We start from the raw sequence: 72,089 nt of genomic DNA on the forward strand, positions 1-72,089 counted from the left end.
AGGAGTGGGAGAACCTGGATGGCTCAGTTGGTTGGGCATCTGACTTTGGCTCAGGTCATAATCTTGCAGTTCATGGGTTCAAGCCCCACGTTGGGCTCTGTGCTGACAGCTTGGAGCCTGGAATCTGCTTCAGATTCTGTGTCTCCCTCTCTATTCACCTTCCCTGCTTGCACTATGTGTGTGTGTCTCTCTCTCAAAAATAAACATTTAAAACAATTAAAATTCAAAAAGAAAGAAGAAGTGAGTTGTTTCAGTGGTAAATGAATTTTGGGATTCAATTATGGAATTTATTTAATAATGGGAGTCCAGAGTTTTCAGCTTCATTTGAGAACATCTAAATGTTTCTGCTAATGTCTAAAAGGGAATCATTCCTTCCTCACTAAATCTCCAAACTGCACCTTTAGACTTCAGTCTTGATCATCAGCCATGCTTAACCTTTGTCTATAATGAATAAAAACACTCACTTAAAGCTGTCATGAAGTTTTCTCCCTGTGTTTTAGCCTAAAGCCCAAAACCTTGAGTTGTTTTCTTGTCCCTCCCTCCCTCCTTTCCTCCCTCCCTCCCTTCCTTCCTCCCTCCCTCCTTCCCTTCTTTCCTTCCTTCCTTCCTTCCTTCCTTCCTTCCTTCCTCCCTTTCCTTTCCTTTCCTTTCCTTTCCTTTCCTTTCCTTTCCTTTCCTTTCCTTTCTTTCCTTTCCTTTCCTTCCAAGCCCTTCAAGTGAAACCTCAAATACTTTTCTAACCTCTGCAATACTTGCAAACATCGACACAGTCATAGTGGCCAGGTTTAGTAGACTTAATTTCTTAGAGCCCTGATACTTCAGGTGGTTGTGATGTTACTGAATACCATGGATTACTAAAATCCCTCTTTCTGCCTAGATGGGGGCCATTTCTACACTCATGCTCTAACATGTAAACTCTATGCCACAATCCTTTGTAGAGTATTTGTTTTCTGGGACCATTCTTTATAGGCAAAAACGTTACTGCCACATTCCAACCAGGTCAATAAAAACCATTCTGACTACTTAAAATCGCAAATTCAATTTTGGAACATGGTTACACAGTAATGGAAAAGCTAAGGAGATGGTGAAGCAAACCAGAGAATAGCAATATTAGGAAGTCACTTCCATGCAGAGAGGCAAAAAGTAGAAGAAATATTAAGGGAGTCAGGAGCCTGGGTACCTGGCAGGAGCTAGGAATATAGCAGGAGCTGAAGCTACAGAGAAACCATAGTCATTTCTGGAGACACAGCTGCTACGAGATGTTGTCAAAATCGTGCTAGAGGGGAGACTGGGTGGCTCAGTGGGTTAAGTGTCCAACTTTGGCTCAGGTCATGATCTCACGGTTCGTGGGTTGGAGCCCCGCATGGGGCTCTGTGCTGACAGTTCAGAGCCTGGAGTCTGCTTCAGATTCTGTGTCTCCCTTTCTCTCTCTGCCCCTCCCCCATTTATGCTCTCTCTGTCTCAAAAAAAAAAAAAAAAAAAAGTGCATAGAGAAGGAGGCGGCAAAATATCCTAGCTTCTCTCTACCTACTGGTTTCATGTTTCAATCTCCTGTCAGTGCCAACGTCAATACTCCTATGACATCGAGTGGAATATTGAAGGGTCTAGAAAGAGATCTGAGAGCAAACAGACATGCAAAAAAATAAATGTGGTTGCCCTTTCTAGAACTGAGTGATTTGCCTAGAAGGAGAAACTATACTTTCTTCCACCTCAGGGTGGACTGACTGTGCTGACCACACAGAGCAAAAACCACTGCCCAGTGAGGAGCACATCAGGTCCCATGTATGCAACCCATATACAATATGTTTAGTAGGGGGGTGAAAATTGGCCAAGGATATGTTAGGATATTTACTAGGGGTAAGAAATTGAGGATAAACCAGTATTTACTTACAGATGAAGGACATAAAATAAGATTAATATGGCAAAATTATTGCTAGAAGGCAATGTGATTGAGATCCGAATACATGGTACCCCTAGACTAATGAGGTTGAACATATTTTTAGGGCACAGGGACTGAGTCCATTTAACTCATTTTATCCAACATGAGAGATGGCTCCCTGAGGAGATTCAGATTATGATGATAAATTTTTCTTCTTGATGACGTGTGAATGGCTATAGGTATTGGACACAAGGAAATTCCATCAATGAATGTTTATTGATATTGAAATATATTCAACCATTAGTCTTCCAGTGGAAATCATAGAAGCTAAGGTGGTTTGTTAAAATTAAACTGGACACATTGCAAGGATTTTGTTTTTTAAACCAGTCAGAGCTAACTGAGTAGGGGGGGTAAGGGGAGATAACCTGTTACGTCTTTAATAATATATGTCTGTAACTTTGTCTACTGTGTTGGACATAATTAGTAATAAGAATGCTGTAAGCGAATTTTTTTTGATTTCTACATTTCTATTTTCCACAGCTGACTAATTCAAACCAGGATGTGGAACACATGGGATGAGCAAAAAGTCTAAATTATACACAGGTTTGAACATTGGCTCCTTGAGGAATAAATTGTGTTAGAAATACAAATTCCAGAATGTCTAATTTCTAAAGGGGTTGTGTGTCTCTCTCTTTTTTTTTTTTTTTTTAAATCTTCAGATTATATAAATGCCAATGGCATTTGTTACAAAGAGATTCTTTGGAATTTTTGTTCCACTCTGTACAATAATATCATGATCGAATTTTTTTATAGCTCAGACTTACATTGACATCTGAAGAAGTTGTCAAATAATCTTTTCCAATTAGGTTATTCTTTCCAAAGTATTTCAGCTCCAGGAAAATTTTAATTCTGATGCCTAAATAGGTTAAAGTATTATATTTAAAGAAAATACATGGAGAATCACAGAACTTTTAGAACTAGAAGAAGCCTTAAAGACTGTCTAGTTTTAATGTCTTTGTTTTACAGATGAGAAAACACACCAAGGACATTTAGTGATTTTTCCAGAAACACATAGCTTGTTAATGACAGAACTATGTCAGAAATCTTTCCCCCTCCCCCACCCCCAGGTAATCTAAGAAAGCATTCTTTGCTTCATTATGTAGTAAGAAAATGTTATATAGTTCTGGTTCATGGTCATGAATAGTTAGTTGCAAACATCATATAGTCTTTTTTTATCCTTAAGAAACAAGACTGTTTTTTCCAGGAGGTAACTCATTCCTCACTGTTCTCAGCTTCAGGTTATTTGCACATAAATTCTTCAGTCCAGTCATCTTTTAAACCATTTTCTCCTTGTTTGTCTATGTTGAATAACTTCCAAAAAAATTCAGCCTTTTATTCTGTCTCTCTCTTTCAAACTGAAGCCTTTTTAAATCTTGGTTATTCAGTATGGAACTCTTATCATCTTATCATAGTTTAATGTACTGTAATAGATAGGAATCAGAAAATTAACAAAGTGAAGCCACATATCAGTGCTCTTGTAAGTAGGACTTTTTTTGTTGTTGTTTCTTTTCCTTTTTTTTTTTTTTTTTTTTTTTTTTACCATGGGAGACAAGTTGAAGAGGCCTGTGCATAGGCAAATTTGCCCTAAGCTAATGAGGATAAAGCTTCTGAGCCTCTTATTGGCATAGGCCACCTTCCAAAACTCTGAGATTTAATCCTAGCATTCATATTGACATGTTATGCAAATTGAAAAAAAAATAAGCTATTTTAACCACAATCATATAAAATCACTCTCTCTTTCACTCAGGTGTCCCTTCTGAGCTGTTCTCTTTGTGGGGTGGTAAGGATCAAGCTAAGGGAAAATTGAGTTGGTAGATACATATAGGTTGGATTTGGATTTAGTGGGATATGTTTATACCATTCCCAAACACTTGTAGGTATAATTAAGAAATCATGTCCCAGTGAGCAAACGGTGTCTAGAAATACTACAGACCCCTACTACGTTGTTTCAAGAGGGGCTAAGAACATATTACTCTATGAACAGAACCTACCTTTTCTACCACTAAATATAAGAAGGTAAAGACACATGTTTGAAATGTACTGAAGTTAAAATGAAGGTAAATGTGTTGTTGGAGGAGTAGCATGTTACGTTATACATGTACCTAAGCGGGTAGTTAATACAAATTTACATGATGTTTCTGAATTTTGTGTTTATGGTATTCATTAGATTTTCAAAGTTCGTTGTCATTTCTCATTCTAAATAAATACTTTCATGATTTATTATGCCTTTGTATCTTCTTAAAAAGCTCCCCTCTGTATAAACCTTTTATAGGTTTCAGATCCTAGATCAGCCCTTGGGTGATTAACTTGCCAAAGTTAATCCATTCTGCCTTCTGAATAGCCTGATCATGGCTCACTCCAGAAGATAAAATTCAGTGGGGCTAGGGCAGGAGAGATCTATTATAAGGAACCAAAGAAGTCAAAACAGGTAAAAACTTCTGGGAAGTGCAATAAAGATCAACCCCAGAGAATCTGAATTCTATTGACAAATCTAAGGGGATCATCATGGAGCCAGGAAACACAGACAAGTTCAGAAGCCTCACAGGCTTAGACATACAGCAGAGAGCAAGCAGCAGTGGTTGCATCTAAGAATGTGTACACGAGGGGCGCCTGGGTGGCTCAGTCGGTTAAGCGTCCGACTTCAGCCAGGTCACGATCTCGCGGTCTGTGAGTTCGAGCCCCGCGTCGGGCTCTGGGCTGATGGCTCAGAACCTGGAGCCTGTTTCCGATTCTGTGTCTCCCTCTCTCTCTGCCCCTCCCCCGTTCATGCTCTATCTCTCTCTGTTCCAAAAATGAATAAACGTTGAAAAAAAAAAAAAAAAAAAAAAAAAAAAAAAAAAAGAATGTGTCCACGAAAAAGCTGGTTTTAAAACTAGTTTTTTCTTTTAATATTTATTTATTTTGAGAGTGAGTGAGCAAGTGGGCGAGGGTCAGAGGGAGAGGGAGAGAGGGAATCCCAAGCAGGCTCCATGTTGTCAGTGCAGAGCCTGATGTGAGGCTCGATCCCATGAACCATGAGATCATGTCCCCAGCCAAAACCAAGAGTCAGACACTTAATTGACTGAGGCACTCAGGTGCCCCAAGACTTGTTTTTATGAATGGGCACTGCCTAATAGGAAGGTAATTGGCCTATTTCAAATAGTCAATACAGACACTATATCTACTATCAACTATCTAGGTTAAGAGATTTAACGTCCATATGACTTCAGACAAGGGCTCCCAGGAATTGAAATCATTACTTCACTTTACTTGTATGAATATTATTAGCCTATTTAGTTGACCCTGTAGAAAAAGTAAATGAAGAAAAAAATATGTTACATACACATACACATACACATACACATACACATACACATACACATACACACATTAAGTTCTGGGGTTCCAGGAGTGGAAAGATTTCTGCTACTCCATTTTCATAGGATTTCATAGGATTTGTAGAAAGAAGTTGGCTAAGAAATTATTAAAATATGCTCACAGCAAATGCATTCATAGATGTGACAATAGCAAAAACCTTAGAGGGTAGTGTGGTGGTGTAAGATTCTTTTTTTCTTTTTTGGTTAAATCTGAGTTTGAGGGGCACCTGGGTGGCTCAGTCGGTTAAGCATCTGACTTCACCTCAGGTCATGATCTCATGGTTTGTGGATTCAAGCCCCATGTTGGGGTCTGTGCTGACAGCTCAGAACCCGGAGCTGTTTTGGATTCTGTCTCTCCCTCTCTCTCAAAAGTAAATAAACATTACAAAAAAAAAAAATTAATCCAGGTTTGAATCCTCACTCTGTCACTTGAAGTCAAGTGCTCTTGGGCTGTCTTAACTGATTTCCTAAATTCCTAAGTTTAGGAATTACTAAAAAATTACTAAATTTACTAAATTACTAAAAAATAAGCTTAATAAAAAGAAAAGACATAGTATTTACTTAGTGGTAAATGATTTATAGACTTTATTTAATTCCTTTAACAATTCTATGAAGTAGTTACTTTGCATATCTTCATTTTACAGACGCATACACTGAGACTTAAAGGGGTTAAGGAAATTGTCCAAGGACATCAGCTTCTGAGTTGCATCACTAAACATTAAATCCTCATGTTTTTTTATATTGCAAACTTCCTCTCAAATAGTACTCTCTACATATTGCTATTTGTGATATTTCCTTAACATAAATTCATGTAATGTTCATGGTATATGGAAGAGTTTTAATAAATATCAGTTCCTCTTTGTATCTGTGCAGTACTTTTACTTTTCTCAAAGCAGTTTACATTTATTTCATCTGATCTTTACATTACTGATAAGGAAACTGACCAAATGCTATCAACAAATTACCAGTAGAACTGCTCCGAGGACCCAGGGTTTCTCATTTCAGATTTGTCATCTTCTCATCTCCCTCCTGTTAAAATGATGTATTATGAGAAGAGACCTTCATTTTTAACCTTTCTTGGGTCCTCCCTTCCTCTTTTAGGCTGTAGGCAGAAAGCCGTATGTGCTTATTTTCATAAATGAATGAGTGCCTTGATTTTACGGAAACTGATAGCACACATTTAAAATGATTACTCTGTGTTCTTTAGGATCATCATAGGAAGGCCAGTCTCAACCAGACATTCCCTCTCCTTGCAAGGACAAGCCTTAATGGAATCTGGTCTGCAGAGTGTCTGGGCTGTGTGCAAGGCTGGTGTCAGAGCAAGTGCAAGCAAGTTCATGGAGCTCAGCCTTTACAACATCCTGTAACTCAAACAGTCCTTCAAGGCACCACCCACCTTTTCCAGGGGGAATCTGTTGAAATGATTCTCTTGGAAGCAGCATGGAAATGGGGGGGGGCGTGTTAAGTGTGTGTTTTTGTATGTGGATGGGTGAGTGGGTGGAGACGGGTAGGACGGTGAGGGAGATGAGAAGCTAAGATGGAAAAAACAACCATCACTGCCACCAAAATATTCTGCTCAAGGATGAGGGAGTACATACACCCTACAGCTGTTAGCACTGTTCAGCATATTTTGCATATTTACATATACCAAGTATTTCCAAACAGCCTTGTGTTTGTTTTAAAATCCCACACGAAGATGTCTGGTAAAGCTGTCACTGGAAAGCTTATTTTCTTGGTGATGTTTGCAAAACTGTTTTTAAAATTCTGTATATACATCATAAACCAAGCAGAAGAGTTAACTGTCATTACCAACATTATAATCTAGACTAGTCAGACGACATCCAGAGCAAAACACCCATGTTCTAAGGCCTTTAAAGAAAGCACCTGTTGGTTGAAGCCGATTTAAAAAAAATTTTTTTTTTTTTGGTTCAATACAAAATGAAACACAGAACATCACCCAGTGATACATAGTTAATATTGAAACTAGCAAAGTGTGATTTTCTTAATTGCTGTTGACTCTCTTCTTTGATTTAGAAACATTTTCAGTTTTGTTTGTTTGTTTGTTTTGGCAAGGAACATGATTAATACTGGATGGATTTCGCATACAGCCATTTTCTTTAGGAAATATAAAACACAAAACCACACATAGCCCATTTGAAAAAACGTAGGAAACTTTCAGCAGAAGGAATGGGGTAGTTTAGAGCTATATTTTCCTTTTAGCAAGATCCACAAGAAAAGGATAGAGTATCGTGTTTAAAGGGGAACAGATTTTGTATTTTTTGGCAAGATAATAAATCCTCTGTTGCTATATTTGGCTCCCTGCAAATAGTCTCTTTTACAAGTGAGAAGCAAAGATCAATGCTCATGTTCTTCATTCAGCCACAGCCAAACTTGGTGTGGGAAGTAAAACAGTTGTGTTCGAGTGTTGTTTCTAAGACAGTCTAGCTCATTTATTGATCAACAGCATTCCAAAGCACAGGAACCTACTTTACACATTAAATGTATCAAAATATGTTTGCTTTCCATAACAGTTTTTCCACTGCTTAACTGATAACAGATGTAATGATTCAATCTGGACAAAAATGTAAAAGCTTTACCATGTCAGTGTGGTCATATATAGATATTTTGTCAAATGTGTATAAGCAGGTCAAATGAGATGCCTGGAGACTTAGGACATCACAGGATGATCATGTTCCCCAAAAAAGGAAGCAAAACAATTAAATGGTAGTTGATTGTCCCCAGAGAAAACACACTTCAGCTAGGAAGAATCTGCACCAGATGTCCTTCTCTCCACCACCCCCCCACCCCGAGTGTTTGTCTGACATAAATACCACATAGCCCTTTAGATTCCAAGGCACTATAATAACCACGTGAAATGTTTGAAATAAGAACAGAAATTCCCTTTGTATGCAATTATTTAAGTGAATGAAGACGAATCCTACACAAACGACCATTGCGAACATGGAACAAGCCTTGCTAGTTTCAGTGATATATTAAATACTCCCAGATTATAAGGCTGGTAAAAAAAAATAAATAAACTTAAATCTAATAGTAATTGTGGTAGTAGAATAGTGCCCCCCCCAAAAATACTCACATCCTAATCCTAATCCTTAGAACCTGTGAATATGTTACCTTATATTTAAGGACTTTACAGATGTAATTAAATTAAGAACTCTGAGTTGAGGAGATTATCAAGGTAGAGCCAATGTAACTACAAATTTCTTTAAACATGTAAGAGAGAGGTGAAAGAGAGGGTCAGAATGATGCCTTGTGAGAAGGACTTGATGGCTAATGGCTTACAAGATGAAGGAGGGGGCCTTTAGTCAAGGACTCTAGAAACTTGGAACAGCAAAGAAAGAGATTCTCCCTTAGGGCATCCAGAAGGAATGCAGCTGACGCTGATTTTAGCCTGAGAGCAGTGCCAAATGTCTGACCTACCAAGTGGTTAAGATAATAAATTTGTTTGAAGATGTTAAGATTGTGGTAATTTTTACAGCAGCCATAGAAAACTCATAACACTAGTCTAGTCTAAATATAGCAACAATTAAGAATGCCAAATTATTTCACCTATAATGTTGGAGGGTCTACTGATTTAAACACTTATTTCTAGACTTTTGCACTTCCACATTAAAAATTCATTTAATAAGAAAGTAGACGCCATTGTAGGAAAACTCTAACTTCCTTCAAAAATATAGTCTTGGAATTTTCCTTTCTCGGTGTAGTTCTTCACTGTCAATGAATTGTAAGTTTTTGGTCTTGTGTGTGTGTGTGTGTGTGTGTGTGTGTGTGTGTGTGTGTGATTTTCCATACTACTTACAGCAAGTTCTGTATCAATAAGAGTAAAAACAAAACAACAAAATGTACTTTGTGTAAAGAGTCAATTGATAGCTTTAGAAGCATTGCATTAAAAAATTCACGGTGTGCCTGGGTGGCTCAGTTGGTTGTGTCCAACTCTTGATCCTGGCGCAGGTCATGATTTCACGGTTGGCTTGGTTGGTTCATGGGATCAAGCCCTGCCTTGGGTTCCAGGCTAGCAGTGTAGAGCCTGCTTGGCATTCTCTCTCTCTTCCTCTCTCTCTTTCTCTCCCAAATAAATAAACATTGAAAAAACTTCAGAAGCTTCCTGTTGTTATGTAATTTAATACATTTCACTCGTTCTTCCATTATGAACACTTGTTTTATAACCCACTCTTCACTATTAACAACTTGGCCTTAGAAATTAACTTGGCCTTAGAAATTAACTTCATAAAAAAGACTCACTAATATTTAGCTTTAGTTTTCAAAGATATTTATAAACTCCTTAACTGGAGAAGAAGAAAACAGTGAGCTTGAGTTCATTTTCAAGAAAGGCAGACCAAACGAAAATGCTACATTAAAATATAAACATTAAATTCACATTAAATTATTTATTGAACAAATTGAAGGTGACAGTTTTTACTACAAAGTCCTCCATCATCTTATATCACTGACACATAGTTATGTGACCTGCATTTGAAGAGTGAATAGAAATATGAAAATGTCTCTTTCCACAATCCCAAGAAAAACAAACAAAAATTATGATTTCATAATGAGCTTGTAAACCCAAAAGTTTTATGAATTAAAGACTGACAACTAGGTAAGATTAGTTAATTTGTCTTTCTGGAAATGTAAAATTAAGATAGCATAAAATTGCTCATAAAACTCACAAGTCTGGAATTTCATTGTATTTCAATGTTGTAAGATAATATTTCTATTATTATTTTCAGTTTACCTAACCAAGTGACAAATATAGTCTTCTACACTATTTTTTTATAAAAGTATTTCACCTTACCTAGATGTATATGATAAAAACAAATTAATCCACGTTTTCTCTTTCAATATATGCACTTTAAAATGAACAAAGAATTCACATGAAAACTCTTCCCTATATTGTACATCCAGAAAAATGAATGGAATAGTATTTTAAAATCATATATAATATCCAAGATTGTAAATATCCTAAGAAATTAAATCATGTGTGTAAATAATCATTCATTTTTGCCCTAGCCACAGCATAGAAAAAAAAATGTACATCTCTACTAGTATAAAGAGATATCATTAGAAAAGTTCACATCTTATGCATACACCAAAAAAAAAAAAAAACCCTAAAGAATCTTATATTCTAAAAGAGTTATTCTTAAGTCAAAATTTAGTAGTCCAGAAATTGTTAAAAAGGAAGCTACTTGATGGTGACTGTCCCTTTTCTAGAAGGTATCATTGTTTACTTACATAATTACACTTAATTCAATAGTATGCCTTGGACCTTTAAAAGGACATTTACATATTATCGGATCAAGTTAATTTGCAATTTTGACTGAACATTAGTTTGATTAATTATTTGAAACTATAAAAATTTTTCAAACAAATAAAAAAGCATAATGGACAATAAAGGAAATAGGAAAATCAAGATATTTTAATAATAATGGCTATTTCTATACTTTGGAAAAGTATATAGGAGTAAATTCCAAGACAGCACTAAAAGAGAAAAGCCTGAAAGTCTGTTCTGTGACCAATGTCCATGACCAAGTTACTAAGGTAATTAAAGCTATTGAGACCAAGGTTTCCTGGAAGGGCCCACCCATACCCCAATCTTCAATCATCCATTTTTGTGTAGTTTATGTATTTATTTTCAACATACGTCACTGAGATAAAACTATAACCTGATTTTTCTAAAATGACTTTAATACTACTTTTAGTACTTTAAAAATAAGAGATTTAAAGGGCTCTTAGGCCATGTTTTTAGAGAATAAAAGTAAATTTCTCAAAGAAGCCTTAAATTTTCTGACAGATGTGTCTTTCATCCTGGAGGAAAGAAAAAACAAAACAAAACAAAACAAAATGAAACTGGATCCTTAGGATCCTGTACGTTAAAATCAGCAGGCTGATTTCAGTGGTCTCATACAGTTTCTGCTTTTCTGCTGTCCTTATGTCTGCCGTGAAGGTGATCCATCACAGGGATTCTAACTGCCATCAATACCCCTTTGTAACTGCAATGGCTCAAGCGAACTCTTTCCATCTTCAATAACTGACACAGTGTCAACATCTGCTTCCAATAAAATTGTTTCTTTTTTTCTCAAGCAGAGTAAATCTGCTGAGATCGTAAAGGGTTTTCTTTTCCCTCCCCTTTTCATGCAAACAATCTTTTTCCACCATATTCTGCAATTTTTCCTCCAAGGCAAGTAAAAGAAAAAAAAAATGGATAACTTCAAAAGAGATGTTTTTATTCCAGGTGCTAAGGAAGCCCAAAATGTAATTGAAAAATATAAACTTTGGTGATTTAATAAAGATGTTGCCTTGATTTGGGATCCTGGATGAATAAAACTTTGGAATATGTAAGAAAACTCACAGTTGGGGCTACATACCACTAAAAGGTTATTTTCTTTCATAAATGACACACTAAAGTAACAGAAATAATTAAGAAATTTACATTTTATCTTCAACAAATAGTAGTGGGCAAAGATTCTCTTGCAACAATTTGTCATGAAAAAGTATTCATATATCTATTGGATTGCTGCAGAAATAGATATGGAAAGTATAGAGAAGGGACATTTGGGAGCTCAGTTTTATGACCTACTTACAAAATTGATAGACATTTGTGGTGCCTGTCATTTATTAAATAGCTATAATGAGACAGATATGATTGATCACATATATATGAGATATATATATACATATATATATACATATATATGTGTATATATATATATATATATATATATATATATATATAATATAGATATGATTTCCACACTTCACAGCCTGCCAGTTAGGTATTATTATCTCACTTTCTTCATAAGATAAACCCCAAATCACACATATCTAACTGTGGCCAAGGCAGAATTCAGAGAATGACCTAATATACAAACCAATGATCTTTTCCATTAATTCATTCTACTTTTCTATTCATCCCCCAGTCAAAACTCCAGCATGTATACTTTCCTTTACCACCACTTAATGCCTCATTGACTTAATTTGGCAAATACAGTGTAACAAACGGAGGGACACCCAGTAAGAAATAGAATTTAGTTTCTTAAAATATAGTTTCTGACTGCAACTTTAAATGACACATGTAACACTAAACCACAGAACAAATGCAAAAACTAGATAGATCCAGTCCTATTCTGCAGGTCTTAGAACAGGAATAGGAAATATGGTTTGCAAAATGAATAATGAGCTCCTCAAGGGCATGTTTTACACCAATGCCTAGAATTTTTTTTTTTTTAGGTTTGTTATAAAGTTCAAAGAACTAATTCCTCAATTATTTGCAAACCACTGGTTCTTACTTGCAACATTTGGAGCAACCCTGGGCATTTTTGCTTAAATGACAATGTAAATAATTTTAAGAAGAAAGAGAAAGAAGAAAAATTACAGATGAAAGTTAGGAAGGGGATGATTAACCTTCTTAAGAAACATTGATTTTTAAAATATTTAGAGGCTCTTTCAAATAAACGATGAGGGACAAAGTAGCCTGTTGAGATCCAACTCATGAGTTGTTCATTAACTTATGATAGTGTAGTGGCCAAAGCCTGGATTAGATGTCAAATAAATGAGATGATTTTATATGGTTTAGCTCACACCTTCCAAAACCTTGAATAAAGTCTAATTTTTAAAATAGTCAAAGGTGGAGTGGTTTCAAATGATTTAGGGAGGAAGCTGGTAGCCTCTTTAAAGCAGGTTAGAAGTCTATAAGTTCAACAGCATCGTTTTGATGTGATGAAAGCAAAACCAGACAGTGATAGCATTTTAAACTTAAGGTCAGAATATCATGCTAAATTACAACCCATTCTCTTTTATAACTTCTGGTGGTAAAGGTAAAATGATCATAACAAGGGGATGCCAGGCAATTATAGAGACATGCACTCTCTTTTTATTTAGACTTTGATCTATTCCTTATCTTGCAAGGATCTAATCCTTGCAATATGTCAATGATGTCTTTTCTCAACAAGAGACCTCACTTGCAAATCTTTCCTAGATACAGCAGAATTCAGGTCCCCAACTTTTCTTGGGCCGCAGAGCCAAGGAATGTTTCATCCTACATTCTACCGTGCACAATGTACCATCCTACAGTGGCACAGAACACAGTCCAAATTCAGGGTGAAGCTATCCAATTGTCTGCTCTCCTTTTGAATTCAATTCAATGGAGAAGAAGGAACGGAGCAGAGAGTTAATACTTTTCTTCTCCCTTAATTGGGAAAATCCAATTGCATGATCTGAATGAGTTGGAGTACAACACTGTTCTAAGAGAAACTGCAAAGGAAGTTAATAGGTTCCAAAGGAAGAGGAAGGAAATAAATAATCCCCAATGAGTCATCCGGAACTGCTGAATACTTGTCTTTGAAAACTCAGGAGGACACAACAGGAAACCGATTTTATAGATTCAATCAACTTCATGCTCCACAGATTGGACAAAGTACATACAACCATAACAAATCAAATTATAGATCAAAATATAGATAATTTAACCAAGCCACTCCCTAGAACTCAAAGTTCATGTCATTAGTAAGTGAAAAATTCCTTAAGTTTCAACCTCACATTAGGTAAAAATATGCATATTGTGTTAAGGAGAGTCTAGGTAAGAAGAAGCAATTTATGGAGTGATAAGAATACAAGAGAGTGTATAGATTTATAACTCACAGGAGGCACCAGGAAAGACAACCAATGTAAAAAACAGAGATAAGGGAACTACTTTAAAATTATCTGTAAGAACCCTGCCTAGCTGAGCAAAGGTTGTGTTGTTCTTATAGCTAAAATCTTTACACACAAGATATACACAATTTAAAATGGAAAGTGGTATTTCACTAAACACTGTATTTCATATTGGTGAAGACAAGGATGGGGGACATTTGAGAAACTTTTACCAAACTAAAACTTCTATATAACCCTAACTCTTTAATGTGACCCATCTCTGGAAGCAGCTTTGAGAGAATGGACTTGAATCAAAAATCCTTAAAATATTACTAACTGCTACTTTTATAACCCTAATCTTTTCCCAACAGGTTCTTAATGATAATTCCAACTTCACCTTATTTAGGTCCTGAGGGCCACGTCAAGTTGAATCCTGAGTTTTCATGAATAAATTTCAAATAATAAGTGGCTAATTTATTACCCCAATTTAAGTAATTGTGGCATATTCTAATTTAAATTTCATTTTACCCTAAATCATTTTCTTAAAAAGAGTTCAATCAACTAAGACCAGATTTAAACAACCAAAAAAAGACTTGAAAAAAACCTATGTTTAAAATCACATATACAATATATTATTTTTCAATATATAATGATGAGTAACGTCAGAAATAGCCACTGAATTAAAGGCCTGTGCTGTGTCTAGTAGCCTCCCAAATATTTTCCATTCAAAATATCTCGGAAAATAAAAACGAAAACAAACAAACAAACAAACAAAAACACCCACTTAAAATATGACCTTAAAAATTGCCATGATTGAATAATTAGAAACAAGGAAACTAAGTCACTGGCAATCAAAGGTAGCATGGGTTAATGTATTTTTTTTTCCAGTGGTTGGATACAAACCGGTTCCATTTATCAAAGTTGGATGGGCTAGAAAGACAATTATATACTCCAGGCAGTCTCTCCCTCTGACTGAAAGTTGATGCAAACTTTCTTCTTAGTCAAACTCCAAGTACTCTTTGGGACAAATCGAAGTAATGAAATATCCTTTCTTTAGTATGGTCATTAGAAAACTTCCTTTTCAATCTATACATATAACTCAAAGCTAAGTGAGCTAACATGGAATTAAATCTTCGCCGAGATTTAATGTAAAACAATACTATCTTGGCTTGGCTATGCTGCTACTTTTGTAAAAAGGAGGAACTATCAAACACTTGAGGTAACCTAGAAAGCACAGAGCATATCACAGACATTTTAAAGACAAGCATTTTTAACATTTTTGCCAGTGCTTCTCTGAGAGCAAGTTCTTTAAACAGAACTTACCAATTTTTACAATATTAAAAAAAATACATCCCTCAAAAATAGCCCATCAATGCTAAATCAAACTTTCTGTATTCTACAAAAATAGATACACATAGAGCTACAAAATTGTATTCCTGAAAGGATGAGCATTTTCATGTCTGGTTCATCTTTTCCTGACAAGATGGTTGGTTCAAAAAGGAAAAAGAAAAAAAATCAGAATGAAACAAAAATTAAATCATGTATTGATAAAAGCAAGACAAAAAAAAAAAAAAAAAAAAAAAAAAGATTTGCACAGTTGACAAAGGCTCAGATGAGGGAAAAAAAACAAACAAATAAAAATGCTTTTCTTCAATGTCTAGGACCCACTCTGCTTTCTCAAGAAAAGGCTCCAAACCAAAGTTAGCTGGCTGACATTTCCTCTTCTTCTTCCATGTCTATTGTGTCCCACTGCAGAATGGGAAATCCTGGCAGCCTCTTTCCCAGTGGGCCCATGGATTCACACTTCAACCTGACTTGCTAATACTGTGTTTCAGTACCAGGGTGATTCCTTGCTCTTGTCTTGATGCTGTAGACCTAGAAAAGGTGACAGTGAGAAAAACAAAAAGCATTAAAACAGGAATCACTCAAAACTGGGCCTAATCTGCTAGACCAGAGCAGTGCTATTTGTGCAGTATAAATTCTTTACTGTGGTTTTCATTTTCTTGGAGTATAAATGAATAATCAATAAGATAAAATAATGTAAATGAAACCTTTTTACTTCTAATGTCAAAAGGAGCTGAAATTTGGAAAAAACAATGTAACTAATCTTTGGGGGAATTTAGGTAGCATCTCAGTTAATACTTTTCAGGAATAATAATGATACTTTTGAACTAAAATAGTAAATTCTGGTGCTATTTTGAAATGTACTCCACATATTTTGTATTGCTACAAAATATGGTGAGCAATTAGACATGGTTAAAACCTGGATCTAATATTGCCAGTAAAATAGACATAGTTGGTTCCCAGCTAATAGCACACACCTATATTGTTTTATAAGTTTACTTATTTTTTTCTCCAGAAAATATTTAACATGGCTTATAAAAATCTATACTTCATAGCAAGAAAATATGATTTACAGATAAGTTTCTAAAAGTAGTAACAAAAGGAAAATAAGCGAACATGTATAGCTTCCAACTGAAAACTAAAATGAGTAGGAAGAAGTCTATCAAACAAGAAACAGAAAACGTGACTGATTTCGTTCTAATGGAGTCAGTTGACTAATTTCTGATATGGGCAATTAGCATAGCACCTTCAGCTTATACCCATTTGAAGTCACTTACCTCAGGTTCCTTTATTTTTGGCATAATCATTTGGAAGAAAAAGACAGGGAACTGATTGCTCTTAAGCTGTTTAAAACCAAATACTAAAACATAAAGGAAGGCTATGGACTAAGTGGGTGGAAATGCAACAGCACTGCCGCTGGGAGAGTGCTCAGATCACAGGATTTTTTCTTGATCCTTGATCTAAAATTGTGTTAAGTCTGTGCTGGTTGTCAGACATTGAATGGTTAAATGAGCCCGTATGGTTCTAAATTGTGATTGTTACTAAAACAGCTGCAGTGATTTCACTTCTTGTCCCTCCAATTTGTCAAAGAATTTCACAAAACAATGAGTGCCATTACAAAACAGTCAGTGACGGCAGACATTAAGACAATCTACAAAAAATACTACATAAAGGGAGAACGAACAGAAAAAGGCAAAGAAGCACCTCACAGAACCACAAGTCACTATCTAAATTCTACAGCACTTGCATACTGGGGAAAAAGCAACACTGGCTGAAAAAAGGTTAGTTCCATCTTAATTTTTTTTTCTCATGTGACTAGTATTATGTTTAGATAGAGAGTCAATAGTTTTCCTTTCAAAAAAAAAAAGAGGAGAAAGAGAAGACGGGAGAAAAAGGGGGGAAGAAAGAAAAGGACTTTGGAGTATACCAATTCACTCTAAATTTGCTTTACTTGTTTTCAAATGATCTTGTGGTCGGAATAATTTGCAACCTGACACAGTCTCTGTTTGGTGACTCTTATAATCTAAACCACCTTAACTGACAATCTGCTGACTGCATAAATATTTTTTTCATTATTGAAACGTCTCATCTTCTGTATGACTCAGTATTTCCACACTTGAAGACTCCATCAATCTATAGAATGTCAGCACGGCAAGTCATGAATAGTGTTGGAATCATCAAGCGGTTTCAGCGTCTTTTTTTGTCTTAAACAAAGGCAATCCCTAGTTTGCTTTGCAAAGACACATGAGTCCTTCAAAATCATGTTTGTCTTTTTCTGTGGACAAGTATTGCATTACTTAACATAGCTCTGCATTTTCCAACCAGAATAACAGAGGATATTTTCTCATATTAAAACTTCATCTCTTCAATTCTTTTGTTTCCAAGTCTTTGTATTACTCTAATGCAAACCTTAAAAAAGTCAATTCATCTGTGACCTAAAATGTATTAAATATCTGATGTGGTCCCTATGGTTTAGCCTCTTCTTGGTGATGGTACATTAAATCAGACCTTTGTTTTAACTACCAGGTATTTTGAAAATATCCATAACATTCAACAATAAGCATAAGTAAAACACAAGAAAATGAACCACCACAAACAAAAGACCCTACTACTAATAAGTTGCAACAGACAGAGAAGTGGTGCTATGATTTTTCTTCTAAGACAATTGATGAAGATAGATCAGGATATTTAAGAGTCAGCTAGTACATTTAGTTTTCTCAACAAGAGTTAAAGGGGACAAAATCATTAACCTATTATCTTTACGTGGTCTCCAGAACCCTTATGTGATCTACATACATTTGGGGTTTCCCCAACTTCTTACCAGAACACGAAATCTACTCTGCTGTAATTTTGCTTCTATTCAGGCTTGTTTTGCCTCTCACTTTCCTAACTCAAATCTATGGGATATTGGTTCATAACATATCTTGAAATCTCCCCACTGGCTGCCTGAAATCACCCATGTTTTTCTTCTTGATACCAGTAACTCAGTTTTAATTTTATTGTTTAGTCTGTGACATTTTTAGTAGGAGGGAAAATAAACATAATAAAAATGTCAGTGAACATCTTCTTCAGGCTGAATATGACAGGCACTGTGTGAAGTACTTTACATGAAATATCTCATTTAATGCTCTCAACTATGCTACAATATTTATTTAATGAATGAGAAAATTGAGATTAGGAGAAATTATGAAACTATTAAATGGTAGAGCTAGGATTTAAAACAAGGTGGTCTGATGTCAAGAGTCTAAGGTCTTTCTTAGTCACAATGTATATGTCTCCCCTCATATGGATTATATTTGTCATAGACTATGTCACTAGCCTATACCACAACTCTGCAAGTCAAAATCCTTTCTTTAAAGCAATATGAGGAAAAAATAATAAAGTTTTATATTTCTTTTTGCACTGTTTAAAAATACTCTGATTTAATAGAATCAATATCAGTTAACAATATAGCTCTGTTAGTTATCTTTTTAAACTATAAATCTTCAATGTTTTTCCTAAGATGCAGTAACTGATTACACAGTTTACTATACACTTCAGAGGAAGACTACTTCAATTGTGTAATAGGATATTCCACATTAACTGATACGGTTTTTTTGATATATAACCTCCTTCCCCCCCCCCCATAACTAAAAGAAACCTTCCCCAGTGTGAACACTGAAAACACAGGGTGGTCATTCGGTGGTTTTCAGAAATGGGACCAGAGAACAAATACATTAGATTGTTGGTTTCAGAGTTTGAGAATCTGGGATTCAGTTAGGAAAAAAGCCTGAATGGAAATGCAAGCCCACAGACCCAACTCCTCAATTCAGTTCCAACACCACTAACACCTGACCACCAAAAGAAAAGGAAAAAAGGAAAAAAAATCCAGACTTAAGACAGCAAAGGAAATATGAACACAGAAAAGAAGTGTAGAATAATTAGAAGCAGGAGAGAAGTCTTGGTCAAGGAAGAAAGATTGTAATAGAATCTCCCTTTAAAATCTGAAGTATTTGATTATATAACAAGGCACCATAACTCATTTTCTCACTTTCTAGCTGAGGTTTTTGGGAGGCAACAGCTTCAGAGGCTCACGTCTTACAACAGACTCCAGGAATATGAAAGTATAGATAGCAACAAGGTGTGTCTAAGGGCGAAAGCCTGGAGACTTCCCCCTCTCTAGTTTCCCTCAACTCCTGGGTGTCTTATGAAAAGATCCAAAAGTTTCCATGTGACCCCAGTATATCCAATAGCTATGATATGGGTACCCTGCCGCAGAAGACATGGCCCAAGAAACCCCAACTGAGAATCTTGGAAGAATCACAATGACTAGGAGATGAACTGGACTTAAATAGGTCATTACTTAGTTGGGTGGGGGGAGGGGGGGGACGGTACAGAGAATGCCCTGAGAAACAGAGTAGGGGGAGGGAATATGTTTGGAAACACAGGCCAGGATAAGAAGGAAATGACAAAACCAAGCAGCAATCAGCAACCTCTTAATTGACAGTTTTTGTGAAACAACTGACTCTAGGAATACAGAGGCAAACTCAGGGAGAGGGTGAGGAAAGAATCTGAGAGGAGGTGTCAACTCTAAATTGGACATTGCAATAAACTGAGAGCAGCGGAGATATCATTAGACTAAGAATACTCAGAATTAATTAGGTTAGGTTTTCTGCTATTGGGTAGAAAGGAATAATCAATTAAGTTACTGAAAAGCTACACTCCAGCACACCTGAGTTTTAGGGAATGTTTGATTGTCAGAGTCATATCCACTATGAAAGCATGTCCTACTTCTAAGAAAGCACAATCACTTGCCAACACCATTTACTATAGCTCTTAAGTAAGTTGAACATGCTTCCAATTAATTTTATTGCTATAGATAAGATGTAATGTGGTAACCATATACTGGGGAACATGATCCTGATAAAAAGAGAAGATGAAAAATAGGAATGTAAAACCTGGAAGTGTGGGTAGAATGTTTTATGACCTGAAAGTCAAGAAATGCTTAGATGCATAAAAATAAACTTTTCATTTCATAGGTACTAAGAGTCTAGATACTCTTTTGGATCAGAATTCTTGCCATTAGACTAAGAGAAGCTGGTAGCTTATTCCTATATTAAAAAAAAAAAATGAATCCCCTGCTTTACCCCTGCTTTAATAAAGATAAGTCATATTTATTATAAATACAAATAAAAATATATCTTGTGTTTGATACTGTATCAAAATATCCAACCTTTACTAACAACTTGACATGTAACACTGACACAGTGACAAATGATCACAAACCGATGCGAGAGACAGTCCTACTATCTTCTCCTACTTTATAACATTATCACTGGTAATGATCATACAACTGCATTTGTTTGTCTGAGCCCCAGGGCAATCATTTTAAATGCTAGTTAAGAATTTCTAAGTAAGATCTACGTGGAGATAGCACCTCAACACTAAGTACGGGAAACACAAAGTAGAGGAAACACAAAGTGGGGGGAAAAATAAGAGTTGGAGCCATCCAACTCAGGAACTGTAATTTCATTTCAGGTAAATATTTAGATCATGTTTAACCACATAAAAACCTCCCTTCTTTCTTTTAAAAAACCTCCTCTTTTCAAATTTCAAAACATCACAGATTTCTTGTTTAATGCTAAGTTGCAGAATATTTAGAAAGTGTAAGTTCTACATAATATCCCTTGTAACCAAAAAAATTCACCAAGTACACTTTGGATGTATATACATACTCACATCACTATTTATACTGTGCTAAAACATGCTTATTTCACTAGCAATATTATCTTGGAAAACCATTCCATGTCAGTATATGTAGATTAACCCCTCTGGAGGGATTTATAATATTCATTCTACCCTGTAATATAAATTACCCAATTCTCTATAGATGTACAACATTTGGATACACAGACATGTGTACAAATATACTTGTTACTTACGTGATCAAAGGGTAGATAAGATAAATTCCTAAAAATATGTTTAGATAATTTGTTGAACCTAAGCATATATATACACTTACATATTTCATTGTGGGTGCTAAATATTTCAGCAAGTTTGTACCAATATTCACATTATTTTTTACTACTAATTATCATTATTACAGATTAAAAGTATCTATTTAATTTGCATTTCTTTTCATATTAGTGAAGGTAAACATTATGCAAATATAGCATTCTTTTCTCTGTGTTTTGTCTTTGGCCAACTTTCTATGCATTTAAGAAAGCAGTGTACTTATTTCTAAATGCTTTTTGTATTGTATGTATATAAGAATTATTTTTCTCATATTTTACAAATATTTTTGCCAGTTTGATGAGCACTAAATATCTTCATAGTTAGTACTTCAATGTTGGACAATAATTCTTTTTAAAGTCATCACAATCAAAATGTATTCTTGAACCAAAGATTAAATTTATTATGACACGTGAATTACAATTATCTTCTTATTACAACCCTTGCACATGAAAACAATGGTAAAAGATACTTAACTATGGTAGTGAAATAATTTATTAGCAGAGGGATGTTTTTCTGTGCATAAAGATGTTTTCTCAAGACACATTTAGAACTGACTTAAAAATTTCCATGTAGTAGTACTGTCAGAAACAATGAGGTGAAAACTGTCTAAACTTGCCAAAATATCTTTAAGTTCAGATTCAAAAGAGGAGTAGAAACATAAAACCCACGGAACCTAGCAGACCATAATTTACTGCGTTTTTGTAAGAAACACAGCACCTGCACACCGGAGGCAATCATTGCAGGTTGACAAGCAGTTCAGTGCCCAGGTGTTTCCCACCACCCTGTTTTCCCAGACCCAGACTGCAAGCCCCGCTAGCCTCGCTGCCCTCTCAGAACCTCCCTCCCTCCAAAAACCACCAACTCTTCTGTGCACAGAATCTCCAGCCTTTGCCTTCAGTGACATCCACTTCCTCAGACTTGTGTAGGTTAAAATGTCCAGCTGGAAGGAAACTTGGCAAGTACTGAAACCATCAGGATATGGTCTTTTGTGTCTGAACCAGTCATTTTAAAATTGACCTTGTGGACAAATATAAAATATAAATTACAGAGTTAGGTAGTTTTCCATCACGGTGGCAATTTACTATGTGCCAAATTTGAATATGAATTTGGTAACCTCTTAGGTGAGAGAAACCAGGTGAGAGAAACTTAGGCGAGAAACCGACTAGGAGATGCAATATGTAATAGACACAGCTCACCAATTAAAACACACACACACACACACACACACACACACACACACAAACTTTGAAGACAAGAGACAAAGAATAAAGGAAAAGCAGAGTGGGGAATAGTGAAATGGAATACCCTTTGTAATTTCTTCTACAGATTTTCTCCCAGAACTAGAGAGGAGCAAGACCAAAAAATGCTTGGATCACTTATTGTAACTGAAACCACAAGTTATAATACTCTAGAGATTCTAACTATCCAGACATCTGTTGGATAACAAATGCAGCCAAACATGCATCTTTAAAGAGGTTTCTAGGTTATGCAGTGACAGCTTTATGATCCAGAAAATAGATAATCCAACCAGAGGAAGAGCTAATCTGGATCCATTGCTTACCCATAAAAACATAATTAGGGACACAACACCAACACAGAAAACCCTGTACCTAGGATTAGGAGTTATTTAAAGACTGCAAAAATTAAAAAATTACTTGAGAACTACAGAAATACCAATGTATTTTTATGCCCATTTGATTTACATAATCAATCTCTCCATTAAAGCAAAACATATTGGAAAATATTTGGTAAGAATAAGATATGTTGCATATCAATCAATTCTACATTGACATCAATAATTTTTCATCTCACTTATATGTGATATAAACACAAGCTTGTTCTGACATTTTCCAGAAAAGACTGTCCAATCCAAGCAAACATAAATAGGCCTTCAAAGATTATGAAGATAATAAACACTGCCTGATATTGCTCATGCAAAGCAAACATGAAAATAAGCATTGTAACACATGCTTTATACTTGACAAAAATTATGAAGGTAAATAACGTAATATATCAGGCTATTTCTAAACAGCACATTTTGCCTCTTAAGTGCAGTCTCTCCTAAGACTTTCCTTGGTCATATCTTTGCCAAGGAATTCACAACATGTTGGCTACAGACAAATGTTTGTGAAACCTTATACTGTTGATAAATAGAACAATAAGAAAAGAGTTAGACAGCCTGGAAGGGAATAAAAAGAATCTGTAAATTCCATAGGCCATATAGAATTTTTGTATACAGTCTTTGCAGCCTATTTGAAAACTGATGTGAAACTCTGAGAACAAGTTCTGAAACAGATTTCTTCATTCGAGCTGTTTCTTTTATATGTACCCCTATATGTGATATGAGAAACAGTAAAGCATTAGTGAAAAGATAACTCACAATACAAATACACTGACCCTGAAACAGGACTTTTAATGCTTTGAGTGATTCTCCATCTTCTCCATTCAGAGTCACACTAGATTATCCTGAGAGTTTTTTCAACCTCTATAGCTCCCCTGTCAGATGAGCACCTAAGTTTCCCTTGGGAAGATATGGTGTAGATTGAAAAAGTATCCAACTCCTAATTATAGCTAGTTGATGAAGGCTCCTTTAAGACAACAGTCAAAAAATGATGTCATTGCCTAATTTTGCTTTCAGTTTTTAGGAAAATATTTCAGAAAGCAAGAGATGCTACCCAATTTATACAGCAATACATAGAAACTTGCTGACAAAATTAATACTGGAATGGAAAATGAATCAATTTTTAGCACACAGCTTTTAAAGATTAGCATGTATTAATGGAGTTTTGGTGAGTCTAATTATACTTGGTCTGTCTCATTCTACACATAAAACTTCCTTTTCATCTATATGAGTGATGAGGATAAATATCTCAACAGTACTTAAACCCAAAGGGATAGGATCTATTTTTTGGTGTCCTCTCATCCTACATGGCAGAGTGTTTTAAACAGAAAAAAGAAAAAAAAAAAAAAAACTATGTTTAAAACTGTCTTGGAGATGCACATCCTGATACTCTTTCAAATTCTTTCTTCTTGATTCTTTTTTTAATTTATTTTTATTTTTTACATTTATTTATTTTTGAGAGACAGAGAGAGACAGAGCACAAGTTGGGGGAGGGCCAGAGAGAGAAGGAGACACAGATTCCGAAGCAGGCTCCAGGCTCTGAGCCATCAGCACACAGCCTGATGCGGGGCTCGAACTCACAAACCGTGAGATCAGGACCTGAGCTGAAGTCGGACACTTAACCGACTGAGCCACCCAGGTGCCCCTCTTCTTGATTCTTTATCACATCTCTCCAATTATCTGCCCAACCAATACAAAAGCACCCAGTTTTCATCATATGGCAAATAGCAGCAAACAACAGTATTAGGAAATTTAGCTCCAGCAAATACCACAGCTATTCTTCAAGAACAGAAACAAATTAAGGCAGATAAAGTCAGGGAGTAACAGAGGCATTCAAGGCTTGCATCTCAATTATTCATGATGTCTCACATCTCCAGTGTGATTTTCTTTTTCTGTTTTACACGCATGTATGTATTTAATAAGAATAATGAGAGCTTTACTTCTCCCTCAAGTGTACGAACTAGAAAACACAACCATGGGCAATAGTTCATTGGAATCTCCCAGGGACAGCACACTAGGAAGTATTGTCTCCATTTTCAATCTAAGGGAGAGGAGGAACATACAGGTTATGAAACTTGTTCAACATAATACAGCTAAGTGGTGACATGTGTCTTGGAATTTCTGTTTTGGTCCTCTGCTTTTCTCATACACATCTCTACATCTCTGTGAAGATTAAAGTTCTCGTTCTCTGTACTGACCATTATTGTTATGATCCCCTAAGTGATTAGGGGTGCAAGTAAATTATTAATAAGATCAATATCTCTCATCTACCCTTGACTCTCTTTCACACACACACACACACACACACACACACACACACACACACACACCATTATTTGTATTATTATGTAAATGATCCTGAAACATTTGGAATCTTCTCAGAAGGCTCCTGCACTTGTTCTATAAAGTAGGAGGAAGATCCATGAGACAAAATCCCCATGCTTCGGGCATTGTGACATTATGGAACCATTCTATGGATGAAGGCCCAGAAGACAGCATGGGCAAGATCTACATGGCTCTGGGAGAGCAGGGGAAATTCATTAAGCCTCTACAGAATCCAGCCATGCATACTTGAAACTGACAGCAGTGTTCTGGAATGCATTTCTCCCTCTGATTCACCATCCAGTTACTTTTCATGCAGATCTCACTCTCTGGCTAGGATCTCCTGGCATTTTGCATGCATCTCAAAGATGGTTTCCATTACCCTTCTGGTCACGAAATTGTCATTCTGGACATGTGCCCTATACAACTAACACCATTCGAGAGTGCGTAAATATTTTAACATACCTTTGATGGTTTTTTTTTTTCTCTCAGTGGAAAATAGGATTATGACTTATGCCAAAGAAAAAAGTTTGCAGAAAGCGTTAAGCAGTTGGTTGTTAAGTACTAGAGTCTTTATTATTACCAAATCATAATAAACTTTTAAAAGTCCAGAGAAAAGTATTAGTTCAAAAAACATCCCCACATATTTTTTTTAATCTGCAACTATTGCTTTGTGACATCTTAACTATCCTAATTGAGATAATGCCTTCAAGATAAGTATCCAGAAATCTATAAATCTTTATTGAATAGCACAATTGCCAATGACAAATCACATAATCCTATGGGCTGGCTTCTATATAATATTCCATTTAATATGTCTACCTGCTGAAATCATATGATTAGAAGTAAGGTTCTGTGCCTATTCTATCTTAAAACACCATTAAAGTTGGGGTGCCTGGGTGGCTCAGTTGGTTGAGCGTCTGACTTCAGCTCAGGTCATGATCGCGCGGTCTGTGAGTTCGAGCCCTGCGTTGGTCTCTGTGCTGACAGCTCAGAGTCTGGAGCCTGCTTTGGATTCTGTGTCTCCCTCTCTCTCTGCCCCTCCCCCACTCATGCTCTGTCTCTCTCTCTCTCTCTCTCTCTCTCTCTGTCAAAAATAAATAAAACATTAAAAAAATATTTAAAAAATAAAACACCATTAAAGCAAATTTCCTAATTTCTTCATCACTTATAAAAATTACTAATAATGTCAGGAAAGGCTGCAATGAATCACTAACCCCATAGCTTTCAGAATTTAGCATATATATGCTCCATGAGAAGACATGAAGAGGAAAAGAAGGAAATTGTTTTTAGTTGAACACCACCATATATGTTACTTTGATGCCCCCTCTTCTCTAGAATAAAAATTACTTTAGTGATTTAATATTTTATATAAATCATACTATCCTGTCAATTATTACTGAAGCTTCCTGTTGACTTCTGCCCAAGCTTACCACATTTCTGTCTTATTGTAAAGCCTGGAATTGGAGCATTATGATATCAAGTAAATATCCAAATGCACAGAGTTGATAACTACTGGTTTCCTATAGTCTTTTTTTTTAATTGTCTATTTTTAGATAAATAATTTCCAAAAGGGCAATGGATATAAAGCTCCATGATGTTAACCCTTTGATGTCCCCAGTGAAATTCAAAATTTGGCAACATTTTACAAGGGGATGTTAAAATAGTTTAGCATGGTTATTTTGAGGACTTTCATGCAATCACAATCTTATTTGCCCAGGCTTCTCAGCACCAGACCACTTACAAGAAAGCACAGGTCTTGAGATGGGATCTAGAGAGGTGGCAAACTTACAGGTTGAACAGCAAAGCAAGTGGTAACTTGATGTCCATCTCTCTTTCATGGAGATAAACTGCCTCTCCATTTGCTGCTCTAGTTCTCTAGCTACTTTTCATCTTGCCTTTTATTTCCTGTATTTGATAAAACAAAGATATGTAGGCTTCTACTAATGGATTGCAATGTAAAGCATCCACACAGTATTGAACAAGACTGACATCATTGTCTTAACAACCAGTCATTTGACTAGTCTATTTCAAAGGGATCACTGTATAACAATCTTGAGCAATAATAACTTAAATTGCTTTAAGATATAATTTTTGCCATTTGTGAATGAAGTCCTTTCACAAAATATTCAGATTAGAAGATTCAAATTAAACCTAATTTTTAAAAAACTGCAGTACACAGAACTTATACAATGAAAAAAATAAAAGAATATGCTGATTCTTTTATAATATTATCAGACACCAAGTGTCCATGGAAAGAAAAAAAATAGATAAAAAGGACATTTGTATATTCCTAACTTTCCCATTGGTACCCATTGCTCCCTATCTGTTATCAAAATTTAAGTTCTCAAAGAATTTTTTCCAGAGTCCTTGACAGAGTCACTTTCCTTACAGGTTTATCAAAGCCATTATTATTAAAGTATTTTCAGAAATAATTCAGTTTCTCTAACATCTGAGAGAATACTAGAAATATAGCTTCTTGTGCTTATGGAAAATATCACAGCCTGTAACCAGAAACTTGTTTTTAGAATTAGTAGCCTTTGTAGTTTTTCTGTCTTGCAAGAGCCAATGTCCCATCCTATAATACATAATCTTGATTTCACTTGATATCTGAGGATATGCTCATTAGTGAGAGATAAACCAGACACTGTTAACTATCTGGCTATAATCATAGTTTGGGGCAGAATCGTATCATGATCTCCTCATCACATCTATTACTTGCGCAAATGTATGGCTAATGCTTTACATGACACATTTTTTAAGAATCCAGAAGACACATCAACACATATTAATTCCCTTTTAGAGCCAGATTTCCCAAATCTGCGTTACAGCACAGAATTGTTGTTTTATTTTGTTAGGCTACTTAAATGTATTTTAGCAAAACGCTGTTTATGTATATTTTATATTGAGTTATTATGGCATTCCTCAAAGTAAAAAAATAAATTTGTAACAAAACTGTAGCTAAAATAACATGAGGGATCCTAAGAAAAATAAATCTGTGGATCTGCAGATGAAAACAATCTCAAGCCATGAGCAGCTTGTGTTTATAGAGAAGAAGTCATACCACAAACATGACACTTGCTCCTTTTGGTACATTTAAATCTAGTGGATGAAGTGGAATGTACAAATAAAGTCAACTTTGTATTTCAGTAAAAAGGCCTCATGAGCAAAACTTTACTTGAAAAATTAATTCAAATTGGCTGGAATGTCTTACATTGTATATTTTACATTAAGTCAATTATTGGCAATAACAGGAAATGCGAATGACACCACTTCAGTGAAATGAATTGTATGGCTCTGGCTACTGGAAGGTGAATACTAGAACGGAATTTACTTAATATCATCATAAAACAATCTGAGCATGGTTATATATCCATCTGAGCATAGAGATATATCCTTTTATTTATATGTACATACCAAATAACACGTTGTATCACAATAAGATAAAACCAAGAAATACAGAAGTATGTAAAATAAAAAGTGAAGTTCTCTCAACCCCATAATTTCACCCCTCGGTACATACCTAAGAGAACTGAGACTATCCGTTCACACAAAAACTGGTATGTGAGTGTTCGTAGCAGCATGAGTCATATTATTCATAAAGTAGAAACAAACCAACGAGCGAAGAATAAACCAAATGTGCTATATCTATACAATGGAATAACATCTACTCCTAAAAAGGAAATGAACTTCTGATTTGTGCTACACAAATGAATCTAGAAAACACAGGTTAAGTGAAAGAAGGCAGACACAAAAGGCCACATACCATATGATTCCATTTATATGAAATGTCCAAACTAGAAAAATCCATGGAGGCAGAAAGTAGATTAGTGGTTGCCCGGGCACAAGGGGAAGAAAGAATATATGTTGGGGATATATTTTATATCCCTGAGATATACAGATTTTTTGTTGAGATGATGGAAATGTTCTGGATATAGATACTGGGGATGGCTTCACAACATCATGAACATACTAAAACCATTAAATTGTACTTTCAAATGGTAAAGTGTACGATATGTGAAATACAGCTCAATAATATGTTTTTTTTTTAAGATTTTACTTTTTAAGTAGTCTCTACACCCAAATGGGGCTCAGACTCAACCCTGAGACCAAGAGTCACACGCTCCACTGGCTGAGCCAGCCAGGCACCCCGTCAATAATTTTTTTTAAAGCTACAAAATGTGAGTCTCTGATCACCTTCTCTTGTATAGCTACAATGTATATAGTACCTATTGTCAGAGCACATTTGTAAATGTTTTCGTTCATTAATTCATTTAATCCTCAAAACAGCCCAATGAAGCAACTTTTAAAGATAAGTTGAGGCACCAAGGAGGTTCAGTACTTTGCATAAAGTCCTGTAGCTAATTAAGTGATGGAGCTCTGCTTATAAAACCAGGCAGTCTGGCTTCAAAGCTCAGGCCACACACTAATTACCAGGACCAATGACCATTAAAAGTTGTGATATATACTTCCAGATAATTTTTATTTAGGGAATGGAGGTACACATATGCATATGTGTGGGCGCAGACGGATAAAAACTATACACATGGAACTATACTAGAGGTCAGCAAACTATAGCCCATGGGCCAAATCAGTCTCACTGTGTGTTACCTATGTAGCCCATGAGCTAAGAATGGAAAATGGGATTTATACGTTTACATTTTGGAGAAAGAAGGGAATTAAAAAAAAGAAGAGTAGCATTTCATTATACATGAAAAGCATTTCATGACACATAAAATTCAAATTTCAGTGCCCATCAATGAAGTTTTATTGGGACACAGCCATCTTCCTTTATCTAAGTAAGTCTGTGGCTGCTTCTACACTATCAAGACAGAGTTGAGTAGTAACAGACATAGTATGACCCTGCAAAGCATTGAATATTTGTATCAGGCCTTCTATAGAAAAGTTTTGCAGACTCTTGGATTATACCATACATGATACTCTAATATTTGTCTCTAAACATTATGTCATTTTCAACATTCCAGATTTCCTTAATTTCTTTAAATGGCTGCAAAATAAAAATGCACCTGAAATTATCAAACCTTTCCCCTGATGAAAATGTCATGTCCTTCACCAAATTGCTCTCAAAATAGTGGTATTAATTTATTTCCCTCCTAACAGAATGTGAAAATGACCTCCATTTTGGTGGCCTGGGTAACAGCATTTCAAGAAGTTTCATACCTGTCTCACCTGAATACAAGTTCTTCCCCCAACTTCTTAGTAGCCACCCAGCATTGATGCTGAGTTCTGAGCTAAGCCATTCCTTTGGGCTACCTGGTCCAATCAACTTTAGAGGGACCCACTTTGCATTCTTTTCAATTGTCTTATCTTCTTAGCTTGGACCTATCACATGGAAACATTTGTTCTTTTTAAGTGTTATAAAAGTGGAAAGGTAGCTACCTCCTGTACTTGTCCCCCTGCACTGGATACTGTTGTGGGCCATCAGATCCCTCCCCCTTCCATGTTGAGACTGGGGAATTGCCTTCAGTAGAACAAAGCCACCTTGCCTAAAGTCATGTCCCCTTTTCAGAGACAAACACATCCAATAACTGGTCAATGTAGTTGTATAAAAGCCCATTCACTTCAACTTAAGGTAGTGCAATTAAAAAGTATCACCCCAACTCCAGAGCTCCTTACACAATCCACTAAGTCTCGCTGAATTTAATCACAGTGAGATTTCTCTTGCCCAACTCGCTCATTGCACAGAGATGCATTCCTGAGAACACGACCACACAAATTGTTTCCAATCAAATCTGCATCTTAGAGTCTGTTTCTCGGGGAAACTGACCTAAAACACTCCTCTATAACTCTTCCCAAAGGAAGACAGATGTGATATTTGATATGACTCCTGAGTTTAGGCGAATACAGTGAGTACACATAGCTCAGCCCCTCCCACTGTCTCATTTTCTGGGCCAACATCCATGCAGACAGGTGCGTGCCCTTCCTGCCACTGTCCTTTGCAGGGCAATCACCCAGCTTCATGCCACAGACTATGCTTTTCAAAGCAAATCCGAGCAGCTACCAGTCTCTTTTCAGAGTAATGAGGCTTAAAACTATGTGACAATGAAGAGGTAGGTCTAAGGGAATCTTCTCTGAAGTCTACTTTTCCTAGGATTCTACCTCCCAGAATCTAAACTTTGGTGAGGATACTAGAAGTCCAATTGTGGAAATAAACCTAATTGAGGATCTCCAATTTGTCAATAATTATATCAATGATGTGATCTTTATCGGCTTTATTTCTTTGCCTTTGTTTTCAAAACTATGGGACAGATATGAATCATGAGCATTATCCTAAACCACACTGAAAAGAATAGCACTATGTACTTCCAATAGGTAAATCTTCATTTCTCATTAGTAACTATTAACAGTCTGACTTAACAGTCTTACTTAATAATCTAATTTACCTATATTTACAGAGATGCTACTGCAGCAACTCCTTAGATTTGGGGAAGGTTTTAGTTTAAATCTAGGTTGAACATTTTAGACTTAAAAAGCAGTTTTCAAATAGGAAAACTAAGCCTTGTTTCCTTATTATTAATGAATCTGGGAACTACCAACTAAGATTTAGTTTAAGAATTAAAAGCAACAACACAAATAAAGTGCCTCTGACAAGACCTTATAAAGTAGGTATTCAATAAATGTTAATTCACAACCCAGTAAGTACTAAGAACTATTGTATATTATACCCAAATGGGTCTGCTGTAGGTTTTTCAGAAAAAAAGAAAAATACTCTCTCCTTCACTTCCAAAAGATAGCATGACTTTTTATCCCAAGGAGACTGTTTCAAGTCAAAATTCTGAACAATGAGTAGGTGAATAAAGCTCATACCAAAAATAAGCAAAAGTAGGTAACAGGTGACAGAGAATTAGAAACAGAGCAACAGGCAATCACGTCCATTTTCCCCTTTATGTTATGGAATGCACAGAGAGGATGGTATATAGCCTGAATGTTTGTGACCCTCCCAAAGTTCATATGTTACATCCTAACCCCCAAGTGATGGTATGAGGAGGCGGACATTTTTAGGGAAGTGATTATGTCATGAAGGCAGAGCCTTCTTTAATGGGATTAGTGTCCTTATAAATGAGATCTCAGAGAATTCCCTTGTCTCTTCTACCGTGTGAGGACAAACTGAGAAGATAGTGTCTATGAACCAGGATACAGGCCCTCACCAGACACTGAATGAGTTGACACCTTGATCTCAGACTTATCAGCCTTCAGAACTATGAGAAGTAAATGTTTGCTGTTTGAGCCACCCAGTATATGGTATTCTGTTACAGCAGCCCAGACTTACTAAGATTCTATGCCTTTGAAGAGCACTGTTAGCTTTGGCCACACAGTATCCCAGAAATGAGATAGAGAAGAGCCTCCACAGACTGGCTGACCGTGATGGCAGTTACCAGACTGGGACTCTCATCAGACCTGGCCCCATGCATCAAGTCACTTAAGAGCTGCCTTCATTCTGTTAGTATGTGGCAAAGAAAGAAAGTATGTGGTGATTAGCCCCACCATATTCTCTTCTCCTAGAGAGAGAGAATCAAGTCTCCTGATACTTTTTTGGAAAAGCAACTTGAGGGGTGCCTGTGTGGCTCAGGTGGTTGACTGTCTGACTCTTGGTTTCAGTTCAGGTCATGAACCCAGGGTTGTGGGATCAGATTGAGCTCTGCATGGGGCTCCATGCTCAGCGCAGGGCCTACTTAAGATTCTCATTCTCTCTCTCTCTCTCTCTCTCTCTCTCTCCGTCTCCCTCTCTCCCTGTCTCTCTCAGGGTGCCTGGGTGGCTCAGTAGGTTAAGAATCCCACTTTGGCTCAGGTTATGATCTTACCACTGGTGAGTTTGAGCCCTGTATCAGACTCTGTACTGACAGCCCAGCACGGAGCCTGGAGCCTGCTTCAGATTCTGTGTCTCCCTCTCTCTCTGCCCCTCCCCCGCTCATGCTCATCTGTCTCTTCAAAAGTAAATAAACATTAAAAAAATTAAACAAAAAAAGATTCTTTCTCTCTCCCTCTGCCCCCTTCCCCACTTGCACACACTCTCTCTTTCTCTACAATAAAAAAAAAGAAAAGAAAAGCAGCTTGAACCCAGGGACTTAATAAGAAGCTGAACTGGGTGTGTTTAAGCAATGACCAACACTCGAAAGCTCACCAGAGAGAACCACTTAACCAAGATAAGAATGTTCACTTATGTCAGGGTGAATGCAACTTGATGGTAAGCATTTATTACTCTGGGGACTTCTCTGCTGGGAACCAGCATTCAGGTGAAAGATCTTGCACACTAAGAATAGAAGAAAAACTAGAAAAACTAAGAAAAGAGTGAGTTCCTTTAAATGTCTGGACAGTCTAGGACAAGCACCTGGCACTGGAGGTGGAGGTGGGTGACTTTGGGATGTAAACTCTGGGGATGCAATCAATGACTTGGTTTGTATTTTTAGCCTCTGATACCTGTGATTTTTGTGAACTCAGAACTATTACTACTATTAATATGAGTCATCTGGTCTAAAAACTAAGACCAAACTTCACACACTTCCTTAAGAACTAGTGAATTCCAGAGAGGAGCTAAATGTTCCTTAGCAATTTTATTGAAATCTGTTGAATATAAACTTTATAGCAGTCTTTTAAGTCCCGTGTTATTTAAAACAGAGAGAGAGAAAGAGAGGGAGGAGGAAGAGGAGAAGGCAAAGGAAGGAAAGGAAATCCATTCCTTTAAAATATGTTCCCTAACTCTTTTCAAAAGACCATGATTATATTCCATGGGTTATAATCCAGAAGGCAGTTTGTTCTACAAATCATAAGGCCTGACAAAAAGGACAGAAGGAAAAGTTACCAAAGCACGCTCTCTCTGAATTCTATCAGGCATTCCACATGGTACGGAGCACAGAGACAGGGGAGACTTACAGAATGTGCTCAACTCTTTGTAAACATAGGGTATGAGAGATTCCAGTTCAAAGGAAGATCACTAGTTTAAGAAATGGGAGAAAAGTTCGGAGACCTCTCTCAGGCCAGTCATACCAGTTCCTGCAGGAGTGGAGAGATTACTGCAACGTGGTTAGCTCCATAAACATATCGGCAAAGCTTAACATTACACAGAAGAGAAAAATACTGCACAGCATTCACAAAACATCCTCCATATTTTTATACTTGTTTCCTTGCTTTCCCTTCTTTTTTTTAGACAGGAAGAGATTCTCCAGCTCACCTGTTTCAAACCCCACACTTGGCACTAAGTCCATGGTTCCATGAAAGGCTCCGGCCCACGCTGAGGTAGCAGTGGTGACTGTAGTCGGGTCTGTCTTTGTGATGTCACACTGGGGAGCAGGAATCCTGGCTGCACGCACTGATGGCATCAGCAGGGGCCCATAGGACGGATCCAGGGCAGAGCCAGCAGAAGGGTGGTGGTGGTGGTGGTGGTGGTGGTGGCGGTGGTGCATGTGGGCGTGGGGGTGGTGGTGCCGCATGTACACATCATGCATGTGGCTGTAGGATGGGCTCACCTGAGATGCCAAAGGATAGTGCCAGGACTCGGATGCGGGCGGGGGAGGGGCTGGGCCAGTCTGATGCAGGCCGTGTCCTGGCCAGGGGCTGGGGTCGGCCGCAGTAAAGGTGCCAGGGGGTGCAGTGACCTGGAAGTCAGGATGAACACCCCCCAAGCAGGGTGCAGGTGGGGGCTGGTAAGAGCTGGTCCAAAAGGAAGTCGGGAAACTATTCCGCTGGCTTGAGAGAGCTGAGCTGTCTGAGAAGACAGAAAAATTATTTACATAAGATTCAGTTCTAGGATAGACTTGCCTCTACTTGTCCAACATTTTACAGGCGGGCTAATTACCATGCACTCTTTTCTCCGCACACAGAGGTAAATTGATACCAGGTAAGCCTCTGAGCTCCCATACCAAGTCAGTGCACACGGTTCAAGGTGCTGAATGAGTGCCCCCCACCCCTTGTTTGCTTAGCTTATGCAGTCACAGCCTATGCTGAAGTTTGCAAGTATGAGATTCGAAAGCTTCATTTCCTACTGGGCAGATCGCTGCCACCAGGTCTGAGCAGAGGTCGCAGGTACATGTGTCACAGGTAAAGAAAGCTTATGCCACAGGTGTGATTCAGGTGGTTGGAAATGATGATGTTTACCAAACTTCTTAAAAATGCAAATATAATTTTCACTCGAACTGAACATTTTAAGGCTGAAAGTAATAAATGGAAGATCACACTTAATTATGCTCACCAACACTCATCTTCCTTCAAGAAGATAACAGTTGCTAATATTTAATGACAGTGACCAAAAGCCCAATCTTAGTCCAGGGGCTTTTCATGGATGATCTTATTGGAGCCTCACTCCAACCCTATGAGTTACTGTTATCATCCCCATTTTAGAGATATGGAAATTGAGGCAGGGAAGAAGCCTAAGACTTCACAGCTAGCAAGTAGGAGACTGGGCTTTGAAGACAGGTAGCCTGCCCCAGTGGCTGGCACTCTTCATAACTGTGCCACAAGAGGGCACAATTGCAACCATAACATGAACATCTAGAATTTGGTCATCGTTCTGTGGAAATCATGATTGGAGGAGATTCAAGCAGGGACAATAGATTTGAGGAAGGGTTTGGGGGGGGGGATATAAAAAAATAGCACTTAGAGATAAATAAAGAGGGAAAACCCTCCCCAACTGTTGCCTTCAGTTAAATTTCTCCAATCAATCATCCTAACTTATTTATAGATGACCTACTATGTACCAAATAGAGAGAGGTCAGGGATGAGCAAAGACACATCATTCTTAATCACAATCGAGCAGGGACATATAAATAAATAAACACATGCAATGTGTGACCTGGTAGGGCTCTCATAAGGGGAAGCACAGAGAGAGGGCACAGAAGCAGCCTAAGAAAAGATCAATTGGAAAGGTGGGGAGGGCTAGCTTTGTGAAAAGGTAGGGAAGAGTTGTTTAGGCAAAAAAGTACATGAAAAAAAGGCCAAAAATTGCACAGACCCGAACACACACACACACACACACACACACACACACACACACACACAATAGCATATGGGGAACAAGAATTCTGTGGGTAGAAGGTGGCAAAAAAATTAGACTAAAAAGTCAGACTGGGTCCAAGAAAGACCCAGATGGGTATGGCCTTGCAAGCTACGTAATGAATGTGGGTGCTGTCCTGAGAAGGTGCCAGTGAGCTTTGGAGGGTTTTAATATAGGGAATGATACAGTCAGATCTGTGACTGTAAACATCCCTACCTCCAGCCATAGCCTGCCCTGTACTGTGTGGTGTAAAAGAGCAAGCACCAGACAGGGAGTCTAGAGAGCTCAGCCAGAGAGCTAGCACCTAGCAATTACCTTGTCTGACTTTATGACCTCACATGGATCTGTTGATCTCTCTGTGGCTCACTTTCTCCCATATGAGGTATTTGAATGAAAATGCCAAATATCTTCTGGCTCTATACTTCTATCATTCTGTGAAGTGGCCTACGATGTCTATCTATAGATGACGATAAGGTTGCCTAGCACATTAGTCATGCATGTGTAATACTGTTTTCATACAGGGTTCTAGAGAAAAGAGCCTGGCTAGATCTTTTCATTGAATGAAGAATATCCTGAGAAGTACTCTGAAATAAAAGTATTCACAACTCTGACATAGCCATGTTCTCACTTCATAAATGTCCAGGACATAATTTACCTCAGAGGAAAGCTTCTGTAACTTGAACCAACCATAGTATATGTAACTTGAACATAATTAGGGTATCAACATGGTGTTCAAATGTTTCCTTTCCCTAACTCCCCTAAGGACGGTGCCACTAGCATTGCAAACATCACTTCTCTGTCCATCAGCCCTACAGCAGGGCTATCATCATTCACCCCATCCATTCTATGGACAAACAGCTATTCGGTATCTCGCATTCAAGTCTGTCCCCACAGAATCTCCAAGGATCTCAAAGCCCTTGGGGAAATAAAACAAATAATCATATTCTCCTAACAGGAAAGGACAGAAGCACACATTGTTCTTTGAGTCTTCAAACAGTCCAGGCAAACTTTTAATTGAATGACTTTGTTTTGTCACTATCACATCTATCAGAAAATAGCACTTAAAGTCAAACCTGCTGGCATCGGGGCAAATATATTTTATTTCAGAACTGTCTTCCTTTGACATATGAAGAGTGGGTGCTAATGACCAACAAAGAAAGTTGTGTAAGCTGTGAGAAGAAAATTCAATTTGCCTTAAATGATGGCCATTTGTAGAATATTCTGTCAACACCCACAGTGCTAGCTGTCAATGTTTAAAATTAAAACCCATACAAAAAGTGTATAGAGGCTCCTTATATTATACAGTGCAGCTTTGCCACCTCAGGGTGCCACTTTTCTGCCACTTTGCTGTCATAGACTCAATCTTTGGTAGCAAACCCTTCATTCTGCTCATAACTTTCATCTCCTGGTGGGGCCACAAACCCATTATGAAAATTGCTAAATCCAACCCAGAGGTGTGTGTCAGAGAAACTGAGTTCCCTAATGAAAATCCCCCATTAAAATATCAAAACTATGTCATTTTCCTGCGTGCTTTTCTTTTATTTCCTTTCATTTATATACATTTGGACCCAATTTTATAGATGTTTAAGCATTTTGCATATGCATGCACAAATGTGGACAATGAACAAATTCCTTACCCAAAATACTACCCTATTTATGAATTATTGTATTATAATTAGTGAGCACATTATCAATGAAAGTGGAAACTTATTTTTAAAAACGTGCTCTAAACGTGCTGAACAAAGCTTTAAAATACCTCAGGGAAAAATAAAATTAGAAGCAACTTAATATTTTCCTAGTCCTGCTATGTCTCCTGAGATTAATATAAAGTTTGCAGAGATCTATGCAGCCTTTTTCAAAGACAATGTTGCATTTTACAAGTAAATGAAACAATATTGAAGAGAAAATATGTTTATGGACAAGTCTACACTTCAAAACCACTATTTGCTATCTTGTTAAAAAATAATCTTAATACAAAGAAACAGATGATATGCTTTGTTTCATGCCTGGGAATCAATGTGCTTATTTCATATGTATGTAAATTTTTTTCATTACATGACTCTTTGCCTAAGAGTACTTAATCACAGCCACATTTGTTTGATGAGAAAACATATGAAAAACTTGTGCACAAACTATTCCCATGCCATATTACTTTTCAGGTTAGTAGAGGCAATTCACAATTGTCAAATGTTAACACTCCATGGTGATGTTGGGCTTAATGTTACTCAGTATTTGGATGATGTTAACACTGACATTCTGGCACATAAAAAATCTGAATATACTTGGTTCAATTTGCATTTGGAATTTAAAAATATCACACACACACACACACACACACACACACACACACACACACCTTATTTCTAAATGATAAAAATGACAAAATTGATATGCTGTCTGATACAACCCACCCAAGGCATACCCAGTAATCTCACTGTGTGAATTATACAGAAATATATCTTAAGGACACAGAAGAGTTAGCATGGAACATGAAGTTGTTCTTTCAATTTCATAATAACCGGGATATCTTTTGTATTAACTGTAAATATTTCTGACAAAAAAAATCTAAGGGCAAACAACTTAAGCCAGAGAAAATTCAACATTCAATTTCAACCTTTAACATTTTACTACTTAATTTAAAAAAAAATAAAAACTATATTAAAAGGAAAATGGGACAGTAAAATGTTGTAAAACCTCTATCTTAAGTCATCTTAAAAGTCTCCAGAAAACACATTCTTAGAGTAGTGATTCAAAACATTAATATTAAAAGGTAACATTTACCTTTTTATTAACTTCAGTGAATAAAAAATGCCACTCAATTCTTAACCCAAAGTGTCCTTGCTGTAATTTAATTCCCATCCTCTTATTCTGCTTCCCATGAAAACAAAGTGTTGGGTCAGAGGTGAAAGGCTACATTTTCCAATGTTTTCTGTCACTCAGGAATTAGTCATTTCCATCACGTCCAAAGATGGTCCTCTACTTTGCTTTAGAGTCGCTCAAAATGGACATTGTGACTCTACAATGAGTTTCAAGGAGGCAGGATGATGAAGTCAGACCACTCTTTCCTTCCATGTGTTTGTCCGAAACTTGCCATCAGCAATAACCTCCAGTGCCTCCTGGAGGTGGAGCCCAGCTGTCTTTTCTAGTCTCACCCAGCTTAAGAGACCCACCCTCTTTCCCATACTCCTCTTTTGTTATTTTAGGCTAGTACTCATTCTGAGAGGTCTTTCCTATGAGAATGAGTTGCTCTAAGCAGACACTATGTAAATCAATTAGCAATAAATATTTACTTTGCAACAACAACAACAAAATATCAAGTTCTCACCATTTAGCATGGTTTTTAAGTTAATGACATATTTTGCTAAGCGTCAACTACTACTTGGCTTTCCTACATAGACACAGACACACACACACACACACACTTTCTGTAATAACACTTGGGCACTGAGATCAATACACAGACATATTTGAAGCCAGTGTTTCTATTTAGATGGGGATAACAGGGCCATTAGATTCATTAGGTTTTCTCAGCTGAGAAGCCCTATTAGTAAGAATGTATACTGGGATAAGAGGTCATCGATGTGATGTTGTGTCAAATAGAGTACAAATATTTCCTACCAATTGTTTGCCTAAAAGCTGCAAAATACCTAAAGAGGACTTTCCTAACTCCATCAAGACACACACTCAAAGTATGACCATTATTCCATTATTAGCTGACACTCTATCCTTGTCTAAAGATTTACTGTGGAAATATATTCTGCAACCAAACATAACTCAGTTCTAAATTCCTTCGTAGGACTATACCACTTGTGTAGCACTGTAAAAACTTCATGCCATAAATTAGACCCGTTAATTTAGTACAGCTGGCTAGTGCTCCTGCATAAACTATCACTGCTACGGCCATCAACATTGTCAATAGTGTTGAGTAGCTACTTTGTCCAAGACACTGTGTTTTTGCCAGAAATTCAAAGAATATTTCTGGGTAAAAACCCAAGGTTGGTTTTCTATATGTCAAATGAGTGGAAACTTACTTAAGGAAGAGAGAAAAGGCATCATTGTTTAGCACCTTGCATAAAGCCGTGTGCCACAAATCATTCATATGCATTATCGTCGAATCCTTACAATAACCCAAGGAAACATATCAATAAACACATACTGTAATTTAAATTGAGTTCAGAGCAATGTTAACTAATTAATCCAAGATCATGTTGCCATCAGACATTGTAAGGCCCACACTAGAACCGCAAAACAAGGAGAATCCAATGGCTGCATTATCCAAACCTGTGTTACTTTGGCAACTAACACAAAATTACTGGTAACTCTCTTCACTAAACATGGGAATCTCAATTCATTACACCTCTCTTAAAGATATTATTTTCTAAATCTTTATTTATATTTTTGTGGATCTCCTTTAAATCACATCCAAGTTATTTCCGTTTATTAAAAATCGACTAATTCACAACTAAACAACTATGGAAAAGTTGTACCACAAATGGAAAGTAAAAAATACACTTGAAATCACAGAAGCTTGCAGAGACAAGATTTTAGCAATTATTTCATTCATCCCCCTTATTTTACACACAAGGAAACTATAACCAAAAATTTCATACTCAATGCTAATAAATTCTACGTTGACAACTTTTTTATTTTCTAATCTGGGATAAATGGTATGAACTTGATTCATCTAATTCAGTCATAATCATTCAATTCATATTTATTCTTTATTTTCCAGGTAGAAATGCATTATGTTGAGGGAAAATGAGGTGAGAAAACTAGATACGATATAACTAGTCTTAGTGGGAGAGGAAGAGATGGAAATTAAAGTATCAGCTGCATTTGCCTGCACTACCCTGATACACTAAACTGACACACAAAGCCCTAAAAATTCTAGTCTCTGCCTGTCACTCTGCTTCTCATTCCACTCATGGCAGCACTATTGCTTCTCATCGGACACTCTAAGCTCAGTCCTTCCATAGGGCTTTTGTACCGGCTGTTCCCGCTGCCTCAAATAACTTCCCCCTAGATATTCACATGATGAAGACCACTCTTATCACATGTAACGGTCTCAGAGACAGCATCTATTGTCACCCTAAGTAAATCCACACCTAGCATTTCATTCTATACTTCGTACCTTTCTCTTTCACTAAAAAGCTCCATGAACACAGAGGCTTAGGCTCTCCTGTTCACCGATATATTTCCACTACATAGCAGTACCTTTAACATTTGCTGTGTATGTCAAGGAATGAAACAGGAGGCAGGTTTGAAGACCAAATATAAAATAATCCCAAGAAAATTGTAATAATAGTTGCTGAAACATTACCATTCTCTATCCTTTCTATATGGAAATTTGAAATCAGTCCAAAGATTTCTATTTAGTCACATGGATAATGGGAAAACACTGGATTAGTATAGAGTTTTTGCATATATACTATACCTCACTTAAAACTATCCTGATTATAATACTTACTAATCACTCACATCTAATTATAATTTGGAACTCTTGTTTCTATATTCCAGATTAAATGATTCCTAGGCTGTGTATACCACTACGTTTAAAAAAAAAAAGAAAAAAAAGTAGGCATTGTATTTAATACTCTCCAATGACAGATTATCCTGACATGATTTATTTGAGATACAGACTATTTATGAAAGTCAGCCAATTTACTGAAGTTTTCCTGTTTTTACCTTCCACACATATTAAAAGTATTTACCACATGCTACCAAACAGGATATTGGTTGATTCCACAAACATCTTAGGCCTCCAAGAAGGACTCAGTTCTCAATTTTGTGGGAAATCTGTAACATTTACTAATCAAATAAAGCAATTATGCTTCCCGAATCATTTCTATCGAGGTCTACCATTTCTTGAATGTGCATTCCACCTTCCTCTCTACAGTCACTACGATCTTAGTGTTCTTCCTATGTACTAAAAGGAAGAAAGGAGGAAGGAAGGAAGGCAAGCCGGCAAATAGGTCAGGCCTGGCAATTTCATCCAGCCACGACCTCCCCTACAGTGGAGCAGAACCATTCCTCTGATGCTGACAGGAAATGGCCATGTAGCACCTGCCCTCTTCCCTGCCCTCTACCACAGGTGGCCAGCCTTTCCTCACCATATGATCACTTGGGGCACTTGTTAAGATGTGATTCCCAGAGCCTCCCTCTGAAGACTCTGATTTAATAGGTCTGAGTTAGGGGCCTGCAATCTTTGTTTTTAACGGCACTAGATTAAGGATTTTCAAACTTGAGCCTGTATTAGAATCACCAGGAGGGCTGGCTAAAACACAGTTTGTTCTGATTCAGTAGGTCTGAGATTCTCGGGTGCGGCCAGAAAATCCTGCATTTCTAACAAGCTCCCATGTGATGCTCATGTTCCTGGTACAGGAAACCACACTTTGAGAATGATTTTACTAGAGGCTTCTTATAACCAGGTGAGTTCAAAAGAAACGTCCATAACGCATTTCTCTACAACTAGCATTAAATGATGCGTAATTTTCCCCTAATCTTGTCATTGCCCAATTAGATGTCATCCAATGATCTTCTGTGAGCCAGTAATCAGTTCAAACACACCTCTGTGACCTCTACAGAGAAGGAAATAGAGAAGAGGATGCCCCATGTACTGCTTTACCTTTACCAAGGCAAGAACAACAGCCTAAACCATGTAGACACAGTCAATAATGTCTGGACTGTAAACTGAAGGAGTCCATACCACAACAAAGCAGGACAGAGAAAACTATCAAGAAAACACTGAAGGCTTTTAAAGTTTGTACTCCTGGGTCAGACTCAGATTTCTGCTATGTCACCACGTAGCACCTAGTGGAATGAGCAAGAGCTAATTTCTAAAAGCTGATCCAGGCACGCCTATTATTTAGAGATCCAAATTGGGCCACTGGGGCTTAAGGAATGGTGCTTCACAGCTCCGTCCTGCCACTATAAACTCAGGCTGGTTGCATCACTACTTTCCATGAGGAATTTAAGGGGTGTGACTGCATCCTTTCCGACCCTGCATTCCACATGTGACAAAACTGATCCAGCTGTTTGTCTGAAAGAAATTCCTTGCTGTCCTTAAAAATTAAAAAGCAAGTGGATATCCGTCCTCCAGGGGCAAGTCTCCAGCTGGAACCTGGTACAGGCAGTTGCGCAACAGAGACAGTGCCCTGGAGAGCATCTGCTTTTGAATTCTTACCTCGCCATAGTGGGGTTAGCCCCATCTTGCTTTTTGAAATGGCAGATTCTGGATGGAGGGTGCTGGCTTGGCCCAAAGCTCTTGAGAAGTGTTCATCCACTACTGACCCAATGTCTCCCTGGAAATAAGTGAAAAGGACACAGCGAGAGTTAAGGTACTCCATCTCGGCAGGCTGGTCTTTCTCCTCCTCCTCCTCCTCCTCCTCCTCATCCTCCTCCTCCTCTTGTTTGCTGGGAAGGGTGACTTCCAGAGAGTCCTGCATCTTGCTGTATACCGCTAACTTCTTCTGGGATGGAATAAACAAAACACGGTATCAAAGACAGTTTGTAAAAAAGCATTAACTACTTAACTTTTCACTTAAAAAAATCTAAATATTAACACATGTTTGCAAACTGATTCTTCGTCTGTTTTCCTCCATTCTTTCCCCTCCCCAAACCAGTCTTCTCCTTCCCACCCTGAAAGAAAGGTCACTTATTATCAGACAGTACATTTTCACAGTGTAAAAGACAGGTTTGGTTTTTTGGTTTTGTTTTATGTTTTTGTTTTTTGGTTTTGTTTTTGTTTTTTGGTAATCTAAATATATCAAAAGGAGAATGACTTTTAAAAACTGACAGATTCCTTCCAGTTTCTGATCCTTTTTTTTTTTATTTTAAAGTTTTAAATGTACATCAACATTATAGTTTGGGACAGAGAGGAATGGGGGCTAAGAGGGGGTGCCTGTGGGAGGAGTGGAGAAGAAAAGAACTTTCCATAAATGAAATAAACTAAAATAAAAACAGGAATGTAGCATCTTATGAAAGGATTTGGCAGATGTGCCAAACTCATTTCTCAAAAATCAAACTAAAATGACAACATAAGTCTGTGTGAAGATCCATTTTTCATGGAACATATTTTGCAGATGTCCCACTTGCCACCATTATCACGGAGGGGGGAAAAAAGATAATATTATGGCTTACTGAAAATAATACAATATGCTACCAATGACTGGGGTGGCTTTCAAATAAAAATGAGAAATTTTTGATGATTTTAAAATATTTTTAAAACATATGATCATAGCTATAATAATAGTTAATACATATTATGCCAGGCACTCTTATAAAACTTTGAATTCACTACATCACTTAATTTTTATAATTCTGTATCATGGTTACTACCACTATCCATATTTTAAAGATGAAGGAACAAAGGCACAGAGACTTAAGGTAACTTGCTAAAGGTCACAGAGCATGAGAATGGTAGAGGCTGAATGCACAATAAAAACATGCAGGTATATTTATGCGTGTTGTAGAAAGGCAGGGGAGGCGTATTTGGTGTGGGGGGGAAAATCACCAACATGATATGTTATTGTTTTCCGGTTAGTAAGTTTTGTATTTGGTAGTCCTGCTTTTCAATATTTCCAAATGTTTTCCACTGAGCACATATTATTTTTATAAGCAGCAACTTCATTGTGAATCATATATAAGAAAACACTGCTAAAGATTATAAAATGAATTACCCTAATCATTGTATACCTCTAAAATCTGATTCTTTGTTATACCATTTTTATTTCAGAAAAAAGATATATGCTGGACAATAAATGTGAGTAGAAAAAAAAATCATTCTAGAATACTCAGTAAGCACACAGTTTTGCAAATGTTATCAAAATACATAACCTAGACTTATGTTTCTAATGTAATTACTAGCTTCAAAAACCTATAGCCCCAAATTATAAATGCATCATTCAATAAATTGAACCCTTTCCCCGAGCAATGAATATGCTGTTCTTGTGTGAAGTGGGCCCTGAAATGTATATTATGAGCTGTTGGTTATTATTTAGGAGCTGTTATTTATAAATATATGTATTACTTTTTATTTAAAATCTGTGTCAATAGGGTTATCACTGGTTGATGAATAAATAATTCATTCCTGTGAGTGAATATGCCTTGCTGATGAATAGGCGATTGTAATGACTGCGTGGTGATATTTCTTCCAATCTGTTTTGCACAGGTTTGAACATGTTTAAACTTAACTTCAATAGTAAAAACACCACAGTAACAAAGGTTATGTATAAAATAAGGGGATTGAACTAAATGGCCTTGAAAGTTACTCCTGACTTTAAATTCCATTATGAAATAAACAAATATTACAATTTATTAGCCAAATCACAGTGCTATGTCTCTGTGTGCATGTGTATTTATCTGAAGTTATACCATTAAAGCATACACACACCCTCTCTGCTGAGTACTCCGGCATATTAAGAAGCACTGTTTTTATAAAGGAAAGGAGTTTAAAACTCATCTAGACAGTGACTTCGCTGTCCACTGGTGTTCATTATTATCTATGGAACTGGTTTTTTATTCCTGCCAATGTCCAGTTCAGCATCAGTGTGTGAGAGTAAGATTTTTCATCTAATTGTTTCATTTGTTTAAATTTACATTTATTCTTTAAGTGAAAGAGCCCTGGGCTGGGCTAATGATCCAAAGAAAGGCAGTGTTTTATTCTATCCCAAGGAGCAAATATTTCTTAGAAGAAATAAAATTAATTATAGCATTATATATATGTAAAAGATTGTCAAGTGCAAATCCTGATAGAAAGGTAGCATATTATTATAACCAATAATAGCAATAATAAAATGTCTTAATTTATTAATTGATGGCAGTGGAATTTAATTTATAGATATTTAGTTTATTTAAGACTATCCAATTTTCTAAATGTTACATAACTTCATGTTATTCTTTTTTGACCAATTGTGAATGGTTGTATACAAATGAATTAACTTGAAATTTACATATGAAAAATTTAATATGGAATGGGGAAAATGTGAACAAAATCTGCCACTGGATCAAAATACCTTTCATTAGCTTATTTTCTAAAAATCATTTCTCTGTTTATGGATGCATATATCCCCTATCATTAATATTTCATACACATGTAACATATGTCTGTATTTACACATGTGCATTTATATAAATACACACATATATTATTCCTCTTAATAGGCAAACGCCTGTGATTTTATAAAAATATATGTAGAGACTCTACTTAAATACAATTTTTTGGAATGAATTTAAAATACACTTTTTGTTTTTCTCTCCCAGCTCTTTAAGACAGGTTTTCTATGAAGTAGAAATAAATTTAAGTAAATAAATTAAAAAAAAAAACACATCAAAAACATAAAATGGAAAGGGGGCCTATGATCCAGTTCCCAATAGGCAGGACATAAATCACATCTATCATTCTCGCTTTTCAGATAAAGTTGAGTCAACTTTCACAAATATAGTGAACCAACTTAAATATTTACATTTACCACACAAACACTCTCTCTCTCTCTCTCTCTCTCTCTCTTTTAGCTTCACCATCAATACCACTAAATATTAAAGAATTCTAAAGTATCCAAATGACCTGAAAACTTCCTAAAATGCTAACACTGAATTTGCATACTTTTTAAATATTTATTGAGGAATGGTATAAACAGGAAAGGCTACATATCACAAATGTATAGTTCATAAACTTCATAAACTGAGCGTACCAATGAAACTAACTAGAGATCAAGGACGAGAACATCACCAGGACCCAGGAGGCACTTACTTCCTTCAAGCCACTACCTCCTCAACAGCAACCACTATCCAGACTCCATCAATGTAGATTAGCCATAACTGTCTTTTGTACTTTATATAAATGAAATCATACAGCACGTACCCTTTTGTGTCTGGCCTCTTTCACCCCACATCATGTTCATGAGATTCATGCATATCGTTGCATGCAGTTTTAGACGTTCAGCCCTAGCAGATAGGGCTGATTTTAACCAATTTGCACATCCAATGCCAGTTTATGAGAGTTCCTGTTGTTCCATATCCCTGTCAACACTTGGTACTGTATATCTTTTTTTTTTTTTTTCCAGTTTTGCTCTCCTGATAGATATCCCAATTTTCTTAAACTTTTTTTTCATTGAGGTGAAATTCACATATAAATTAACCTCTTAAATTTTTTTTAACGTTTATATTTGAGAGACAGAAACAGAGCACGAGCCGGGGAGAGGCAGAGAGAGAGAGGGAGGCACAGAATCTGAAGCAGGCTCCAGGCTCTCAGCTATCAGCACAGAGCCCGATGCAAGGCTTGAACTCACAAACTGTGAGATCATGACCTGAGCTGAAGTCGGATGCTTAACTGACTAAACCACCCAGGCGCCCCTAAAATTAACCTTTTAAAAGTGAATGATTCTGGGGCATTTAGTACATTGAGAATTTTGTGCAGTCACCATCTCTATCTAGTCCAAAACATTTCATCACCCCAAAAGGAAATTCTGTACCTGTTAAGTATTAACTCCACATTCTTTGACTCCTCTCCATCAGTCCATGATAGCCACCAATGTGCATTCTGTCTCTATGAGTTTATCTATTCTGGATATTTCATATAAATGAAATCATTCATATGTGACTTGTTTGCTTCTAGCTTTTTTCTCTTAGCATAATGTTTTTAAGGTTCATTCACATTGTACCAGTACTTCATTCTTTTTATAGCCAAATAATATTTCATTATATGTATATACCATGATCTGTTTATCCTCGTATCCATGGATGGACATTTGAGTCATATCCACCTTCTGGCTATTGCAGATAGTGCTGTTACGAATATGTGTGTACATGTATTTGGTTGCATTCCTCTTTTCAGTTCTTTTAGATAGGTATATATGATAGCTGGGTCATATGATAACATGATGCTTAACTTATTAGGGAACTGCCAAACTATTTCCACAGCAGCTGAACCATTTTAGATTCCCACCAGCAATGTACTATGGGTCCAATTTGTCTACTTCTTTGGCAGAAAAATAACATTTGTAATTTTCTGGATTCTTAAAAGAATTATTATTACAGTTATAACCATCCTAGTGGGTATGAAGTGGTACCTCATGGTTGTTTTGATTTACATTTCCCTAATGACTAATGATGTTGAGCAATTTGCATACATTTAAAAAATATGAAGTGTGAACACAAAGAAAACAGGGACAGAATTTAAACAGCAATTGACTCATATGCTGACAATCACACCATCTTAATATTCTTCTCTACAGGCTCTTACGCCTTAACTACTTTCTGGTATCTGTGCTTTGGTGACTGTAAATCAATTCTTTGCCTATTTTTAACTAAGTAAATTATTCATGTACACTTTTGCCATATTCTGTATTCACTTGGTGTTTGCTCCTTGGAACGAAACTTGCCTGGTGTCACATTCTTTCTTGAGAATAATATATAACATTCAAAATGGTAAGAATAAATCTCAAGTCATCAGAACCTAGATTTCCTGAATCGAGGTCAAAAGGCAATCTAGTTGATATTTTTCTCAAGAGGCACAATCACTTCCTAAAAATATTCAAATCTCAGAAATGTCGAGGCTTTTCTTCAGAGACGGAAGAATCAGAATCCTTAACTAAATAAAGACGTCATCAAAAGGGACTTCAACACCTACAAGCTGGTTTACTTAGAGCACATTAACTGGCTCATCTCCATTTCAGAGTCATGCCGAATTTCCCCCAGGCGAAATGACCCTCAGGTTACGTGCAACAACCAACGGCTAAGTGAGCAGCCACAAAGTTAAAACTAACTCACAAAAAGAGGTTAAAGCCACAGTATGAAGGAGTAGGCCCAGGCAGTGTAAGCCATACCCAACCACTTTACAGCCTGCCATAAGGCACAGCAGGAACAAACTCTCACAGGAATGTGCAGGGGAAAGGATTTGTCTGACAAGAGAGACTTCCATGTCAGGAGCCAAATACCACTAACTCCCCAAGGCTTAAGCTTACAAAATGCCAAATGATTACTGTGCATATGTGGAAACTTCTTTTCCTAAAAAAACAAAAGTATTTTAATGAATCATTGGATATTTGGAAACAGCTTTTACTTTTCTTTTTTTTTTTCATTCTTTTTTCTTTTTCTTTTCTTTTTTCAATTTCTACTGGCTCTCTTCTCCAAAGGCAATGCTTCTTTTATGTTCAAAAACAAGGTTTGAGCCTATAAGAAAGGACCACGAGCGTGGAGTAAATGTTTCAAAATGTTTGCATGTCTGAAAGGGTAAAGTGCCATAAAAGCAGGTAATTGCTCCTTGATCATATTTTTTCTGAATTCACTTGGCAACAGATTTTTTAAAATATCTCAGAGAGATTTGAAATTTTGGTCCTTAGCCTGTTTGGAAAAGGAGGAGGAATCAGGTTAAGGGAGGGTGGGTTAGGATAAAGAAGCTATGCCACAGACCTTTTATACATATTATTCCGCGCACCTCTCTCAAACATTCACATACAAATATTGTCCAAATAATTATTTCCAATTTACATATGCAGAAACTGATTTGCTTGGCTAGGATCATCTAACTAGTAAATGGCGGAGATAGGATTAGAACTCATTTCTGTCTGACTCCAAAGCATGTGCCAAGACTGTGGACTGAAGGAAAAGGGTCTCTATATACTTATTCTAATTGAATAAGTAAACAGAAGCCCCAGACCAGCAAGGCATCAAATGGCATCACATAACGAAGGAGAGTCAAAGTTACTTGTAGTATTAAAAAAAAAAAACTGAAATGTGGCAGCACCTGGGTGGCTCAGTCAGTTAGGCATCAGACTCTTGATTTCTGCTGAGGTCATGATCTCACAGTTTGTGAGTTCAAGCCCCACGTTGGACTCTATGCTGACGGTGCGGAGCCTGCTTCAGATTCTCTCTCTCCCTCTCTTTCTGCCCCTCCCACACACACATGCACGCATTCTCTCTGTCTCTCTCAAAATAAATAAATAAACTTAAAAAAATAGAAATGTAAACATCTATCCGAGTTTTGGCTACTAAAACATGCAGCACTCTTCAAAATATATGTGCATCTAGATAAAACTGAATTCTGTATCTAAAAATGTACTGTCCCCTTGGCAAATCAGATACATAATACAATTGCCTACCATTTTTCTGGAAATCCTATTTTGAAAATGTGAGCAGAGCCTATTTTGTGAGATACAGTCACAACTCAAGATTCTGTGTTTGTTTTGTCTTGTTTTTATTTTTCTTAACAGTAGGGAGGAGCAAACCAAAAATAATATTAACTTGACCAGCTATTTTTGAGCATACTTGCCTCTCAATGATTCTGGTCATTATCAAAAATCAAAACCTTCTCCTCCAAGGATGAAAATTTTCCAGTTTTGAGGATTTTCAAAAAGAAAAAAAATGTACCACATGCTTACAGAGAATTTCAAAATTTGCATTCCCAAAATACTTTAAGCAATGATCACATCTTAGAGGTATGTGTTCTCTCTCAAACTGACTACTTTGAATGAAACAAGTTTTCAGTGTGTGAATTTCTGATATGTTTTTATAAGCCTATTTACTAGACATAGGGTAGGACTTCATTTTTAAAAATGTATCTGTTATTTATCAAAGTGTCAATTAACTTCTGCTTCTTCTCAGTAATTGTGCAAAGACATGGAGCCACTAGGTGAAAGTCATAGCCTATCCCTAAACTCAGGCTGCTTATAGTTAGTTGGCAGAGCATGGGAAGGGCAATGGTAAATAAAGAGAACCTCACAGTTTATCCATAAGGCTAATTGTCTAATTTCTCCAAGGAGCTAATATTTTAAAACTTTTAAATAAGAAAAGTAAGAAGGTAAGCGGCAAATTACTAATTGTTTTCTTGTGCTAATGAAGTCAAGACGGGAAGAGCACATAATAGAAAGAGAACTGGAATAGGAAGGAGGATTTGACTAAAATCAGTCCATGAATCTAGGTAAGTCACTGAGCCCTCTAGCCCTTAGCTTCCTCTTTTGAAAATGAGGAATTTTGAGACTTGATTATCTCAGAGGTCTTGTCCTATTCTGTATCTTAATAAGCAACATGCTGGAGCTCTAGACAAATTCACACTTAATTTTGTTTCTTACATTGGCCGCCTCTTCTGATTTTTCAGGACACTAGCCAAAAAAACCCTACAGACCATCGAAGACTAACTCATTTCTAGACACGGGTCATCTAGCCCAATTCCTAGGAATTCGTTTTGGTATCTCCTTTATGTAACTTCATAGTAACAAGAAAGGATGCATCCTTCCACATCCCTGCACCGCGCCGCACACCCACCTCCCACCCCCCGACCTCCACCACTCCATCCCGCAAGGACAAGTGTTTTGGCATACCAAAACCATACAGTTTTAAGAGGAAAGGACACCTGTTCACTTTAGGTCATTCTTCCTTTCTGTTCTTTCTTTTTCATCCCCTCTACTAAAGCATAAGACAAGTGAAAAATAGTTCAGCTACCCCAGTTCAAACCACACTTGTAAATTACTGGCATAAATCTGGTGTCTACTGAAATATCTATAAATATGGCATATATGACTCATTTTTAGCAGCAGATGTCTGGATCTAATGGTTCAAGGCATTGTTGGGTCTTCCTAAATGAATAGTTAAAGCAGAAAATCAGCTGCTTAAAGAGGTGCTTTTTGAAAGATTCAGGGCAGAGTTTTGCCCAAAATTATTTCCTTCACTGTCTCTCCTAGAGCTTGAAATTCAAATGTTAGACTGCTTTTATTTCTTGAATAAAAACATTTCTCTGGAGATAATACCTTAAGTTATTATCTATTACTGGATGAATTAGTTTGGGATTTTTTTTTTAAGCTAGCTGGAAACAGGGCCTATGGGAATTGGATTCAAGTTCAGTGCCCAGGTTTTAGAATGACAGACAAAAAGTATGATGTACAAGTTTGCTCTCAGATCTGCCCTAAGCATCCTGAGCATAAAATTTACAGTCTTGTTGAACATATTCCCTTTGCACAGAAAGATACAAGACAGAAACATATATACTACCCAAAGGGGTCAGCTCAGCATCTTTGCTGTAATAGCCCAAAGAGTGACACTGAGGATAGCAAGGTTTTACCTTGTGAACACCCTCATTTACTTTGGCATGGCTCATATCCCTGCCATCCCCAGCTTTGTGAGATGGGGGACGTTAAGTGTTAGGTGAAGCAGGACTTCCTTGCATCTATACAAAATACCCTTTCCTTTCCAAAGAATGTCATCTCATCCTGGCATTTGGTTTCCTGGTGAACATATCTTCACCACACGCGATTTTACGGATTCCAAGCCTTCCTTTACTATCGTTATTGTAATCTCTATTCTGGTTGACTGCCAGAGACAACAGTTAAGTTTGGTTATTTTAAAGTTTAATTTTTTTCCTCTAGCTTTGAATTTTCTGGCGGAAAGTTATTGGGAGCATAAAACCATGGGGCACTTTAAGCTTCTAAGTCTCTGCAGGCAAGTTAATTTGTGTAGGGTGGAATTATAGGGACTGTTCTTTTTCAAATAAGTCCTGTATGAATTCTTATAAATCCACTTAAGTCCTTGCTTACAGTTGCAAGAAAATTGGATCCTCCACCTTAAATAAGTTGGCTGTGTATTGAAACTATTTAGGATATAATCGTATTCTTTCCTTTTAATGAATCTAAACTTATGTTGGAATAACAGTAATATATGAGGCACTTAAAGCTGACTGCTAATACCACTTCCTGAAGATTATTTTAAAATAAATAAACGTTCATTTACTAAGTGGATATTCTGCCCCATCAACAAAGGATGCAGAATGGATAGCAAAAGTCATTAGCATAATACAAATGCTTTCAAAAGGACTTTGGAATGCCTAAACTAAAAAAGTACACTACCAAGGACTTGGAAAGAATTTCAAGTTCCAAGGCCAAAGAATCTACTGCATATTAATCTTCTTTATCAAAAAGTTGATTTGGAGCAGTAAAGACAAAAATAAGCCTATTGTGCAATGGCAAAAAAAAAAAAAAAAAAAAAAAGAATGAAAAGAAGAGCCTAGGAGACGGGGATGGCGTGGTGGAAAGATGCTACTTTGGGGAGCAGGGCATCTGGTGGTCTTAATTTTGTCACCGAACAGTTTTGAATTTTTAGCTAGGCATTTCAACCCTATTAACATACATTTTCCCATTTGCAAAAGGACGGGTTGAAGTATGGTTTTTCAGGGTGTCTTCTGACAAAAAGAATCTTTGAGGGGTTTTTAGGACCTAAGCAATGTAGCAAAGTCCAGAGAAATAGTTTGAAAAAAAAAAAAAAAAACTCCTCATAAACTTATAACTGGACTTCTGCCTCCTAAGAGCATTTAATTCTTTTAAGTGAAAGCATGCATGCAGATTCCCCCAGCTGTCACCCTTGAAGAGGATGGAGTAAATATGCTCGAACTTATATGAAGCTCAAAGTGTAATTGTTAAAAACTCCTACACACAATTAAGAAAATGGCGACGACTTTTTTCTGCTTTCATCACCTCGTCTATAAACTACACATTTCTGAAAGCTTTAAGTATCTTTCTAATGTACACATTATAAATAAACGGGGTACGGGGCAGATTTAGACAGTAACAGACTGTCTACATTTAAGATGCGACATCCACTGGGTATGAAGGGAATCTATGATTTCATATCACTTCCCTCAATTTTTCCTGACACATATTTGGAAATTTTTTGTCTTAGTTCCTACTGTCACTGTTAGAATACAAGCACATTCCTTTCTGTACATGTTCTGCAGCGTCATCATGCCTTTGGAGTATGTGCTGAGAGACTGAGTCAAGAGTTCCCTTGAGGAGATGTTAAAGAGATGGTGGGCATGAGGACCAGGGAGCTTAGCATCTCTCAGCAATTCCTGGCTGGATAAAGCACACTATGAGATTTACTAACAGCCATGCAATTTCTAGTAATTTATGTCAGGCACTACAAAATTTACTCTGCACACATATTTACAAATTATTTTAATTCATGTAGCCTACTGTATGCCTAAGTAACATATCATAGTGCAGCCTGATGTAAATGCAGGCAACTATGTTTTTAAGACAGTAACCTATTACCCACCTACAATGCGTGACATGCTTGACAAAAAATCTGAACTTAAAATTTCAGGTGCATGTTTGTGCTTTTATGAGAAAAGCAGAGTATACATGCCTGTAGTATGATATCCTATTACTTCAAAACTAATTTTCAGCTACATGATCATACACTAAGAGGAAAAAATATACCTATGTATGAAATCCATCATAATTAACCATTATGATATATTAATTTACAAGGACTTCTGAGCTACACAGTTTTGAGAAAAAATAAATTCAAAGTTACACTATTACAATCAATTACAGAAATAATACAAAATTTAAATGCTTTCTCTTCTAACATTTTATAAATGACCATTCAACTTTCTTTATAACTCTATCACTTTTTCGGCTTTTCTTTTTTCTGCTTAACAAATCAATTTTTCAAATGCAGTAGGAGTTGTAGCCCTTATTTTTGTCTCCAAGGCAAGATGCTATTAGGGGTCACTTCCCATGTACGGAGAAAACAATCTTCATGGATAATAATGATAAAACCTTATGGAATGCAAAAACAACGAAAATATGTATTCTCGGATGACTGCATTAGGGCCAAGTCAATATTAGTCCCACTTCACCCACGCACCACATAGTCTAAAAATGCTGTCAGCCTGATAAGAATTTCCTGATTTGCTCTTTTTTCCAATAGAAAATATAGGTCATCAAAATAAACTCCTGACAGTAAAAGAACAGTAGTTAGACTATCAAGTCTCTTCATTTCGCTAGTCAGTTATAGTCAAATAGTTTCTTTACTTAACAACAACAACAAAAAGTAACCTCAAACAAGTCATTTTAGTAAGAGTGACATGAAAATTTCCAAGCACACCTTTCAACTTAGTTCTTAAAGTCAACTTAGCCTAATTATCTACTTGAATGATAGCCACAGAACCCTAATGTATAGTAAAGTTGATACTGAATAATATGTGCCACTAATCAATGTGGACTACTCAGGCAAAAAAGAAAGCTCATTCTTCATTTTGTTGATGGTCTTAGCAAAAGAATGAAATTTGGGGATTGAGTTGTAGCGCTATTGCAAAAGTGAGAGTACTGGAGTTACTTCTTACCAAAAACTATATTTTATGATGAGTAACTTAGAATTTTTCTGATGCTGAATTTTATTTTCTAGTTCAAGAGTCTCACAATCCTAAGCTCCACCACATATTCATATATTAATGAAATTATTTTCATAATTCTATAAAACAAAACCCTATTCATAACTTCTATAGCTCAAGTTATTTTTTAAGGGGAAAATACATTTTTTGTATGGTTAGTAATTTTGAGTCTGTTGCTTGTCCACATTCCAACTGACAATTGAAAGGTTCTACAGTCTCCAAGATGGAAGAAAGGAGAGGAGGAAATAGGTTGGTTTAGCTTGGACTGAGTGTTTATAAAACACATAAAACATATCCAGCATCTCTGTGCCTCGCTTGCCTAATGTGTACCTAAGTGGTTACCTATGTCTTTTCTATTTAAACCCAAAGAAAAGCAAACAGCATAGTCAAAATGTTTTCAACCCATCACCCTTGACCATAAATTACAAAATGCTTTCCCATCTCCTCTTTATATCTTGCTTTCAATGCTGAAGCTGCTGAATATTAAAAAAAAAAAAAAAAAAGACAGCAAGAAAGTGGGGCTCCTTCCTCTCTTGCCCTACTTGGCCCTGTTAACCTTATATTGTTTACTAGGTAAATATTGTTTAGCACGTACCCTGTTCCAGAATCAGCTGAATTTTACAGTCCCTAAATTCTAAGCAGAAATTATGATTTCTTTCCAAAGAGTAGCACTACAAGTATAGCAAAGAAACAGATGTAAAGGGAATAGAGAAATTAAAATTAAAATATTACCTAACTATATCAATAATAATAATTAAAGAGCCAAACCCTTAAGACCATAATAAAACAAACGGTTCCAAAGAAATTTTAAAAACCCAATCAATAGATTCTGTGGATGGTAATCTCCAAACCATATCTGGTTCCCTGATAAGTGTCTCCACCTCAGAGTGTGTAAATTGTATTTTTTAAAATCTCACCAAATCAGCCCCCCCCTTATTCCCAAAGTCTGAGGACTCTACTTTGGTACAAGCTAGTGCCACATACTCACATATGTGTTCTCTGTAGCACTAAGTCTTGACACACACTCTGTTGGTGTCCAGAGAGGAATGTCCAGGGGTACCTAAGTGCCAAATTCTCCACACCCTATCCTCCCTTCTAAAGGAACTATATCATCTCTCTGGTTCTAGAACCCTTTTTAGCCACAGCATTCTGTCACTCTCATCAGCATGGTGAAGATCCAACATCCCGAGATCCAAAGTTACTTCTTGAAGACCGACACACTCCCGGCGGACTGAACTAGAACACCTCTGCACTTTGATAGAATTAAAAATGAATGAGGGACTTTGGGATCAATTCCTGCCCTCTAAGTCACAGTCATGAGAAGACAGACTCTACAGAGAAATTCTAGTAACATTTGACAGGCGTTACACGAGATCGATATTCCACCATAAAAGTTCCAGAAAGGTCATTCCATGAGCTCACTGTCCAGGTAGCCTCCCCTATGTCAGTGACACATTTCATCCTCTTAATCCACAAAACCCTGAAACACTCCACCTTTCCAAAGGAAACAAGATATTTGATTTAAAGGAAGTTTACTCACATACTCCTAAGACAGATGCCCTTGGTGAGTTTCAGAAAACTGAGCCCAAAGAGCTAAGGTGCCTATGAGGACCAGCCTCTGAGCTCCGGCGACAACAGCCAATGAAGCCCCCAGCCAGGTAATGAATCCCCACCCGTCCACCAGGCTGCTGTGCTCGTCCCTTCCCGAAGCCTCTCCTCTTCCCTACTAATGGCTTTCGGCTCAAGGGCGCTCCCGCAGGTCCCAGAGCATCCTCCGCGCCACCCGTCCCGGCGGGACGTCGCCCCAGTCCCAGACAGATACTCTCGGTGCCCCTCGCCCCCGCCCCCGCCCCCGGCGGGCTGCCCGGTCGGTGACTCACCTGCTGGCCAGGTTGGGGCGCCGGGTGGTAGTAGGCTGTGGGGCAGGTTGCAGCTGCCACAGGGTTGGGCAGATACTGGGGCGCTCCATACGGCTGGGGGTGATACATCACCTCCGCACAACTCATGGCAGCCGGGGCAGCGGCGGCCCCCGAGCTGCCGCCGCCGATCTACGCGCTCCGGCGACGGGCGCCGCCGCCACCGCCGTAGCTGCCTCCTCTGTCGCTGCTCCAGCTGCTACTGCGGCGAAGGCGGGTCCTGGGCGGCCGCGGGCTCCGCGCTCGGCGCGGGCTCGGGAGGGGTTGGCAATCAGTGGGGGCCCATGCGCGGGCACCTTCATCTTCAGCCCCTCCGAATGTCCCCTTGCCTGCACTTATATAGCGGCTCCGGGACTCAGCGGCCCGCCGCGCGGCGGGGGCATGACAGCGCCGGGCTCCGGCGAGGACAGCAGCACCCACCGCAGCTCCAGCCGCAGCCTCAGCCCCGGCCGGGTAGGGCAGCCCCGGGGAGCCGGGACTCTGGTTTGCATATACACAATGCACGCCCGGAGCTCGTCCTATCACCGGAGCTCGAGCCTGGGCGAGGACCGGGAGGCGGGGGCAGAGGGAGGGGGCCGCTGCGGAGGAGGGGGAGCACTTCGCCGCTCCAGGCTCTGACGCCGAGCTCCGCAAAGTTCTTCCAACTGGGTCCGCTGCGGGCGGGTCGCCCAGCAGGGGACCCCGGGGAAGGCCGGCTGCGGATTGGAGCTAAGTTTGAAGCCCTCTCCGCCTCCCAGCAGCGGGATGATGGTGGGAGGGGAACGGTATGCGTGAAGCTCCGCGCCCTCAGAGCTCGGGCTTCCCACCCTGTCTCTGTCACCTGGCTGTCAGGGCGGGGTCTTCCCACCCCCGGGGGAGCATTTAGGGGGAGCAGCAACACGGGGCCAGAACTAAACGAAGGCCAAGTGTGCAAAGAGGTAAAACAGAACAGGCGCAAAATAAACTGGCATTAGCCCCTCCATTAAATCTAACAGTAAGTGAAAGTTAACTTTATTGCCAAATGCACACATGCCAAGAATGCAACACAGTTTTCTACAAGTGATCTCCGCTTTAAGTTTACACCTTCATGGTATGACATTCTTGTGGGACGTCAACCTTTTCTGGCTTTTCCTGCCTGGTTTCCATAGAGCAATAGGCAATAGCAACCAATTAAACCCATTCAGCTATGACAGGTTTATCTACTTGCAAGTAGCTTATAATCCTCTCCAAAATGAAAAAGAAAAAAAAAATCTGTAGGAATATGATTGTATTTTGATATAACCAAGTAAAGTGGAAAATAATTATAATTATTTACAAATCAGTAAACTCTTTGACCTTTACCAAGCATATCTCTCCCTTTAAATATAGGTATCCTCTTTTATGACACAGAACAGTTTCTTTGTTTTCCCAGAGACTACCCTTTCTCTGAGAAAAAAATTGATGTGGACGTCAAATGCACTGATGTTGTTATGGACTGAATCGTCCCCCCAAAATTCAATGAAGTCTAACGCTCATTGTGACTATGTTTGGAGACAGGGCCTATCAGGAGGTAATTAAGATTACTAACTGGTGTCTTTATAAGAAAAGGAAGGGACACCAGGGATTGCTCTCTGCACTGACACAGAGGAAAGGACTTGTGAAACCCAGTGCGAAGGTGCAGTCTACAAGCCAGGAGGAGAGGGCTCACCAAAAACTCACCTTGAGGGCAGCTTGATCTTGGACTTTCAGACTTCAAAACTGTGAGAAAGTAAATTTCTGTTGCTTAAGGCAACCAGTCCTTTTTGTTATGGCAGCCCTAGCTGACTAATACAGATGCACAGTATTAATTTATCGCTAATCTTGATATGAATGTGTATGTGTGCATACATAACTACATAGATATACATACATCAATACATATATATTCACGCGTGCACACACTATACACCCAAATACACAAACTATAATAATTTGACAGGAACTCTTTGCTATTATAACAACTCTTATTCACTCATTCATTCTTTCATCTACTAAATATTAAAAATATATTTATTACAGGCTTTCACAGCTTGGATTTTGTGCTTTTTGTCATGAAGAAGTATTCCTATCAATAAGACATATGCAAACTTATTTGAAATGTTTATCACTGTCTTTTTAAAAATTGACATCCTCTGGCCATACTCCTTTCCTGTGTTCCAGGTTCATCTATCTGGCTTCTGTCTAGATATTTCCACATAGATGTTCCATAGGAACCTCAGTCATAATAGCACTAATATTTCCCCATAGCCCCAACCTGATCCTCCTCTTTTAACTTCCAGCTCAGGTATTGAAACTCCCACCTACCAGTTGCTGAGTTAGAAATCTGAGAATCATCAGACACTTCTTTCTTCTTCTTACGGTCCCTGCTTCTGGTCTAAGTCCACTTGATCCCAACTTTTACACTTCTGATTCTGTGCCTTCATCTTTTTATCTCTGTGGCTATAATCCTTAGTTCACTTGGCATCTTTCACCCAGACTCCTGCAGGAGGCTTCTACCTGATTTCTAGGCCCCAACCTTAACCCTCTTCTGATCCATTCTTCACACAATTTATCCTCTTACTGTTTTCTGTTCCAGCCACTGCAGATCCAAGAGAGTAATAATGTTTTGTCCCTCTTTAAAAAATATTGTATAATAGCTCCCTACAATGTATAGTCCCAACTCTTTAATCTTCAAATTCTGGTCCCTGTCTATGTCACCATCTCCTATAACTGTCCATTCAGCCACCTGAGTTTAGACCTCCCTTTCCAGGAAAGAGCTTGCTAACTCCTATGACCTTGTCTTATTATATATTACCAGAACATCTGCACCAACACCCTTTACCTTCTTCACTTGCTACGTCCTTTTTGTTCTTTAGGGAACCATCTTCCAGAACATCCACTGAAGACCAGCTTTGATGCCTCTACTCTTGGCAACTCCAGCACCCTATGAACACTGCTCTCACCATACCAACTACTTGATTTGAAATTTCCCATTTGCTTTTTTCCCCAGTATGACCATGGCCACTTAAGAGCAGGGACTGTGATTTTTTTTATCTGTAATCTAAATCATATAACGCCTGGCTTAATAAACATTTATTGTATAAAGTATTCTAAAAAGGGGAAAAGAAAACTCTTCAAGGAACTTACAAACTCGTAGGGGATCCAAGCATATCTGAAATCAGTTCAGGTCAGAACATGGAACATGGGGGGCGCCTGGGTGGCGCAGTCGGTTAAGCGTCCGACTTCAGCCAGGTCACGATCTCGCGGTCCGTGAGTTCCAGCCCCGCGTCGGGCTCTGGGCTGATGGCTCAGAGCCTGGAGCCTGTTTCCGATTCTGTGTCTCCCTCTCTCTCTGCCCCTCCCCCGTTCATGCTCTGTCTCTCTCTGTCCCAAAAATAAATAAACGTTGAAAAAAAAAAAAAAAAAAAAAGAACATGGAACATGGTTTTAGATTCTGTGTCAGGATCTCCACTGTATGTTAGAATGAGAAGTTCCTTGTTATGTGAGGAACTTTGGACCTAGACTGTAAAGTGATGAATTAGACCACAAAGCTAGTTTGCAAGGGCCCCCTTTCCTCTACAGCAAGCCCCCTGTTTGAAGCCCTGTATCTTCCAACTGTATCTTCAAATAACTTAATGTATCTGTAGCTCATTATTATTGGTATAATTACATGTTCAATATATCTCCTCTACTAGACTTGCAGAGAGCACTTATATCTTGTTATTTAACATTTAGAAGATGTTCAGTATATATTTGTTGACTTAGAAAAAAAATCCAGAACTAAATCCAGAATGTCCATACTCCCAATTTCTGCATCTTCCTTATTCCCCCATATGGCCTCTACTATGGTGCAAATATTTATTATATGACAAAGATGTAGTTCTTGGATACCAGTAAGTCATGGACTCAAAAGTCTGGAGTTATTTGGCAAAATCTTTCTACACTGCAGTATTTTTGGTTTTCTGTTTATTTATTTGTTTTTGTTTTTGTTTTTTATTTTAGAGAAAGAGTGAGAGCATGCAAGTGGTAGAGAGGGACACAGGGAGAGAGAGAGAGAATCCCAATCAGGCTCCAAGCTCAGCATGGAGCCCAATGTGGGGCTCGATCCCACGACCCCGGGAACATGACCTGAGCCAAAATCAAGAGTTGTATGCTCAACTGACTGAGCCACCCAGGCACCCCTGCAGTATCTTTGTTTTGATACCTTCCTTCATTTCTGTATTGTACTGATAGGGGAAAAAAAATGAAAGACTAAAGATAAATTCTGTCCAGAATTAGAATCTAGAAGAAACAATTCCTGTTAAGGAAAGCTAAGTTGGAGCTCTCACTTCCCAGGTAGATATTTAGAGTTTTAGGGTGAAAAAGAATCAAAAAAGATCATCTAGTCTAACATCTTTCAACATCTTTCAACAATAAGCAAACACATGGTCTGGTTAATGTCTCCTACAGAATTAATGTCTCCTTTTGGCACACTCTAACCAAAATCCCAAATCTTTTCACTCTTGGCTCAGTTCTCTATCACCCCATGATAAGGATATACAAACAAGCATATATATATATATATATATATATATATATATATATATATATATATATATATATATATAGTATCTATGCCTATACACACATGTATGCATGCATGTATATTCATAGATATCCATTTAAGCACATACGTATACAAAAGAAGAGGTTTTAGATTAGATCATCCTTTGGTTACCTTGATGTTTTAGAAAAGAGGTGGCATAGAAATGTAGGCCAATTGCATTTAACAGTTGTGAGTCACACAGATCAGAGAATGTGATCTGATCACTGGTGTACTCACTGTCATGTTAATTATGTGGAGGTGTCACAATTATTTGGAATAATTGAGATGAAATAAATGAGATGAAACTTTATTTGCACTTCTGAGCTAAAGTTCCTGAAATTTACCCTTTTATCTTTTCTCTTCCTTCTCTGAAACCATGCCACCTCCCTTCTGGCTCAGATGTGGAACCAGATCCTACCCATTGGTGTTGATCCTCTTACTCTTTTCTACCCAGCCACTATAATTCCAACAGAATATTAAAATTACCTTAAATGTTCCCAAATCTTCTGAGCCAGGGGTTTACAGTCCCTATATTTTTGCCTCACTCACCAAATTTCCCAGAATGTTCCCAATTTTACGGCTGGAATTTGGTGTGGTGAACTCCCCAAACCAGTTTTAATTAGAGAGGGTAACATGAAGTAGGTTTCCCAATATCTCTTGGGATAAGATAGGGCAAAAAAGAAAGAAGTTTTTTGTTTTGTTTTGTTTTGTTTTTCTGAGTGATGACAGCCAGGCTTGTCTTTAATTGGGGTGCCAGTGTAAGAAACATGGAACCTTCTGTACACACACATGGATTTCTCAACCTGTGTATCTAGCTACTCCCCTCCCAATTCACCAAACAGCAGATCCTTGACCAGCTGTCTGGCCTAAGCTGAGTCCCTGATAATGCAGCCCACTCTACAATCATGGCTCTGAGGAAGCAGGTTTGGGTCATCTGCACAGGAATTTCCTAGGTCTTAAGAAACGTGGTTGTTCTAGGCAGAATGATGCCTGTCCAACCCTCAAAAATGTTGTACTCTAATCCCTAGAATTTATGAACATGCCTATCTCACATAGCAAAAGGGAGCGAGACTGCTGATGGAATTAAGTTTATTAACGAGTAGATTTTAAGACAGAAAAATTATCCTGGATTATCTGACTGGGCCCAGTGTAATCACAAGGGTCCTTTTAAGAAGGAGTCAGGAGGCAGAAGAGTCAGTGTCACATTGATCTGAAGTGAGAAGGACTCTACAGACCATAGATAACTGTGATGATGAAAGGGAGCAATGAGCTAAGGAACAGAGGGAACCTCTAGAAGACAAAAAAGGCAAGCAACTGGAGTGTCGTAGAGCTACCAGAAGGAACACAGCCTTGCCAACATCATTTTGGACTTCTGACCTCCATAACTGTAAGATAATCAATCTACATAGTTTTAAGCCACTGAGTTTGTGGCAATTTGTTACAGCAGCAATAGGAAACTAATGCAATAGTTTAATGGGGAAAGGGGTACAAGAAGGAAGTTTTGGGTAAGCATGTCCCCTTTGCCCTACAGAGAGGCACAACAGGAAGAGGGCCAGTGAGGACTACTCTAAAACTCAGAGGCCAGGGAGGGGCTCTGTTTGCCTGGATCTAGGGCTGGTGCCAGTAATACCAGTAGAATAGTTGTAAGAACAGAAGGTCAAATCTCACATGTTAAGCAATAAGCCACTTTATTCAGTTGTCCTCTAGGATCACCTGCCTAAATGGGCCTTCTTCAATGCTCAGCAACTTTACTGTATTTCTCTAGCACGTTTATCCATGTTCTCTTGCAACTATTGCCTCCTATCTTCTCCATCATTCTCAAAGCCCTCAAATTCAATTTCTCCTTATTCTCCCTTTCCATTCCCTATTTAGTCCACTTACAGTCAGATTTCTGTCCCATTACCCCACTAAAATTTATTAAAATCACCAATAATGATCATGATAGCAAGTTCAAAGTTCATTTTCAAACTGCATCCTAATTGATGCTTCATTAATTTTGACATTAAGGATTAATCACTCCTTAAAATTCTCTTTTCTCTTGACATCCTTCCATGACACCCCCTCCCCCCGTCTTAAACTTTCTACTTACATTTTGGCTATTCTCAGTTTCCTCTGCCAAGTCCTCCTCTACTTAAACTCTAAATATTGAGTTTATTGGTTGCTTTGTCCTAGACCTTTTAGTTATCTTACTCTAGCCTTTCATCCTAAAAGATCTCATCCATCTTCAAATCACCTATACTGAATATACGAATAACTCACAAAAATTAACCTCCAACCCACAGCACTCCTCAGAACCCAAGACTTACAGAGTGGAGATACATCTTACATGGAGTTCTAAAGTCAATAAATAAAGCAAATGAAACCATATGCAGCTCAAATTATTACTGAAAATTTCTTCAATATGTACTGAGTCTTAATAAGTTCAACACAGACAATTTGACCTTTAGCATTGAAAAGACTACTTTTTTTTGGATTGAACACCAGATGAAGTATGGTCAATGTTTAAGGAATCATGTCTTTTAAGAATTATGCTAATTTTTAAATGCTAAAATCTTATTCAAATTGGCAAGATACACACATAATGGGAGAGAAGCACTGGGAATTTAGACCAACTCAAGAAATGAAAGATTCATGCATCCCATCTTACTCTTACTCTGGGCTAGGTCAATGTCCACTGAGTTGGATGGTGAATATAGTGCCTCTTTATTATAAGTTATCTTTCCATCTCTCTCCCTCTCTCTCTGTGTCTGTCTCTTTCTCTGTCTCTCTCATTTCTTCTGTCTCTCTTCCTCTGCCAACTTACCTCCATAGCCTCCTATCCATTTCCTCCTGCCCACTATGAGACTTTGCAATAACACATGCCATCCATTCATTTGTTCCAGCACAATGAACTCTCTCTTTTATTTAGTCTTTGCATGCATTATTTACTTGGATAATTCTTCCCCCCACACTTGGTCTAGTTGCCATCTAGTTTGTAGCTTCAATGTGCTTTCTCAAAGACACTTCCCAATCTAAAGTACACCCATCCCATCTCCACTATTCTCTCCAATAACTGCCTTCTCAACACCCCTCTTCCTTTTGAAATACATGCTTTTCCTCAACCTTTTTTTCCCCTTGTCTCTTCATTATGATTCATATAGGCATAAAACATATATTTTTCATTCACTATTATGGTACCTTATAAACATTCATTAAATATTTATTGAATGAGATAATGATATTATGCTTTATTAAGGGATAATATCCTTTGGGGTTCAACATAGTCACAGTTGTAGGGATAGGCTTAATTTAAAAGTAAATTTTCACCACTTGAAATGTAGGTTATAGACTAGATGATTTAATGCATGTGCTCTTGTAAGAGAATGACGAAAAATGGAGGGAGTTTATATAGATCAGGTATTTATGATTTTTGTACTTTCATGAAGAAAATGGTGATAAAGGGAACTCACACTTTATGAGGATCTGCAATGGACCAGGCATTTGTGTTAAAAATACTTTCATCTCCCTCATGTGATTCTTACAATAATCCTATGCAGTAGTTGCTATCACCATTTCAGATACGGAAGAACTAAAGATCAGAAAAATTAAATACTTTAAAATCACCTAGCTCATGAGTGACTGAACCAGGATCTGACCACAGTGTTTGATTCCAAAACACTTCCAAAAAACCGTATCACTTAATAATAAATGGGCACTAGGTCTAATTAACTGCATACACATCTACCTTCACATATATGTATGGAGGAGGCAAGAGGCTAGATTTACCAAAGAATTGACAAGCCTCAAGAGAAAACTTCATAGATCAATTATTTGTCTAATGGGTCAATTGAATTAAAATTTCTGCTAAGCTCTGGTTTCTTTTTCTTTTTTTAAAATATAATTTATTGTCAAATTGTGTGTACAGTGTGCTCTTGGTTTTGGAGGCAGATTCCCATGGCTCATCACTTACATACAACACCCAAGGCTCATCCCAACAAGTGCCCTCTTCCATGCCCATCACCCACTTTCCCCTCTCCCCCAACCCCCACCAACCCTCAGTTTGTTCTCTGTATTTAAGAGTCTCTTATGGTTTGCCTCCCTCCCTCTCTCTTTGTAACTTTTTTTATCCCCTTCCCTTCCCCCATGGTCTCCTGCTAAGTTTCTGAAGATCCATATATGAGTGAAAACATATGGTATCTGTCTTTCTCTGACTGACTTATTTCATGTAATATAATACCCTCCAGTTCCATCCACATTGCTGTCAATGGCATGATTTCATTCTTTCTCATTGCCAAGTAGTATTCCATTGTATATATAAACCACATCTTCTTTATCCATTCATCAATTGATGGACATTTAAGTTCTTTCCATAATTTCTGGGTTTCTAGCTTTAAGAATTGGTTTGGAAATAACTAAACAAGGAACTCCTGAAAATTCCCAAGTTCAACAGGAAAAATAACTGCAAGGGATTATAGGAGCAGCTTAAAATTTTTCTTTTTGGGTTGAATTGTGAGTTTTTATCTCAAAAGTACTTTTCTGGTTAATTTTTCTTTGTTTCCTTCATAATCTGTTAAAAATTGAATAGCATATGATACCACCAGAAACATGGCCTTGGTTTCAGGAAACAAGGACTTTAAATGGAGTAAAGAAGAGTGGCCAGAGTAGGCAGGTGGCCAGGACAGCAAGCTGCATAGGAGAGGGTGATTAGAGAAGTCCCTGGTAACAGACCTCCTTACAAGGAGGGCAGAGCTGGCCAGGCTGTGGGGTGACAATAAAATGCAGGGTCACCATCAGGCTCTCAGATATTCACATGAAGAATTAAAAGAGCATAAACACTGACTTCAGAAAAAAATGTCAGTTTTCTCATACCTAGTAAAGATAATCAGATATATAGGACTTCTATGAGGATAAATAATGTACATAAATCTCATAAGGCACCACCTGACCCATGCTGAACTTCAAAATGTTAATGCATTTCCCTGTTACAAACCTACCTTGGCAAGTTGTGGAACAGACAAAAATCAAGAACAAGATTTATCATAGAACAATCAAAAATTTAAAAAAAAAAAAAAAAAACAACCATGGGGCGCTCAGTCAGTTAAGTGGTTGGACTCTTGATTTGGGCTCAGGTCATGACCTCACAGGTTCATTTGGTGAGATGGAGCCCCACGTCATGCTCCACACTGACAGTAGGGATCCTGCCTGGGATTCTCTCTCTCCCTCTCCCTTTCCCTCTGCCCCTCCCCCACTTCCTCTCTCTCTCTCTCTCTCTCTCAAATATAAATAAATAAACTTATTTAAAAACCCACATAATTTGCAGGTCTTTTTATGAGTTCTGACCTAAAAACACACAAAGCAAGCATCCATCCAGTCCCATGAATTCAAGGACAATCTAGGGTGTAACACATGTGAGAGTTATGCATGGCACATGCCTGTTATGTTTTGCATTATTTTATTCACTTTCAACCTGTAACATTTAATGGGTAAGCTCATAATAGCATATTCTCTCTGTCGAGTATTTTAAAAACACCCATGCAAGAATTTCTTAGGGCTTCTTACAGAGGTTTTTTTTTGTACTCTGATTCAAGGTGGCACTTTTTTTTCTAATGGTTTTCAACATCTAGTAAAGTGGTCCCTTCTGTGACATATTTACTCCTTTTATAACATCTTTAGGTTAGCGTACACAGTGCAAGTTACAAGTTGAAGACCTCACTTAAAGACTCTGAGGATAAAGTTTCACCTATCTACAATTAATAATGATGCTACTTCTAATCCTCATAGTTTGGTTTGCTTAACATATAGTGAGGTTTTAAATATCTCCCACTGATCCAGAAGAGACACATAGCAAACTGGCAACACCTGCTTCTCTAGTTCTGACTTGTGGAAAGTTGGCCATGACCCTCTCTTAGTACCTCTAAGAGGTACTAAGGTATTTACCACCTAGAATGTATTCCTAAAACAGTCCACTTGCTCTCTCTGTAGAGGTCTGTTTTCAAGAATTAATTTTGGCTGGTATTGTAGGATTTCATAGTATTCCTGATATAGTGTATTTTATAGAGATTTAATAATAAAAGTCTCTAAGTGGGGAAACAATGAGATGAGATGAAGAGATGTCAGGACACTCCTTAGCCTGAATTAAAACATCACCAAAGAATATGTACTTAACCATGAGATAGAATCATTTGTCTTCATGGAAGATAATGACAGACCATTAGTTCATTATGTACCTTGAGTTCCTTGTCTGTTTCTTCGCTGGTTTTCCTGGTAGTAATGGTAGACCTGGGCCAATTTAGGTCCATTGTCTTTGTCAGCCTTTGACAAGTGGAATACAATCACATGAAGTCTGGTCTGGGTGGGGGTATGGTTCTATCCATGAAATGGAACAAAGCTAAGTAGGCCAGGGAGGATTAAACTCTTGATCTTGGCATCATTAACACTCTGTTCTAACCCACCGGGCTAACTAGCCACAAAGACCAATTGGAGTAATAAATCACAGCAGCCAGAACAATGTGGTTTGAATTTATTTCTCATTTTTAATACATTAGTTTTATAATTTGATTTAAATATTTTAGGATTAATGAAGCCAAAGGCCCATGTTGCTGTCATTCAGAAGAGAGAAAGCAGAGAGGAAAAACTATGCCACATAACTTCCTATGATCACCAGGCACAAAATGGTATTAAGGGCTGTGATGTCACTTTGTACAAGAGGTGTCAACCTAGAACATTGAGAGTAAAGAACAATTTTTTAAATTAATTTATGTTTAATAAACACAAAAGAGGTTTTGCATTTAAGGAAACCTTTCTGGACCACTTTGAATGCCAATAACTTATGAAACAAACAAAAAAAATTACTCCATTGTCTGTTGTTTGTTTGGTTTTGCCAAATTTTCATGTACTATGTTTGATCCAAAAATGAGGTATGCATGTATCTTCAAATCCTGAAAGTGATTTATTTGCCTCCCAACTGCCTATTTCATTCTTATTATATAAATAGATTACTGGAGAGGATGTCTTAACATTATTATCCCTGTGGCTTTAGATGCCTGGAATATATTCAAAATCCCACTTACTTCCAAGGCCCATTATAAGTGGCACCTCTTCTAGGAAGCAGATCTTAACATTTTAAAATTGATTTCTTTTATACCATTATCATTTGTACTGCCTGCACTTTATATTTTGTGACTTGATTGTATGCAATTATTATTATTGTTGTTCATTACTTTGCCTTGATCGTTTCAATTATCATAACTGCCTCCCTTATGAAAAGATAAAACAATAAATTCCATGGGGGAAAAGGCAGAGTTAGATATTTCTTTGGTGATTCACACAGTACCAAATATAAGTACAGTGTAAACCTGCTGAAGTTAATTTGAATTGAACGACTCTGTCTGTGATCTGTAAATGTTGTGGAATTGTTAATCTATAATGTTTTTGTTTTGGTCTCTTTCAACACCAAATAGGAAGAACACAGATGCTAAGAATATTTTATGTGAACTTTATCCAGAAAATATACTTTAATTACTTTTTAGCTTAATTTTCATTCCCTTTTTGGCGAGTAAATTGTCTTCAAACACGTCTCTTCTCATATTGTCTATAGAATAATGATAAAATGTTAGATGTGGTGAGTATTTTCAATACCTTTGAAAATACTTTTTCTTTCATTTTCTAAGGTTTTTAATCAGTACTTTCTTTAACATAGTACGACTGTAGCACAACTGAAAAATATAAAATCCATCGCAATTTCAGGAGATTCATATCATCTCCCATGACAATAAATTATCGCCATTCATCCTTCATATGTTAGTGTCCAAAAAGATTAAGAAAATCATGTCCACCCTGGCAGTATAGGTAGAGACATATCGCCTGAAGTTATCTAACCACAACAGAAACTTGATCAGGATAAGGAAATGAAGTAACAGTAATAATGGTGATAAAGATAATAATAATGATAATAGTCAACTTTTATATAGTACCTGCTATGTGCCTGGCACTTTACATATATTAACTCATTTAATCCTCAAAAAAGCTTCATGAGCTAAATACAATAATTATCTCCATTATACAGATGGGAAATCAAGGCACCAAGTGATTAAGTGATTTCCTCAACATTATCCACTCAGATAATCTGTTTCCACAGTCCAGTTCTTAGCCAGTGTGCATACCATATCTAAAAAGGGATGGTGAGAGAAGTTGATGTGTAAATTTGGCAATTCTGGATGCTTCTACCCATTCTATCCTAGAAGCAAGCCACAGTCTCTTGTGTACAACGTTTTCTTAACAGCTGAATAAATGACATCATTTCTAATGTCTGCCATGATGTTCTGTACCCTAGACAGCAGTGGTGCCCACCAGAGGGACAGAAGCATGAGTGACAACAACCTGTTCCACCACAGACACCACCTTCCTGGAATCTCAAAAAGACAGAGACAGTAAAAACAAACAAAATAAAACAGTACCTCTATTGCCTTAATACTTGTTTCACTTTCTTACTTATAATATCCAAATATAAATTTTGTTCATTTCTTAAAAGTGAATAACTGAAATAACGGTATGTCTGCTGCCAAATTGTGGGATTAAATCTCATAAATTCTCAAGGACTGAACTGTTTGTTTATACTTTCCCTGGAAGCACACCATGTTCTTTATGGATAATAACAAATATAAAAAAAAAAAAAAACTCTAAAAGTAATTTCAGAGCATTTGATAATCAGGTCATGACATCATCCATATCAGATATGCTGAGAATATGAAGAACTTGATATGAACAGATGGGAGAGATAAAGAAATGTGGGAGCTATTGCTGAGGCAATGTGAGGTGCAATATTAAATTTTAATTGTTACTTCAAGCTCAGGAAATGTACAAAAACTAGTTGTTAACTACAGCACTGTTCCTCCAAGTGTGGTCTATAATCCAGCACAATTATTATCTACAAAGTAGATAATAGAAAGTAGAAAATCTACTTAGAAGTAGAAAGTAGAAAATTAGAAGTAGAAAATCTCAGGTCCCGGGCCAAACCTGCTGAATCTGAATTTACATTTTGATAAGATCTTCCAGGTGATTCCTATGCACATTAAAATCTGAAAAGCAGCAAACTAGAGTGTCTCCTTATACTCAATATCAAAATGTAATATCAAATTACTTATATTCAACCTAGCATAATTTTAAGACCACAACTACCTGGTAGAAATAGAGTAATGGTAATATATTTTTGGCAATTTAAATATTACAAAACTATTTTGCAGGAATTTAGCTCACCTAATATCTCATTCTGCTAAGAGAAAGTCAGAATATGCGTTTTTCCTGATGAAACTATTGCTAAAAGAGAAACTATACACGTGGCCAAATATGTAGAGGTGGTAATTTACACTTAGATCTTCTAAATCCAAATCCAATACCTTTTTCATTCACAAGCAAACCAGCTGTAGCTGTCAGAATATTTTTAAGTTGTCTCCTTGGAGGTGCTAAAAAGTTGACAGTATTTTTCTAAAACATAACTTATTCCCTGTTATAGCATATAGCATTCAGTGCTCCTAAAGGCAGAAAAGGTAATCTTAGTCAAGTACAAGTAAACTCAGTCACTGATGGATTTTCTCAATTTTTTCTGGGTACACTCATGATTTCAGGTTAAACTGGACATTTCAGATTTTTCCCTTCTCCTGAAATGGCATTTGGCTAATTGTGGGGTTAGGGTGGGGGGTGGGGAGGGAGAACATGGTTGCTTCAGTTCTTAGTTCTGACTCCCCACAAAGCCACCTCTACTCATTTCTCATACTATGGTAACATTCTCGGCAGGCTGCTGCCTCTCAGCATGCTAAACAAAGAGCAGAGACACAGGTATCGTATCCTTTCAAATTTTAGTTCTGACTGACTTTTATTGCTCCTTTTCAGGACCAACTCCAAAGGTGATGGTGGAAGTGGACAGCACAGGGCACAGAAAACTGCTCTCCTATGCCTTCCTCAGTGTCTAACTCTCTAGCTTCCTCTGTAATTCTTCCCTATTTCTTCTAGCCCAGAGAATTATTATCTCTTCAAAGGCAGGAAAAACTTGATCTTCAAGTATTCTTGTGTGGCTTTTTTTTCTTTTTAAGCTTAAAAGCCAGGAATTTCCATAGTTGCCACTCCTCCTTGAGGCAATGCCTGTGTAAAGTCTAGTGACCTAAATGGAGGAGAGGTGACAGGCTAAAATGGAATGAAGTATGGCGAGCATCAGTCAATACTTAAAAATACTGTCCTTCCTGGTGTTC

The 72,089-nt window shown here is 37.5% G+C and overlaps 1 protein-coding gene across 5 annotated transcripts; it reads right to left on the reverse strand.

Moving 5' to 3' along the window:
• Positions 1-9,686: 9,686 nt before the first annotated feature.
• Positions 9,687-57,800, reverse strand: VGLL3 (vestigial like family member 3). 5 transcript variants are annotated; one of them, XR_006718271.1, is made up of 5 exons: positions 57,270-57,395; positions 43,411-43,696; positions 34,410-34,943; positions 27,012-27,127; positions 15,705-15,813 (listed from the first exon to the last, which is right to left on the reverse strand). XR_006718271.1 is itself a non-coding variant. In XM_045501680.1 (4 exons), the coding sequence occupies exons 1-4, from the start codon at positions 57,393-57,395 to the stop codon at positions 15,770-15,772; spliced, it is 987 nt and encodes a 328-aa protein (XP_045357636.1). In that variant the 5' UTR covers positions 57,396-57,800; the 3' UTR covers positions 9,687-15,769. The 5 variants fall into 5 exon arrangements, 4 of the variants coding, with proteins under 4 accessions (XP_045357636.1, XP_045357635.1, XP_045357639.1 ...); XM_045501680.1 differs by lacking the exon at positions 27,012-27,127 and having other exon boundaries at positions 9,687-15,813; positions 43,411-43,693; positions 57,270-57,800; XM_045501679.1 differs by lacking the exon at positions 27,012-27,127 and having other exon boundaries at positions 9,687-15,813; positions 57,270-57,800.
• Positions 57,801-72,089: the final 14,289 nt, after the last annotated feature.

The sequence above is a fragment of the Leopardus geoffroyi genome, chromosome C2 (genome assembly GCF_018350155.1).
Source record: "Leopardus geoffroyi isolate Oge1 chromosome C2, O.geoffroyi_Oge1_pat1.0, whole genome shotgun sequence".
In the NCBI taxonomy this organism is placed as follows: domain Eukaryota; kingdom Metazoa; phylum Chordata; class Mammalia; order Carnivora; family Felidae; genus Leopardus; species Leopardus geoffroyi.

Bases quoted from the DNA above. Each gene is read 5' to 3' on its own strand.
- VGLL3 (XM_045501679.1), bottom strand. From the start codon at position 57,395: ATGAGTTGTGCGGAGGTGATGTATCACCCCCAGCCGTATGGAGCGCCC. The intron at 43,697-57,269 runs GTGAGTCACCGA...ATTCCATCCCAG, and splicing joins CGCCCCAACCTGGCCAGCAG to AAGAAGTTAGCGGTATACAG. The intron at 34,944-43,410 runs GTAAGAATTCAA...CTGTCTTCTCAG, and splicing joins GCTAACCCCACTATGGCGAG to ACAGCTCAGCTCTCTCAAGC.